The sequence below is a fragment of the Pseudophryne corroboree genome, chromosome 1 (assembly GCF_028390025.1).
Source record: "Pseudophryne corroboree isolate aPseCor3 chromosome 1, aPseCor3.hap2, whole genome shotgun sequence".
NCBI lineage: Eukaryota > Metazoa > Chordata > Amphibia > Anura > Myobatrachidae > Pseudophryne > Pseudophryne corroboree.
Window position 1 is genome coordinate 911,225,124 of NC_086444.1, and position 72,089 is coordinate 911,297,212.

General features: G+C 44.5%; 1 protein-coding gene across 5 annotated transcripts; it reads left to right on the plus strand.

Moving 5' to 3' along the window:
• The first annotated feature begins 17,029 nt into the window (after nt 1-17,029).
• On the plus strand, nt 17,030-45,916 carry LOC134917549 (uncharacterized). 5 transcript variants are annotated; one of them, XR_010177417.1, is made up of 5 exons: nt 17,030-17,251; nt 17,843-20,860; nt 21,452-21,542; nt 33,436-33,488; nt 45,320-45,916. XR_010177417.1 is itself a non-coding variant. In XM_063920302.1 (2 exons), the coding sequence occupies exon 2, from the start codon at nt 18,050-18,052 to the stop codon at nt 20,441-20,443; it is 2,394 nt and encodes a 797-aa protein (XP_063776372.1). In that variant the 5' UTR covers nt 17,030-17,251; nt 17,843-18,049; the 3' UTR covers nt 20,444-21,443. The 5 variants fall into 5 exon arrangements, 1 of the variants encoding a protein (XP_063776372.1); XR_010177416.1 differs by lacking the exon at nt 33,436-33,488; XR_010177419.1 differs by lacking the exon at nt 21,452-21,542.
• Nucleotides 45,917-72,089: the final 26,173 nt, after the last annotated feature.

The window sequence follows — 72,089 nt, forward strand, 5'->3', positions numbered from 1 at the left end:
GTCTTATTTGCATGTTATGAGACTGTTGCAGGTGCGTTTCAAATAGTATTTGTGTACAGAGGTGCAGAATCATTCACAAAGAAGGCCATATTCACACAATCTGCTTGGGCTGTAGGGCAGGTGTAAGTTTCTATGGTACTACCATCAAGGTTGTTTTTTAATACACACCAAGTGGCATTTCAGGGTATATGGAATGAAAGCGGATGTACACCTGTAAACTAGGAACGTAAATGAGGAATATAAGGAATACTTGATAGAATAGAACAGCACTGACATTTTTCATTTTGTCACAACTTACATGATCATATACAATACTTTTATCTGCAGATATTCCCAGATGCTATTTTGTGTTGTAAATGAGTTTAAACCATTCTATTCTATACTACAATAGCAGCTTCAGTTATTAATGAAAATATATATATACACATACATTTTATCTACTATATACTGTACTGCATGTTGTAACCACTGGGAAGGGGGGTTTCTGGGCAACTGGAACCCCCCTTGCTTTTGCTTATAGGGTGGGCATTTGAATGCCCGCCCAGCTGTGACGTAGACCCCGCAGCGAGGGTACAGGCGGTCAGTAAACCACCTGTACACACTGCCAGATGGCCCGAAATACCCTACTGCCGGTCACATAACCGCATCCCATTCAAATTGTATATTGTATTATGTATATGCTGTATGGAAAATGCCATTTTTAAAACTGTATGCCAAATGACCATTCTTTAATTAACAAGCCAGATTATTATATCTATAGATATATATCTGCACCTGCAGTGCAACATGGTTTTGCCCAGTTCTTTGTAAATAAAGCAAAAAACAAACACGAATCAAGCCCTGAGTTCCTGAAAAGTAAACTGATTTATTTATTGTTAGGGTATATTATACTGTATATGTAAAACATTATTCATTGCATTAATCTTTTTGAGAAGCTGTTATTGTGACTGCTAGTATCTGAAATTAGCCTGGTCCTTTTGAATAAAATAAGTTTTGTTTGAAACAAAAAATAAGAATTTACTCACCGGTAATTCTATTTCTCGTAGTCCGTAGTGGATGCTGGGTACTCCGTAAGGACCATGGGGTATAGACGGGCTCCGCAGGAGACTGGGCACTCTAAAAAGAAAGATTAGGTACTATATCTGGTGTGCACTGGCTCCTCCCTCTATGCCCCTCCTCCAGACCTCAGTTAGGGAAACTGTGGCCCTCATTCCGAGTTGTTCGCTCGCAAGGCGATTTTAGCAGAGTTACACACGCTAAGCCGCCGCCTACTGGGAGTGAATCTTAGCTTCTTAAAATTGCGAACGATGTATTCGCAATATTGCGATTACAAACTACTTAGCAGTTTCAGAGTAGCTTCAGACTTACTCGGCATCTGCGATCAGTTCAGTGCTTGTCGTTCCTGGTTTGACGTCACAAACACACCCAGCGTTTGCACAGACACTCCCCCGTTTCTCCAGCCACTCCCGCGTTTTTTCCGGAAACGGTAGCGTTTTTATCCACACGCCTATAAAACGACGTGTTTCCGCCCAGTAACACCCATTTCCTGTCAATCACACTACGATCGCCGGAGCGAAGAAAAAGCCGTGAGTAAAAATACTATCTTCATAGCAAAATTACTTGGCGCAGTCGCAGTGCGAACATTGCGCATGCGTACTAAGCAGAAAAACGCTGCGATGCAAAGATTATTTCCGAGCGAACGACTCGGAATGAGGGCCTGTGCCCGGAAGAGCTGACATTACTAGGAAAGGATTTGGAATCCAGGGTAAGACTCATACCAGCCACACCAATCACACTGTACAACTCGTGATAACTATACCCAGTTAACAGTATGAACAATAACTGAGCCTCTCTCAACAGATGGCTCATACAATAACCCTTTAGTTAAGCAATAACTATATACATGTATTGCAGAGAGTCCGCACTTGGGACGGGCTCCCAGCATCCACTACGGACTAAGAGAAATAGAATTACCGGTGAGTAAATTCTTATTTTCTCTGTCGTCATAGTGGATGCTGGGTACTCTGTAAGGACCATGGGGATTATACCAAAGCTCCCAAACGGGCGGGAGAGTGCGGATGACTCTGCAGCACCGAATGAGCAAACTCAAGGTCCTCCTCAGCCAGGGTATCAAACTTGTAGAATTTTGCAAAAGTGTTTGAACCCGACCAAGTAGCAGCTCGGCAAAGTTGTAAAGCCGAGACCCCTCGGGCAGCCGCCAAGAAGAGCCCACCTTCCTCGTGGAATGGGCTTTTACTGATTTAGGATGTGGCAGTCCAGCCGCAGAATGTGCAAGCTGAATGGTGCTACAGATCCAGCGAGCAATAGTCTGCTTTGAAGCAGGAGCACCCAGCTTGTTGGGTGCATGCAGGATAAATAGCGAGACAGTTTTTCTGACTCTAGCCGTCCTGGAAACATAAAGTTTCAGGGCCCGGACTACGTCCAGCAACTTGGAATCCTCCAAGTCCCTAGTAGCCGCAGGCACCACAATAGGTTGGTTCAAATGAAACGATGATACCACCTTAGGGAGAAATTGGGGACGAGTCCTCCATTCTGCCCTTTCCATATGGAAGATCAGATATGGGCTTTTACATGACAAAGCCGCCAATTCTGACACACGCCGAGTCCAAGCTAAGGCCAAAAGCATGACCACTTTCCACGTGAGATATTTTAGCTCCACGGTCTTAAGTGGCTCAAACCAGTGGGATTTTAGGAATCCAACACACGTTAAGATCCCAAGGTGCCACTTGAGGCACAAAAGGGGCTGAATATGCAGCACCCCTGTAACAACGTCCGAACTTCAGGCAGTGAAGCCAGTTCTTTTTGAGAGAAAAAGGGATAGGGACGAAATCTTGGCCTTTATGGATCCTAATTTTAGGCCCATAGTCACTCCTGACTGTAGGAAGTGCAGGAATCGACCCCCCTGGAATTCCTCTGTAGGGCCTTCCCGGCCACACACCAAGCAACCTATTTTCGCCATATACAGTGAAAAAGTCTTGCTGTCACGTCTTTCCTAGCCTTTATCAGCGTAGGAATAACTGCATTCCGCTAGGATCCGGCGTTCAACCGCCATGCCGTCCAACGCAGCCGCGGTAAGTCTTGGATCAGACAGGGTCCCTGTTGCAACATGTCCTGACTGAGAGGCAGAGGCCATGGGTCCTCTGAGAGCATTTCTTGCAGTTCCGGGTACCGAGTCCTTCTTGGCCAATCCGGAGCAAAGAATATTGTTCACACTCCTCCGTTTATTACAATTCTCAGCCCTTGGGTCTGAGAGGAAGAGGAGGGAATATATAGACCGACTGGAACACCCACGGTGTTACTAGTGCGACCACAGCTATCGCCTGAGAGTCCCTTGACCCAGCGTAAAACCTTTTTTATATTTTTATTGAGGTGGGACGCCATGTAGTCCACCTGAGGCAGTTTCCATCAATTTGCAAAACTGCGTGAAGACTTCCTGATGAAGTCACCACTTTCCCGGGTGGGGGTCGTGTCCACTCCCGGAATGAACACTGCTGACAGTGCGCTTACTTGATTCTCCGCCCAGCGAAGAATTCTGGTGGCTTCTACCCTCGCCACCCTGCTCCTTGTGCCGCCCTGGCGGTTTACATGAGCCCCTGCGGTCTGACTGGATCAGAACCGGTTGGTCACGAAGCAGGAACTCCGCTTGACTTAGGGCATTGTATATGGCCCTTAGTTCCAGGATATTGATGTGAAGGCAAGTCTGTTGGCTTGACCACAAACCTTGGAATTTTCTTCCCTGTGTAACTGCCCCCCACCCTCGGAGGCTTGCATCCGTGGTCACCAGGACCCAGTCCTGAATGCCGAATCTGCGGCCCTCGAGAAGGTGAGCACTCCGCAGCCACCACAGGAGAGACACCCTGGCCCTGGGGGATAGGGTGATTAACCGATGCATCTGAAGATGTGATCCGGACCACTTATCCAGTAAGTTCCATTGTCCTTGCATGGAACCAGCCGAAGGGGATGGCCTCGCATGATGCCATCATTCTTCCCAGGACTCGAGTGCAGTGATGCACTGACACCTGTTTTGGTTTTCAATGGATTCCTGACCAGTGTCATGAGCTCCTGAGCTCTCTCTATCGGGAGATAAACCCTCTTCTGGTCTGTGTATAGGATCATGCCTAGGCGAGGCAGATGAGCTGTAGGAACCAACTGCGACTTTGGAATATATAGAATCCAGTCGTGTTGCCGTTTCACTTCCAGAGAAGGTGATACGCTGTCCAGCAACTGCTCTCTTGATCTCGCTTTTATGAGGAGATCATCCAAGTATGTGATAATAGTGACACCTTGCTTCCGCAGGAGCACCATCATATCCGCCATTACCATGGTGAAATTGGTAATGACAATCCCGTACCGCAATTCTGAGGTACGCCTGATGAGGTGGATAAATGGGGACACGAAGGTATGCATCCCTTATGTCCCGATTCATTTCAGGCATGCAATGACCGCTCTTAGCGATTCCATCTTGAACCTGAACCTTTTCAGGTTTTAATTCAATATGGGTCTAACCGAATCGTCTGGTTTCGGGATTATAACATGGTCGAATAATAACACCCTCTTGTTGAAGGAGGGGACCCTTGACCACCACCTGTTGAAGATACAATTTACGAATTGCAGTTAACACTGGCTCCCTCTCTTGGGGGGAAGCCCGCCGGGTCCTCGGTGAGGGGGCATCTTCTCACAGTCTAGCCTGTATCCCTGCGATACAATTTCTATTGCCCAGGGATCTAACAGGGAGTGAACCCACTTGTGGCTGAACTTACGAAGGCGTGTCCCCACCGGGCCTAGCTCCGCCTGTGGAGCCCCAGCGACATGCGGTGGATTTTTGTAGAGGCCGGGGAGGACTTCTGTTCCTGGGGACTCGCTGTGTTGTACAGCTTCTTTCCTCTGCCCCCGGCTCTGACAAGAAAGGACGCACCTCAGACTTTCTTGTTTCTTTATCCGAAAAGCTGCATTTAATAATGTCATGCTTTCCTAGGCTGTGCAGGAATATAAGGCAAAATATCATAATTACCAGCTATAACTGTGGAAACCAGGCCCGAGAACCTTTCTCCACACAATCCTCAGCCTTCCATATGCCTCTTAAGTCGGCATCATCTGTCCAATGTATATTCTACAGGACACGTCAAGCAGAAATCGACATAGCTTTTGTCTCTAGGACCCAGTATACTCATGTCCCTTTGGGCATGCTTTATAATTATATATCTATCACTTAAGACAGCATCTTAAAATATTTATATGCATACTAGGGTCTCAATCTCTGCTGATAAGGTACCTGTCCACGCTTCCACAGCGCTATAAACCCATGCCAACACAATCGCCTGTCTGGGTAGTATACTAGAATGTGCACGCTATCTGCAGGATCCCTGAGAATAGCTAGTGCAAACAGGACACCCAAGGGGAAAATTCTCAACACATCCTGGCCCTAGTGGGGAAAGGATACAGCCTGAGAATTCTCTTGTGGGAAGCTGCCGTCTCTTGTCTGGAGATTCCCGCTCTTTTTCCTCATGAGAGGAGGGAAATTTACCTCAGCATTCTTCCCCTTAACATGTGTACTCTCGTGTCAGGGACAGATGAGTCATCAGTGATATGCAAATCATCTTTTATTCCAATAATCATATATTGAATATCTTTTAGCCCTCTTGGCTGTAACTTTGCATTATTGTAGTCGACAGTGGAGTTAAACTCCGTGTCGATACTTTGTTATTTTGGATAGTGAACATAGAGAGACTCTGAAGGACTCTGTGACATAGGGACAGACCAGGGTAGATTTCCTTTCTGTTCCCTAACCTTTTGTGCAATAATTTTACCTCAGCACTTACACATATCCAAACAGGTGTCGGCGTTGTTGACGGAGACACCCTCCCACACACTTATCCGCTCTATCACCTCCTTAGAGGAGCCTTTTACCTCAGACATGTCGACACACGCGTACCGACACACCACACACACAGGGGATGCTCTATTTGAAGACAGTTCCCCCACCCGGCCCTTTGGAGAGACAGAGAGAGAGTATGCCAGCACACACCACAGCGCTATATAATACAGGGATGTACACTATACTGAGTGATTTTTCCCCTATAGCAGCTTATATACACAGTTTTGCGCCTAAATTTATGTGCCCCCCTCTCTTTTTTACCCTTTGTGTACCAGGATACTGCAGGGGAGAGCCTAGGGAGCTTCCTTCCAGCTGAGCTGTGAAGAGAAAATGGCGCCGGTGTGCTGAGGAAGAAGGCCCGGCCCCCTCAGCGGCGGGCTTCTGTCCTTTTATGTACTTTAATGGCGGGGGTTAATGCACATATACAGTTTATCAGACTGTATTATGTGCTTTTCGCCAAGTAAGGTAATCTAATTGCTGCCCAGGGCGCCCCCCCACCAGCGCCCTGCACCCATCAGTGACCGGAGTGTGTGGTGTGCTAAGGGAGCAATGGCGCACAGCTGCAGTGCTGTGCGCTACCTTAATGAAGACCGGAGTCTTCAGCCGCCGATTTTCAACTTCTCTTCGTTCTTCTGGCTCTGCAAGGACTGGGCCTGTGTTCGATCCCTCTGGAGCTAATGGTGTCCAGTAGCCTTAGAAGCCCAAGCTAGCTGCAAGCAGGTAGGTTCGCTTCTCTCCCCTCAGTCCCACGTAGCAGTGAGTCTGTTGCCAGCAGATCTCACTGAAAATAAAAAACCTAACAAATACTTTCTTTTCTAGGAAGCTCAGGAGAGCCCCTAGGGTGCATCCAGCTCTGGCCGGGCACAGATACTAACTGAGGTCTGGAGGAGGGGCATAGAGGGAGGAGCCAGTGCACACCAGATATAGTACCTAATCTTTCTTTTAAGAGTGCCCAGTCTCCTGCGGAGCCCGTCTATACCCCATGGTCCTTACGGAGTACCCAGCATCCACTAGGACGTCAGAGAAAATACCATTAATTGCATCTGGAATACACGTCTTTACTTCTCTGGGGTTCCAAGAGGATAAAGAGAACTGAAACAGTGCTGAACATTCCATCCCTACCTTTGTAAGATACAAGAACACTCAAGCACACTCTTATATCACCTAAAGTGGTATCACACATGTACCATTCAACATGTTTAATTGAAAACATTACTTATTCAGATATGCGGCATTATGTAAAATAGTATTTACTATGCATTGGTTATATTATCATTTAAAATCTGCTAACGGTGCCAAATGGATTTGAAGCACCTATCCTGCTGCAGGTGGGACAAGAAGCTGGGATCAACAAGCTGCATATTCAAAGCACTGCAAAGATCACTAAGATGTGTGTGTCATGATCTACCATGTTATCTGATCCCAAAATATGGTATTGTTCAAATGGGTTAGGTTTGTGTGATGGGCAGGTAGGAGACCACTGGTCACCATACTGATGCCGGGATCCCAGCTGTCAGATGGCCGGCAGGGGTGGGGGAGGGCGAGCCCCATGAAGCACCTTGCGGGCACGCTGTGCTCTCCGTGCAGTGGGCTCGGTAGCTCACTCAGCTTGCCACAGGTTCTATTCCCACTATATGGGGTGTCGTGGACACCCACAAGTAGGACTAATCCCTGTTGGTCGGCATGCAGACCGGCGGGATATTCAGTGTTAAGGGATACCAGTGTCAGTATTGTGACCAGCAGTCTCCCAACCGCCGGTCACATAACCGCATTCCATTCAAATTGTATATTGTATCATGTATATGCTGTATGGAAAATGGCATTTTTAAAACTGTATGCCAAATGACCATTCTTTAATTAACAAGCCAGATTATTGAACTGAGTCAGGGGACATTTGAGATTTCCTATTTCTCCTCTGCTAGGTTGTAAACAGTGAATGTTTATTGTACATAGCAGGGGCCAGGTGTGAGCTACAAAGGACTTTGTAGCTTGTATGCAGACTTCGTAGTAGTGTATATTGCTAAATCCAGGATATTAGGCTTAAAACAGAATAAAGCAAGTAATAATTGACTCTGCTGATCTGGCATGGAAACTCTAGATTATGAACACACAAAAGACCTTCAGATGCATGATCCACAAACAAACCCTTCTGGCATTAAAAAGCTTAAATCCCAAGGGTTGGTGGATGAGTTTGACAAGGAGCAATGCTGGAAAGATAAAAATGTGTATCTATAGCTGATCCATTGTCATTTTCTAAGGTAGCCATATGGGCAGTATGTCCAACTTATATCAGGCGCGACCTTACATTGTTCAATTCTGAAAGATGACTTGAACTATGTTTTATTCTTTTTTTAGTTTTCTCTGAAATTGTCTGTAATCTGTGTGTACTTTTAAATAATCATATACTTTTTGTAATTATGTTTTTGTAACTGTAAGCTCTGAAGTTATTGTTGAAATTAAAACCTAATTTTTAGCTCTGATCTTCTGTGTCCTTAGACCTACGGCCCTGTGTGGATTATGTTACCTGTTTTGTAAAATATAAATAAATTTGTATGTAGGTAGAAGCTAAGGCTACCTAGTGTCGTAACACTTAATTCCTCTTGCTGGAGGCAATTACTATGTCTGAAGTAACCATACGTATCTGGAAAATCGGCTAGCCAATTGTGACAAATATGCATTGGTTTTGTCATTTAAAATCTGCTGACAATGCCAAATAGATTTGAAGCACCTATCCTACCACAAGTCTGCTGCAAATAGGATGAGAAACTGAGGTCAACCAGCAGCATATTCAAAGCACTGCACAGATCACTATGATCTGTGCAGGCTTTGTTCTGTTAACATTGTAAAAATGGCAGAATTGTTTTTTTTTTTTTAAATGGCATAAAAACGAAAACGATAACCTGCTCCAGGCCTCTTTGCTTCACCTAGTTTTCAAGTTCAAGTTCAGTTTATTGTCATCAGCCAAAACAAATTGACAGACGAAATTACAATAGTACATAGTATCAAGTAGCAGGCGACACAGTCATAACAAACAGAACATAAAAATAATACGATCATACATTTAGCATCCGTACTGCAGATGGAATAAAACTGATCCTAAAATGACTGGTTTATGCTAACAAAGCACGAAACCTCTTTCGGGATGGAAGTTTAACAAAGAACTCACTGAAGGGATGCTCGCTTTCCGATAAAATACTCCTAGCTTTGCTTAAAACCCTACGCCTATATAACTCATCAAAGCTAGGCAGTGGCATGCCAATGATTTTACTAGCAGTTTTCCCGATTATCTCTAATGCACACCGATCTTTTAAAGTACAACCACCATACCATGTCCCAATACCGTAACTCAGGATGCTCTCTATCGAGCACCTATAAAAATTTAATATGGTCTGCGCACCAACACCTGCTGCCCTTAAACGTCGCAAGAAAAAAAGTCGTTGTTGTGCCTTTATTTTTTTTCTATCAGTTGCAGGTGCGCTGACCATGTCAGACATGACGAAATCTGAATGCCCAAGAAACGGAATGAAGCAACCATTTCAACTGCCTGATCACCAACAAACACTGGCGATTTCTGCAGCTGTCCTCTCCTAAAATCCACAATCAGTTCTTTAGTCTTCCCGCTATTTAAGAATAAATGATTTTCATTACTCCAATCAACTAACTTCGCAACTTCTGTCCTATAAGCTGATTTATCTTCATTAATTAAACCTACTACAGCAATATCATCTGCAAATTTAATCATTTTGACAGATGCATCTGCTGACACACAATCATAAGTGAACGAGTATAGGAAAGGGCTAAGAATACAGCCCCGGGGTACACCTGTGTTTATCAGCACCTCCCTGGACCTAACACTACCCATTTTGACCGTCTGAGGATGATTTGTAAAAAATTCTAAAATCCAGTTACAAGTAAAACTGTCAAGGCCTAACACAGATAATTTGTTCATCAAAGACACTGGAATCACTTTGTTAAAGGCCGAACTAAAATCGACAAATAATATCCTTGCATAGGCATTCCTCTCTTCCAAATGAGACAAAATAGAGTGCAACAATATAATAATCGCATCATATATATTCAATAGGAGCCTTAGCAAACAGCTGGGACTTGTGACAATATAGCAGGGAGACACACAGTGTGGGGTTCCCCTGCCATAGTGGCAATCAGCTCCAAACTGGTCAGCCTAAGGATGGAATCACTTGGGAAGTGGCCAGGGGCTGCTCTAGAGGTGGGGCTGCAGCTCAGTTCAAAATTCAAATAGGGAAGGCACACCAACTGCCAGTGAGTCAGATTGAAATGGCAGTTGGTGACAGTTGGTATGGCTCCCCTATTTGAAATTTTAACTGACCTGCAGCCCCTCATCTGGAGCCACCACTGGAAGTGACACTCTCTGAAAAGAGCCCACAGACTGGGACCAAAGATCATGCAACTGGAACTCCTACTTTTAGCACTGTGCAATGTGGTTGAGTAGGCTCGGTAAGGTTTCACAGGATGGTGGCACCTGTCATTAGTTCTATGAATCTTTTCTACAAAAAATGACCACCTCTACGTGTGCACCTGGTTGCTATTAGTATTCATCATCATCATCATCATCATCAGTGTACACTTGCACCTACCATATACTAGATATCCTCCAAACAGGTGAATTTTCTTACTTACTAATATGTTTAAGTTGCAGTCATGTCACCATGCCTGCACTACACATTGAGCTGTAATGGCACATTCTCACAGACAGTTAGGCCTCTTCTGTAATAATTGCATTTCTCTGACGTCCTAAGTGGATGCTGGGACTCCGTAAGGACCATGGGGAATAGCGGCTCCGCAGGAGACTGGGCACAACTAAAGAAAGCTTTAGGACTACCTGGTGTGCACTGGCTCCTCCCTCTATGACCCTCCTCCAGACCTCAGTTAGAATCTTGTGCCCGGCTGAGCTGGATGCACACTAGGGGCTCTCCTGAGCTCCTAGAAAAAGAAAGTTTAATTTAGGTTTTTTATTTTCAGTGAGATCTGATGGCAACAGACTCACTGCTACGAGGGACTAAGGGGAGAAGAAGCGAACCTACCTGCTTGCAGCTAGCTTGGGCTTCTTAAGCTACTGGACACCATTAGCTCCAGAGGGATCGAACACAGGGCCCGACCTCGATCGTCCGGTCCCGGAGCCGCGCCGCCGTCCCCCTTACAGAGCCAGAAGCAAGAAGATGGTCCTGAAAATCGGCGGCAGAAGACTTCGGTCTTCAACAAGGTAGCGCACAGCACTGCAGCTGTGCGCCATTGCTCCTCATGCACACCTCACACTCCGGTCACTGATGGGTGCAGGGCGCTGGGGGGGGGGGGGGGGGGGCGCCCTGAGCAGCAATATTAACACCTTGGCTGGCAAAAAAATCACAATATATAGTCCTAGAGGCTATATATGTGAAAAATACCCCTGCCAGAGAGCCATAAAAAAGCGTGAGAAGTCCGCCGAAAAAGGGGCGGGGCTATCTCCCTCAGCACACTGGCGCCATTTTTCCCTCACAGCTCCGCTGGAAGGATCGCTCCCAGGCTCTCCCCTGCAGTTTCAAGACTACAAAGGGTAAAAAAGAGAGGGGGGGCACTAAATTTAGGCGCAGCAGTATATATATAAGCAGCTATAAGGGAAAATCACTCAGTTATAGTGTTCATCCCTGTGTTATATAGCGCTCTGGTGTGTGCTGGCATACTCTCTGTCTCCCCAAAGGGCTTTGTGGGGTCCTGTCCTCTGTCAGAGCATTCCCTGTGTGTGTGCGGTGTGTCGGTATGGCTGTGTCGACATGTTTGATGAGGAGGCTTATGTGGAGGCGGAGCAGATGCCGATAAATGTGATGTCACCCCCTGCGGGGCCGACACCTGAGTGGATGGATAGGTGGAAAGTATTAACCGACAGTGTCAACTCCTTACATAAAAGGCTGGATGACGTAACAGCTGTGGGACAGCCGGCTTCTCAGCCCGTGCCTGCCCAGGCGTCTCAAAGGCCATCAGGGGCTCAAAAACGCCCGCTACCTCAGATGGCAGACACAGATGTCGACACGGAGTCTGACTCCAGTGTCGACGAGGTTGAGACATATACACAATCCATTAGGTACATCCGTTGCATGATCTCGGCAATGAAAAATGTGTTACACATTTCTGACATTAACCCAAGTACCACAAAAAAGGGGTTTTATGTTTGGGGAGAAAAAGCAGCCAGTGTTTTGTTCCCCCATCAGATGAGTGAATGAAGTGTGTGAAGAAGCGTGGGTTCCCCCGATAAGAAACTGGTAATTTCTAAAAAGTTACTGATGGCGTACCCTTTCCCGCCAGAGGATAGGTCACGTTGGGAGATATCCCCTAGGGTGGATAAGGCGCTCACACGTTTGTCAAAAAAGGTGGCACTGCCGTCTTAGCATACGGCCACTTTGAAGGAGCCTGCTGATAAAAAGCAGGAGGCTATCCTGAAGTCTGTATATACACACTCAGGTACTATATTGAGACCTGCAATTGCCTCAGCATGGACAGTGCTGCTACAGCGTGGTCTATTACCCTGTCAGGACAGGGATACTATTTTGCTAACCATAGAGCATATTAAAGACGTCGTCTTATATATGAAGGATGCACAGAGGGATATTTGTCGGCTGGCATCCAGAATTAATGCAATGTCCATTCTGCCAGGAGAGTATTAGGGACCCGGTAGTGGACAGGCGATGCTGACTTTAGAAGGCACATGAAGATTCTGCCTTATAAGGGTGAGGAATTGTTTGGGGATGGTCTCTGGGACCTCGTATCCACAGCAACAGCTGGGAAAGAAAAATTTTTACCTCAGGTTTCCTCACAGCCTAAGATAGCACCATATTATCAGGTACAGTCCTTTTGGCTTCAGAAAAGCAAGCGGGTCAAAGGCGCTTCCTTTCTGCACAGAGACAAGGGAAGAGGGTAAAAGCTGCACCAGACAGCCAGTTCCCAGGATCAAAAATCTTCCCCCGCTTCCTCTGAGTCCACCGCATGACGCTGGGGCTCCACAGGTGGAGCCAGGTGCGGTGGGGGCGCGTCTCGGGAACTTCAGCGACCAGTGGGCTCGCTCACAGGTGGATCCCTGGGTTCTGCAAGTAGTATCACTGGGATACAAGCTGGAGTTCGAGGCGACTCCCCCTCGCCGTTACCTCAAATCAGCCTTGCCTGCTGCCCTCGAGGGGAGGTAGTACTGGCGGCAATTCACAAGCTGTACTCCAGCAGGTGATAATCAAGGTACCCCTCCTTCAACAAGGCCGGGGTTACTATTCCACAATGGTTGCGGTACCGAAACCAGACGGTTCGGTGAGACCCATTTTAAAATTGAAATCCTTGAACACTTATATACGAAGGTTCAAGTTCAAAATGGAATCGCTCAGGGCGGTTATTGCAAGCCTGGACGAAGGGGATTACATGGTATCACTGGACATCAAGGATGCTTACCTGCATGTCCCCATTTACCCTCCTCACCAGGAGTACCTCAAAATTGTGGTCATTACCAATTCCAGACGTTGCCGTTGGTCTGTCCCCGGCACCGAGGGTATTTACCAAGGTAATGGCCGAAATGATGATACTCCTTCGAAAAAAGGGAGTTATAATTATCCCGTACTTGGACAATCTCCTTATAAAGGCGAGGTCCAGGGAGCAGTTGTTGGTCGGAGTAGCACTATCTCGTGAAGTGCTACAACAGCACGGCTGGATTCTGAATATTCCAAAGTCGCAGCTGGTTCCTACGACGCGTCTACTGTTCCTGGGTATGGTTCTGGACACAGAACAGAAAAAAGTGTTTCTCCCGGAGGAGAAGGCCAAGGAGTTGTCATTTCTAGTCAGAGACCTCCTAAAACAAATACAGGTGTCGGTGCATCAATGCACGCGAGTCCTGGGAAAGATGGTAGCTTCTTACGAAGAAATTCCATTCGGCAGGTTCCATGCAAGGATCTTCCAGTGGGATCTGTTGGACAAGTGGTCCGGGTCGCATCTTCAGATGCATCGGCTGATAACCCTGTCTCCAAGGGCCAGGGTGTCGCTGTTGTGGTGGCTGCAGAGTGCTCATCTTCTAGAGGGCCGCAGATTCGGCATACAGGACTGGGTCCTGGTGACCACGGATGCCAGCCTTCGAGGCTGGGGGGCAGTCACACAGGGAAGAAACTTTCAAGGACTATGGTCGAGTCAGGAGACTTCCCTACACATAAATATTCTGGAACTAAGGGCCATTCACAATGCCCTAAGTCAGGCTAGACCCCTGCTTCAACACCAGCCGGTGCTGATCCAGTCAGACAACATCACGGCGGTCGCCCATGTAAACCAACAGGGCAGCACAAGAAGCAGAATGGCGATGGCAGAAGCCACGAGGATTTTCCGATGGGCGGAAAATCATGTGTTAGCACTGTCAGCAGTGTTCATTCCCGGAGTGGACAACTGGGAAGCAGACTTTCTCAGCAGGCACGACCTCCATCCGGGAGAGTGGGGACTTCATCCAGAAGTCTTCCAAATGATTGTACACCATTGGGAAAGGCCACAGGTGGACATGATGGCGTCCCGCCTCAACAAAAAGCTAAAACGATATTGCGCCAGGTCAAGGGGCCCTCAGGCGATAGCTGTGGACGCTCTGGTAACACCGTGGGGGTACCAGTCGGTGTATGTGTTCCCTCCTCTGCCTCTCATACCTAAGGTACTGAGAATAATAAGAAGGAGAGGAGTAAGAACTATACTCGTGGTTCCGGATTGGCCAAGAAGAGCTTGGTACCCAGAACTTCGAAAAATGATCTCAGAGGACCCATGGCCTCTGCCGCTCAGATAGGACCTGCTGCAGCAGGGGCCCTGTCTGTTCCAAGACTTACCGCGGCTGCGTTTGACGGCATGGCGGTTGAACGCCGGATCCTGAAGGAAAAGGGCATTCCGGGGGAAGTCATCCCTACGCTGATTAAAGCTAGGAAAGAAGTGACCGCAAACCATTATCACCGCATATGGCGAAAATATGTTGCGTGGTGTGAGGCCAGGAAGGCCCAACGGAGGAATTTCAGTTGGGCCGTTTTCTGCACTTCCTACAGTCAGGGGTGACTATGGGCCTAAAATTGGGTTCCATTAAGGCCAGATTTCGGCTCTGTCGATTTTCTTCCAGAAAGAACTGGCTTCACTGCCTGATGTTCAGACATTTGTTTAGGGAGTGCTGCATATTTAGCCCCCTTTTGTGCCTCGAGTGGCACCTTGGGATCACAACGTGGTGTCGGATTTCCTAAAGTCACATTGGTTTGAGCCACTAAAAACCGTGGATTTGAAATATCTCACGTGGAAAGTGGTCATGCTGTTGGCCTTGGCTTCGGCCAGGCGTGTGTCAGAATTGGCGGCTTTGTCATATAAAAGCCCTTATCTGATTTTCCATATGGATAAGGCAGAATTGAGGACTCGTCCCCAGTTTCTCCCTAAGGTGGTATCAGCTTTTCATGTGAACCAACCTATTGTAGTGCCTGCGGCTACTAACGACTTGGAGGATTCCAAGTTGTTGGACGTAGTCAGGGCCCTGAAAATTTATGTTTCCAGGACAGCTAGTGTCAGGAAAACTGACTCGCTATTTATCCTGTATGCACCCAACAAGCTGGGTGCTCCTGCTTCAAAGCAGACTATTGCTCGCTGGATTTTTAGTACGATTCAGCTTGCACATTCTGCGGCTGGACTGCCGCATCCTAGATCAGTGAAAGCCCATTCCACGAGGAAGGTGGGCTCTTCTTGGGCGGCTGCCCGAGGGGTCTCGGCTTTACAACTTTGCCGAGCAGCTACTTGGTCGGGGTCAAACACATTTGCTAAATTTTACCAGTTTGATACCCTGGCTGAGGAGGACCTAGAGTTTGCTCATTCGGTGCTGCAGAGTCATCCGCACTCTCCCGCCCGTTTGGGAGCTTTGGTATAATCCCCATGGTCCTTACGGAGTCCCAGCATCCACTTAGGACGTCAGAGAAAATAAGATTTTACTCACCGGTAAATCTATTTCTCGTAGTCCGTAGTGGATGCTGGGCGCCCATCCCAAGTGCGGATTGTCTGCAATACTTGTATATAGTTATTGTTAACTAAAGGGTTATTGTTGAGCCATCCGTTGAGAGGCTCAGTTATATTTCATACTGTTAACTGGGTATAGTATCACAAGTTATACGGTGTGATTGGTGTGGCTGGTATGAGTCTTACCCGGGATTCAAAATCCTTCCTTATTGTGTCGGCTCTTCCGGGCACAGTATCCTAACTGAGGTCTGGAGGAGGGTCATAGAGGGAGGAGCCAGTGCACACCAGGTAGTCCTAAAGCTTTCTTTAGTTGTGCCCAGTCTCCTGCGGAGCCGCTATTCCCCATGGTCCTTACGGAGTCCCAGCATCCACTATGGACTACGAGAAATAGATTTACCGGTGGGTAAAATCTTATTATTACAGCAAAATACTGTGGGCAGGATGTACAAAAGTGAAAATGCAGTAAACCCCCCCGTTTTCTGGGGTTTTACTGCATTTTCTTATGTACTACTGCCTCGCCACCGGATTTTCGGTGCGGAGGGTAATGCCAGCCTTTTGCTGGCGTACCCTATAGAAGCCTATGGGCTTCTTTCCGCACTCATCCTGAGGGATCTAATCGGACCCCCCCCCCCCCCCCGTGTATCTCTGGGCGCCAGGCAGAGGAGGCCTATGTCCATAGCTCCATCCAGCGCCCAGCTCTGGGCACCACCAGAGGGAGGTCCTGCTCCAACCGCCCTCTTCCTCAAGCCCCGTGGCCGCCTGGCAGCAATTTCTTCATGCCATACAGGCACCTCCTTTACCAGCATCAGGCTGCGCTGATTGGTGGAGCCTGTGGTGACAGCAGCAGGGGAGGTGCCTGCGTCTCTGTCCCTCCTTCCTCCGGAGTCTGCACCCGCCTCCTTTCCTCCAGCAGCAGCCAGCATTGCAAAGGACAGCTCTTATCGGTGACAGCTGTCCTTTGCTATACTAATCGCATATGCTAGTACATAAGAGATTAGTATGTAGGCGAAGTGTGGCAGAATACCCCACCACACCATAGTACATCCCGCCCTTTATGTACAGCTCTGCATTGCTGGCACTTACTTGCACCAACAAATTCACACAAGATATGTGATATCCCATAACAACAAGGACATTTTTGACAACAGTGTAGTTGCCTGTGCCATTTTAAATAAAGTTTATTTAAAAGAAACTTGAACAGCAGTTTGGGAAGTCAGTTGGAGCCATGGTGAGGAAAGAGCTGGCGACGCCATTACGCAGAGATGAGCAGCTGAGAGAGGGGAGACAAATAAGCTGAAAATTGCATGAGAGAGTAAGCAGAAGTGCAAAATACAGCAGTGGAAGTGCAGCAATTAACAAGTAAGAACGCCATGACACTCTCAGCCAAGAGAGTGCACAGCAAGTGTCAGAGACAGGAGAGTATAAAGCCTTTATACCAATGCTGACTGGCCTACATCTGAGGGGAAACTGCCTCAGCAACATCTATTGACTGGGTGAGATAAATCCATATTTATACTGAAACCTACTCCACTGCAAAGGACATTACCCTATATTTACTATACCTATGCAGCGATTTACATAGGAAGCAGCTCCAGTTTGTTTTAAACAATCATCTTTACTACACAGAGCTACAATATTTTGTTCACAGCTAAAGGAGACAATAGCTGCATATAACTATGTAACAACATAACCGGGCCCCAACGTGCACATAGAGACTCCCTGCAGTGACACCAATGTTATCTGGGACTTAAATATTGTCTGCATAAGTTGATTTCTATTACTAAGCAACATAGTATTAATCTCAGATTTAGTTATATTACCATTTGTGTAATGACTTAAAGTGTATATGGTGTCTGTGTTTAAGTTGCTTGAATCAAATCTTTCCCTTCCCTACTGTAATCAGATCCTTTTCTGAGTTATGTGGTAAACCATTTATTCTTTCATACAAAGCCCTGCCTGCCTTTCTTTGTGTCTGGGGAAACCTTGCCTCTCTGCCAGGAATAGAGAAGAGCTGCAGCTGAAGGAGGAATAGTCCATCAAGGTATCCCTGACCTGTTCCACATAGTTTACACACTTGTTATACCGGGGTGTTACAAATGGCGTCCTCGAACAGGATTTGCAGAGTCCAAAGCAAGCCTTACCCCCAGCACAGAGAAGATGTCACAAAACAGGCAACCTGCAGGAGAGGGACCAGCACCCATTGTTGAAGATCCAGTAAGAGCAGCTCCAGTTATGACTCCTGCTACCCCAATCACCATGCCATACTACTTTGGGGCCCCTTGGCTCCCAATCTACACAGGTATTGCCCACAGCACTGAAACCAGCATCTTAGGAGATTTCAAGATGAAAATGCAGTCTTTGTTTCGTCTGTACCCGCTGAAGGAGCAGCAAAAGGTGGAGATCTTGATGGGACAGTTGAAAGGGCTTGCACTTAGAGAGGTTACTTCCTGGCCTACTGAAGAGAAGAAGACTGTGGACCAGATCCTCAACAGGCTTGCTACCACATTTGACACAAGGACAGTGTCAGAACTTAAAATGCACTTCTTTGCTCGAAAGCAACAACCAGGAGAGTCACTACGGGGCTATGCCCTCAGCTTGCAGGAAGCACTCAGAGATGTTCAGCAAGCAGACCCTGAGGAAGTGCATGACAAAGAGAAAATGTTATTGGACCAGTTCACTGAAGGTGCAAGGGGCGAATTTGTAAAAACTCAGCTGCGACTATTGAGATTGCAGAAGCCTGGAAGCACATTCCTGGATTTTAAAGAGGCTGCGATTGAAGTTCTAGGCTCCAGTCTTACTTCAGGGGCTGTTCCACAAGAGTCTATTCCAGAGATGCCAAGGTATCAAGAGAATTCTGATGCCCAGGAGTCAAGTTTTAAAGGAGCTACTTACCCACCTACAGTAAAAGGAGTGACAGTGCCATGTTCAAAGACATGCATATCTGACTCTTCTAGTGAGTTACGAGGTCAGCTGGCTGAACTGACACGTGGTGTGACAGAGATGCGCAGAGACCTGCAGATTCTGAAGAGACAGCAGGCACTGCTCCATGAAGAAATGGAATGGTGCCAGGAGAGGAGACCACTGAACAGTTCCCAATGGGACGTACATAGAAACAGGGAGATACTTTTTTCCAACCACTTTGCCTCCCAAAGGCGACCCATTTTTCAAAGCTGTGAAGGAAGCGGACAAATTAAGAGAGAATTTGAGCAGCCAGATCATTTAAACTCCAAATTCATGTGGTCAACCCGTTATGTTAGCCAATGCCCGGTGGTTCAAGTTTGCATCAATGGAGTCTCAATGCCCGCTCTCTTAGACACTGGATCACAAGTGACCACAATACAAGCAACACAGTTTGAGCAGCATTGGACTGAGGAACAGATGTTTCCGTCAACTTCCACATTGATAAACCCGATTGCAAGCAATGGGCACTGCATCCCTTGCAAAGGATACTGGGAAGCTGAAATTCAAATCGGACGAACAGTGCTACCACAGCAAGGCTTCATCATCACCACTGTCCAAGATGATGGATTGCCTCCAGTGATAGTGGGCATGAATGTGTTGCGGAACTGCTGTGAGGAGCTCGTAGCAGCACTCCAAGGAGAGTTTCAAACTGACAAGCTCCAGGAGAAACAAGGCCTTCAACCTGGGATAGCCAAACAAAAGGGAAGAATGATAACAGAATTATCTGTAAGAGAGGAACATGAAAAAAATAAGGCTAGCCAAACAATGATAGAAATGCCCATCTCCAGTGTCCAGATTATCCGAAAGAATGCTTCAATGTTAGGCATGAATAATATAGCATCCAGTTCTAGAAACTGTGAGCAACCTATTCAAGGAACCAGTTTTGACCACCTGCAAGATAAAAGTCAGATGATAAGACACCTCAAAGCCTTACTGAAGACTGGGAAATACCTGACCAAGCGACAAAGGCAAGAATCCTCGCCAGAACTCCTGAAGTTGTTGAGACAGCGAGAAAGGCTGTTTGAAAAGAAAGGACAGTTGGTTCGATGTAGTGTGGATCCTAATACTCATTATAGGATCAGTCAACTTGTAATTCCAAGACAAAGTGCTTGTTATGTGCTTGAAGAATATCACGACAAGTCAGGTCACCCTGGGTGCAAAAGGATGGAAACAAGCATCTGGAAAAAGTTCTTTTGGGTTGAAATGAGGGAAGACATCAAGAGATGGTGTCGAAACTGTCCAACCTGTTCTGTAAGAAGAACCTTGCTGCCTCTTTCTCTCCAGAATCCATTGTCCCAAACCAGCTGTGAGACTGAATCCCAAGATGGAATAGAAGAGGCTCATAAAATGTATTTACAGCAGACTAAGGTGGTTTGTCACCGACAAGGAGGCAAGAAGACTAGGGCTTGCAAAACAGAAAACCACCATAGTCAGCTGCAGTTTTGTACAGCATGTCCCAAAGACAGTTTAGAAAGAGTTCAATACTCATCCATGGCAGGGGGGTTGAGGTTTCCTAGACAAACTTTTCAAGACCATATACTGTCCAGATTTCAACCGATTGCTCCAGGAGCATGTGTTAATGTACTATAGCACAAAAGGAATTATACCTATCAGATACTGATGTTAAAAATGTTGATAAATGTTAATGTTTCAGACATAAACTGTGTTCACTAATGAATGTGACTGGATATAGTGAGAAGTTTATATAGGGATAAAACCAAAATGCGTGAGGACACGCATGTTTTGGGGGGGGCACGTGTGATATCCCATAACAACAAGGACATTTTTGACAACAGTGTAGTTGCCTGTGCCATTTTAAATAAAGTTTATTTAAAAGAAACTTGAACAGCAGTTTGGGAAGTCAGTTGGAGCCATGGTGAGGAAAGAGCTGGCGACGCCATTACGCAGAGATGAGCAGCTGAGAGAGGGGAGACAAATAAGCTGAAAATTGCATGAGAGAGTAAGCAGAAGTGCAAAATACAGCAGTGGAAGTGCAGCAATTAACAAGTAAGAACGCCATGACACTCTCAGCCAAGAGAGTGCACAGCAAGTGTCAGAGACAGGAGAGTATAAAGCCTTTATACCAATGCTGACTGGCCTACATCTGAGGGGAAACTGCCTCAGCAACATCTATTGACTGGGTGAGATAAATCCATATTTATACTGAAACCTACTCCACTGCAAAGGACATTACCCTATATTTACTATACCTATGCAGCGATTTACATAGGAAGCAGCTCCAGTTTGTTTTAAACAATCATCTTTACTACACAGAGCTACAATATTTTGTTCACAGCTAAAGGAGACAATAGCTGCATATAACTATGTAACAACATAACCGGGCCCCAACGTGCACATAGAGACTCCCTGCAGTGACACCAATGTTATCTGGGACTTAAATATTGTCTGCATAAGTTGATTTCTATTACTAAGCAACATAGTATTAATCTCAGATTTAGTTATATTACCATTTGTGTAATGACTTAAAGTGTATATGGTGTCTGTGTTTAAGTTGCTTGAATCAAATCTTTCCCTTCCCTACTGTAATCAGATCCTTTTCTGAGTTATGTGGTAAACCATTTATTCTTTCATACAAAGCCCTGCCTGCCTTTCTTTGTGTCTGGGGAAACCTTGCCTCTCTGCCAGGAATAGAGAAGAGCTGCAGCTGAAGGAGGAATAGTCCATCAAGGTATCCCTGACCTGTTCCACATAGTTTACACACTTGTTATACCGGGGTGTTACAGATATGCTCCACATTCCACATAGCATCAACCAGAGCTCAAATCTATGGACATATATATCACTATTTTAACTATAGCAATTGTTCCTACATCATGGTTTTTATTTCAGACATATTTTACATGTAAAAGGAATATAAACATTCCATACAAATAAGATTTTTTTTTCCACTTAAGAACATGATTTATAAAAGTCCTACGTTCTAATCATTCTTCCTGCTGTCAAATGTGTGTTTTATTAATACATTGAGCCTTCAATAAAAACATTATGTTCTTGTCAAGAATCCAAATGTAATTTCTGCCTTTTAAAAAAAATAAAAAAAAAATAACTTAATTTTTTTAAATTAATATATGTATTGCTTGCAGATTTGATGCATCGCATTACCTTATTAGTTGGCACTGTAATTAAAAAATACCTAAATCGCAAATGCTAACAGTTTCTGCTGTTGACCCTGTGGATGGAAGAACAGTGAATGGTGTGGCTCTGCTTGGAGCCATATGGATAACCACAATAGCATAAGGTAGTACGTCTGGCTGTTGCAGCCACCCCTGCTAGCAGTTGCTTTATGTTAACTATGGTTTCATTGGAATTTGGACACCAGAACTAATTTGAAGCAAGTATTTTTATATGTTGGGTCTATGAGGGTCATTCTGACCTGATCCCACCTAAGCTAGTTTTTGCAGCGCTGCGATCAGGTCAAAACTACATGTGTATGCACTGCAATGCGCAGGTGCGTCGTACGGGTACATAGCGGATCGGTGCTGGGTGATGGATTTAAAAAAGAATCCATTCGCACAGCCGTTCGCAAGAAGATTGACAGAAAGAAGGCGTTTATGGGTGTCAACTGACCATTTTCAGGGAGCGGTTGGAAAAAAGCAGGCGTGTCCAAGCGTTTGCAGGGCGGGTTTTTGACGTCAATTCCGGGACCGGACAGGCTGAAGTGATCACAGCAGCTAAGTTCAGACCTACTCAGAACCTGCACAGGACTTTTTTTGTACCGCTCGGCTACACAAGCGTTCGCATACTTGCAAAGCGAAAATACACTTCCCCATAGGCGGCGAATATGTGATCGCAGCGCTGCAAATAATAGCTAACGTGCGATCAGGTCGGAATGACCCCCTATATATCTATATGTTTGATAGTCCTGATGATAATAGTCAATGATTCAGATGTCCACCTCAATATCTGCTTTTTACCTAGGAATTTAAGAAATTATTACATAGAATCATTTGAAATTTACGTGGAAATATATACAAAAGATCTGACTGAAAAAATGGGCCTGATTCTGATTTGGGGATAAAGTAAGAAAGAGCCAGTAATAACTGTGCACCTTGGTAAAAGCATGTTGCACTGCCTTTGAGACAGATGAAAAATGTGCTCAGATATTTAGATTTGGGTAAATTGTGTCCAAACTGAAAACTAACTTGCGGTGTAAAATAAAGTTGTCCAGCATGCGTGGGCTACATGCAGAAGCAGCCAGTATTTATCATTGTAATATGGGGTCGGATTCAGATCCCGACACTGTTGTAGTACTATGCTCAAAGTATGGCTGCTCGGTACTTTCTGCAACATCATGCACCGAACCTTTTATGCACTACGGCTGCAGATGTCTACAGATTGACAGTCCGAAGACGTCTGGGGCTGGCGACAGTCTCCGTTTTGGGGGAGCACCGATGCCAGATTTCCATCAGAGGACGGAGATTTCCTGGCCTCCTGGTAGGAGCTGCGACGGTTGGCTTGCGTGACCCCATGTGGCAGGTGATCCGATGCTGCAGCTTAGGAAAAAGGAACTTGATGCAGCACTGGATCACAAATGTACTGTATGCAGTAGGTGTCTACTTATAACAGCCTCCTGCTGCATTACCATATCTGTGCATAGTAGCAGCAGCAGCAGCAATGCACACTCCATCTCTGAATCTGGCCCATAGTTTGTTCATGTGCACAGTTACTTTCACTTTCATACTTTGGGGCTCATTTATCAACAAGTTTTTTCATATGCAACGAGTTTTAAAACTCATTGCGTATGATAAATAGTGTTCCAGCCAATCAGCTCCTAACTAACGTGTTTGAAAAATTACAGTTGGGAGCTTATTGGCTGGAGCATCATTTATCATACGCACCATAGTTTTAAAACTCGTTGCATATGATAAAACTCAGAGGCGGAACTACCGCCAGTGCAACCAGTGCGTTGCACTGGGGCCCGCCTCTGTCCAGGGGCCCAAAGCATGTAATGAGTCAAACTGACTCATTACATGCCGCTGTGCGCCGCGGGCAACCGCTGCCCACAGCGCACAGCTGCCCGGAGAGAGGAGAGGAGCAGCGGTACGGGGGAAGGAGGAGGAGGGAGGTGGAGGAGGGAGCCGCAGCAGCGCTTTGTTACTGGTGGAGGCGCTGCTGCTCCTCTGCTTCACTATAGGCTGTCTTCCGAGAACAGCCTATAGTGAAGCAGAGGGGCAGCAGCAGCAGCGCCTCCACCAATAACACAGCGCTGCTGCGGCTCCCTCCTCCACCTCCCTCCTCCTCCTCTCCTGCCCGGGAATCGTCAAGCTGCACCAAGGAGCCTGAGCCTGCGGAGAGGGTAAGTATAATTCATTCATTCTTTCTTTCTTTGTTGGGACTGCCTGCCGCAATGTGTAAAAATGGGGGACTGCCTGCCGCTATGTGTAAACAGGGGGAATCTGCCTGCCGCAATGTGTAAAAAGGGGGAATCTGCCTGCCGCAATGTGTAAAAAGGGGGAATCTGCCTGCCGCAATGTGTAAAAAGGGGGAATCTGCCTGCCGCAATGTGTAAAAATGGGGAATCTGCCTGCCGCTATGTGTAAAAAGGGGGACGCTGTCTGCCGTAATGTGTAACAAGGGCACGCTGTCTGTCGTAATGTGTAAAAAGGGGACGCTGTCTGCCGTTATGTGTAAAAAGTGTACGCTGTCTGCCGTAATGTGTAAAAAGGGGACGCTGTCTGCCGTAATGTGTAAAAAGGGGGACGCTGGCTGCCGTTATGTGTAAAAAGTGTACGCTGTCTGCCGCTATGTTTAACAAGGGCACGCTGTCTGCCGTTATGTGTAAAAAGTGTACGCTGTCTGCCGCTATGTGTAACAAGGGCACGCTGTCTGCCGTTATGTGTAAAAAGGGGACGCTGTCTGCCGTTATGTGTAAAAAGTGCACGCTGTCTGCCGTAATGTGTAAAAAGGGGGACACTGTCTGCCGTAATGTGTAAAAAGGGGACGATGTCTGCCGTAATGTGTAAAAAGAGGAATCTGTCCGCTGTAAGGTGTAAAAGGGTCTCTACCTGGTGTAGTGGTGCTACTGTGCGGCGTAATTTGAATAATGGAGACTACTGTGCACCGTTTTATGAATTGGTATTATTTTGTGTCCACACCCCTTCCCCACAAAGCCACGCCACTATGTATGTTTGCGCGCGCCTACGGCGCGCACTGCCCCTGTTTTGCATGCAGGGGTGGGGCTCCGATGCCGTTTCTTGCACACAGTGCTAAAATGTCTAGTTACGCCACTGTTGCTAGGTATCCATTTCTCTGGCCCTGAGCAGGTCCCCCTCACCAGATCCTCTCCTGGGGTGAGGGGGTGGACTTGGATGGGATGTGGGGGGGGGGGGGGGCAAAGCATTTTGTCGCACCTGGGCCCACCGCTCGCTAGTTCCGCCACTGATAAAACTCATTGATAAATGGGCCCCTTTATTCCTAAATCAGAATCAGTCCCTTTGTGTGAATATAGCTTTGTACACATACAAGTTAAATTTCAGGCTTACATTTGGGAATTCTCCAAAATCTCCTACTAAAGTTGTGTATCATCTAAACAAGGCAAAGTTCCAACTTAGGGGAGTATTTATCAAATCTTGGAGAGAGATAAAATTGTTGTAACGAATAAAGTGCCAACCAATCAGCTCCCAACTGTCATTTTTCAAACACAGATTGTAAAATGTAAGGCAGAAGCTGATTGGCTAGTACTTTATCTCTCACAATTTTATCTCTCTCTGAGCTTTGATTAATACCCCCCTAAGTGACATGGTCATTATCATCACATTGGGCTGCCAAGATTTCCTGATTTTGCTTGTGCTGACTGGATTATTTTTATCTTTAATCTCTGGTGGCCTTTGATTTATTGGTTGGTTGAAAAAAGAATTTTCATTTTGGCCACAAGAAATATTTCTAGAGGGAACTTTTTATGAGCTTTGAAATCCTTTTGTTAAAGACGTGTTCTAATTTTTCATCAAAACAATCCGAAGACCTGGCAATGCATGATATTTATTTTATAATGAATACAAATTATAGGTATTTACAATAAAAAGGCCACAACACTGGCGTTATGTAAAATGTGAAAAAAAGTTATTGAAGTTCTTTCAAGCAGGATGAATCACCGGCATTTCTGTCATTACTTTCCAAATCGCTTAAAGGGACGAAAGTAGTAATATTAAAACCACAGACTACGTAATGAAGGTTTTCTTTTCTCTATATTCCTTCTAAAAGTCAATAAGTAGTACATATGTAGTAACTTAATACATTTACAGTTTCAGTTACTGTTGGTCATAATGATACATATAATGGATGTGGTAATTTTATAATTTACACAAGGTATGTGTACTATTGTAGAGATACCAAACTATATACCGTAATCTTTTATAAAAAAAAAAAACCATATAGATGTAAAAATTAAAACTAGTTGTTCCTAAAAAGTGGTGTATTGTAAGAAAATGTAACCACATGTAGATATTGTGCTGAAATTCAGCACAGGGGTTTAATGTACAGACCAATAGGACTCATCATGAAAAAAAAAATTGCAATGAGAATTTTTGCTTTCCAATTCTCATTGTATTCTCTCACAATTTTTTCACAATTCATCATGCTCCCATGATAAAATTATTACTTCTGAAAAACTGGGCTTTGAGTAGTCAGTTTTTCGGAAAGTGATAACTTTCCCCCTCTCAAGCCGCAGCACCACTCCCCCCACCTTGTTCTATGTGTCTGGCTGCTGCACCATCCCCCTCTCCCCCCTCCCACATCTTGGGGGTAATTCTGAGTTGGTAGCAGCAGGAACTTTGTTAGCAGTTGGGCAAAACCATGTGCACTACAGGGGAGGCAGATATAACATGTGCAGAGAGAGTTAGATTTGGGTGTGGTGTGTTCAATCTGCAATCTAAATTGCAGTGTAAAAATAAAGCAGCCAGTATTTACCCTGCACAGAAACAAAATAACCACCCAAATCTAACTCTCTCTGCACATGTTATATCTGCCTCCCCTGCAGTGCACATAGTTTTGCCCAACTGCTAACAAAGTTTCTGCTGCGATCAACTCAGAATTACCCCCCTTGTTCTGTGTGTCTGGATGCAGTGTTCTAGGTATCTGCCTTACCCTCCCTCCCTTCCTATCCTGCACCTTATTTATGTCTCACGACTGTCAACCACCCACCCTCCCGACAGTACCTGTGTCCCCCCACCCCTGCTGGCACCTTATTGATTATCCCCCCCCCCCAGACCCAGAGGTCTGCGCTCTGCAGCGGCTGCACAGGGAGGTGAGTGCTCAACTGCAGACTCCCCTCTCTCCCGCCGGGGCTGCCGGGTTGCTCTGCAGCCGTGGCTCCCCACACCCTCTTCCCCTGCAGGCACATGATATCCTAAATCTCTGCAGCCATGACCTCCACCGTAAATGGCAGCTTGTGCATAGACTCTGGGGTGGTTCGCCAAATCAGGATGGCAAACAGTTTAACAATCAAACTCTGAAAAAAATGCTTTTTTGGAGTTTGATGAATGTCACAATTTCTACATCCCCTGGGGAGTGACATTTTATGGATGCTGAATATACCCCTCAGAAAGAAAAAATTGTATAACATACTGTACACTTCATCAGTGCAAAATAATGTGGGCAGGGAAGTTCTGCTTCTTACAGTTTCCCGCAGTGGATGGGGTGGAGGAGTTGAGGGGAGCGTGGCATCTTCACAGTGAAGGCAAAACCTTGGGGCAGCCCAGAATCTCTGGGTCGCATTGAGTCCCAAATTTAGACTTCCATATGCTGGCAGGTATGCTTGATTATTTGATATGCCAAAAACTAATTATTGTTTGTTTTTAAAATCCGTTTCGACAAAAGCACCGTTACTTCACCAGAACCTAAGGCTCACACTTTGTATTAGTCTCCGGTGTCCCCACCTTAGTCCAGTCTTCAGAGCCTGTGCCATCTCATTATACCAGGATACCCCTCATATTACACTAGCTTCTTGTCTTGTGCACACTCACATTAAACTAGTCTCCAGACCTTCCTGTTGTACTGGCATTTACTGTGATACTGTGCTGTTATACTAGCAGAGTCCTATACTATACCTGTATATGAGATATGTTCAAGTTGCCGGCTGATGGGATCCCATCGTTCAGGATACCGATGCCGGAATCCCGAAAGCCAGCAATGCAACCAGCCGGAATCCCAGCAAACTAGGACTATTCCCACTCGTGGGTGTCTACGACACACATAGAGTGGGAATAGAACCTGTGGCAAGTGCAGCGAGCCACCGAGCCCACAATGGGATACTTTACACTCACCCAGATTCTGGCAGGTGGGATGCCGCTGTCGGGATATGGACAGCCGGCATCTCGTCCGTCGCTAATTCTCACTGAATCCTTGTATACAGTTTTCCAGCATTAATCCAACAATACCTTTCTTTAGGCAGCCTCCAGTGTTTCAGCGTTAGGTCTGCAATATATACAGCATCCATTGTCACCATGTAATACCAGCAAATGGTGTCCTACCTTATACCAGCATCAAATGGATCTGTATCATATGAATTAGTCAGTTCCTGCCATGTTACCCTACTTTTCTGGACATCTTTTAGATCAGCAATCATTGCCAGAGCCGGCCCTAGCCAATTTGATGCCCTAGGCAAAATTTTGTCTGGTGCCCCCTAGCTCCGCCGCTAGTTCTGCATCTGTACCTGCAACACTCAGGTAGTGGGGCCCACCGGGGGGTTACCCTGTGGGCCAGTTTAACTCTGCACAATGCCACACAGTAATGACCATAATACATATAATTCCACACAGTAAAGGAACCTTACACATATGCCCCACATTAGTAATGCCCATAATACACATAATGCCACACAGTAATGCACCTTACACGTATGCCCCACATTAGTAATGCCCATAATACACATATACTGCCACAGATACTGCCACACTTGCTGGTTATACAAAAAGATCAGTATCGAACATGTAGAAACTGTCCATTCTCTTCACTATTCAGTGTGTTTGCTGGTGTCTGTTACTCCCGTTAACTGCATGCACTTTACTTTATACTGTGGGAGCTAAATGCTCTGCCCTCCAGTCTGATGTGTCCAAAAGTCACGCTGCACTGATGTTTCATATAGAAATAGCACAACGCAACTTGCTGACCACGTTACAGTGCTGGGTGGCAGGGGAATTTTACGGCATGGACTGACTAGGAAATAAAGTGTGGGGAGAACACTGCCCATGTTATGTCCCTGCAGACACCTGGGGTTTGCACAGGGATAAGGGACACACACAGGATGGCAGGGTCCCCCTCCCCCATGTGCACAAGCAGTATAGGTGATGTCAGGTTTCTGTGAAGCAGTCTTCCAAAATACACATGTGTTATCATAAGAAGCCATCCAGTAATAACCTTATATAGTCAGTAAAAATGTCACAGGTCCAGGAATTGCATTTACTGGGCTTCTGCTGTCTGTCTGAGGTCTCACAAGTCAGGGGCATTCAAGCATGTCAGAGGAAGTTTAAGGCACAGTGTGCATTTTTTTTGACAAATGTAAACAGCAGTGTATACAAGTACTGATTGAATACATTTGGAAAGTAACAGTTAGTTTGCGGACTGTCCCTCTCAGCATGAGATGCTGCAGGGACATGCTTGGATGCCCCTAGACATGCTTGAATGCCCTAGGCAAATGCCTAGCCTGCCTATAGCTAAGGCCGGCTCTGATCATTGCTCCTACAGTATTTCAAGTTTTGGTTTCCCAAATATTATTACAGCCTCCAGTCCGAGCTTCCACATCGTACACCATCAGCCAGTGCCCTAATTTACACCAGCAGACAGAGCCTAAATGTGTCACTTATTCAATGGAACCAATTATAAAAATCATAACTTACCCCTCCTGCGGTCACGTGCCATCTCTCCACATGCTTCCATACAGTGAATGGCTGTCAGCACTCTAATTTCTGAATAGCTCCAGCCATCCACCAATCAGCATGCTGACAGCCATTCATTGTCTGGCTGCAGCCTCGGCGGTAGGTGGAGAATCTGCCTTGTCACTATAATTGTGTGACCACCACCCACCCCTGCTCAAAGGCCCCTAGAATTATGTGGACCTGGGCAGCTGTACTGTGTGCCTATATGTTAAGATGGCCCTGACTTGGTCAATACCCAGTGATACAGTTGCTTGGCAAAGAGGCAAGGCAAAGGGGGAAATCCTCTGGCTATGCCTCAAGCAGTGATGTCCATTGCCATAGGTTTATTGTGCCACTGCCTACTGTAAAACCTTCCCTGCTGCCCAGGTAACTGAGATGAATAATTCCTGGTTTTACATCTGAAAGCAGGCTAAATCTAATCTGTTTATTAATGCTCATATTTACAACTAATGACAGATGAAAACTTTAATACCACATAGATATTTAATTCTGTTCCCTGTGTTATGTACATTGCTTTGACTCCTAAGAGATAAAAGAGCTATATCTGATTATTATTTGTTGAAACTTGAAATGTGGAAACACTAGTTAACTATGTTCATATTTTTTCTTTATGTACAGAAGAATTTTCCTACTATGACATATTGAACTTTTGAACCAGAAATATGCTATTGAAAGTCCCTAGAGTATAACATAGTCTGTCAGCAAAATGTATTTGTTATAACTAGTCAGTATTTCAGTATTATAGCTTCATAAAGAGGATAAGTACACTCACATATGTGCTTCTTGGAATTGGCAACATATTCTGTATGGTTCCTTTAGCTACCATTGTACTTAATCATATTTTTTTTTGTGTAAAACATATTTACTTATTTAAGCAAAATGGGAGCATACAGTTCTCTACATGGGTTGCGGTTAACACTCCGGTTGTCGGGATCCCGGCATTCAGAATACCAACGGCAAAATCTAGTCAGCTGACAATACCATCAGCTGGAATACCGGAGCAACATGGCTACTCATCCTCGTGGGTATCCATGACACCCATAGAGTGGAAATAGATCTTGTGGCGAGCGAGCCACCGAGCCTGCAGCGTGGTGAGCGCATCAAGCCCAAAAGGGGACTCTTAGCGCTCGCCCCGCAGCCGGCATTCTGGTGGACGATATGCCTCTGCTGGGATATCGACATCCAGCATCCCATCCACCGGCAAATCTTATGTATTCCCTCTACCCAAATAGGGCCTTATTCAGATGTGGTTGGAGTTCCATCCTGTGCCGCAGAGTACCGATAATCAGTACTTTGTGCAGGACCCGATCTGCACTGTACGAACTGCTCCTGCTACACAGGACGCAAGATGGCAGCAGACTGTCAGTGATGGACAGTCTGCTTCCATCTGGGGATCGGGGAGGGGGCGACTACGTCTCCGTTTGAGTCGTAAAGTATCAAAACCTGTTGAAACACTGGAATAATTTATGAAATTAATGTTGGTGGCAATAACACTGTTCAAATGTATATTCCCTTTACTTTGTTAAGACAAAAAAAGGATTCTATTCTAATTTGCAGGGCATATACTGTAACATCCTATCTATTGCTATAAGTCACTTAAAGGAGCCTATGCAGAGTCAGGCTAAACTTCATTGTTTTCTCAATGTTTCTGTTCTTCTTTGTGGCCATTTCTCTCCTAGTCTCCTCTAATGGGAAGTCAAATCTTACATAGCAGCCATAACATAGCAGACTGGGTTGGTTGTTTTGATGTATACTGTTTATTACAGTTTACAGAGAACACAAAAATATGAAATAAACCTGAATGTGTAAAGAATCAAAACTATCAATGCCTGAACAATTGCAATATATACTCACTATAATTAATTTCTGACTGTTTATTAGATTTCCTTATATACAGTAATCTAATTTGTTGCAACTAACTTCATCTCTCACAATTCTCTCTCCAAGCTTTGATAAATACCCCCCCCCCCCCCGCCCATAGTATGAAACAAAAGATAGAAAAAAAAACACATTTTCTTGTTTTTGTACTTTTAAATAGTTAGAGCCTTTCATTTGCTACAGTATATATAGTTACGTTAGTATCCGGTGAGTGTTATATCCTACTTGATGATTTTCCTAAATAGGTGTGGATATAAGAATTTATTTCTCCTGTCAAGTTTCGAGTCAGGAAGGATGTTTTAACCATAAAATATGATTTGCCAAACCTTACACATGATTATTTTACTTCCTCTGGATCATTGCTAATTCCTAATGAGTACGAGCAGATTAGACATTCTAAAGTAACTGAGTAAAATAAATGTTCTAAAAAGAATTGATTGTTCACTTGGAAAATAGACATTCTAATTATTTGGCTCTATCTACACGTGAAGATTTAGGTACCTTGGTATGTTACTTGATATTCAAATATGCTTATGTGGAAATACCAAAGAGCGGAATTGTAATGCAAAATAAAATAGCGTAGGATATATTACAAGAACTTGGATGGAAACTTTCTTCTGATCAAAAATAGAATGGCTTCAGATTTATCACAGAAAATTAGCTCTCTTTATTTTATAAATGTATTTTTCCAAAACCTTTTCAGAATGTTAAATGCATAGGCAGAATGCACTGTAATATTTATATCACATATTTCCATGATAAAAAGATTTATTTAGTTTGATTATTTTAAGTAATTAAACTTTCTATCTTGTTAATTATGCTATACTTACAGGGATATATAATTTTAAAATTACTTATGAAATAAAAAGAAAATTTTTAATATTTAATTTTGTATAACATTTTACTGGTACAAACACTGGGATACCCAATTACCCGATGTACATTACCGCGGATAATGATATCGCCTTGGGCAATCCTATTAGCCCCGATAAGCCGGCACGTGCTGTGGCTTATCAGGGTTTTTGTGTTACTGGACCTGGTGGTGGCTCTTGACAGCTCCCGATGCAGACAGAGTAGCGCTTCACCTCCGGCTCCCCAGTCACATGACCGATCCCCCATCATGTGACTGCCACCGGGGTGAGGGAAGAGAGGGGATGCTAGTCACAGTGCTGCCCCAGCTTCCCTGCCAGGGGTCACAGCGCTGACTGCCAGCTACTGGGCGCCCTCACTGCAGTCCCAGCCTGCTGCTACTGCGGCGGTCATGGGACACCGACGGGTCGCCATGGCTTAACGAGGATCTTTTTTCACCTGCTTCGGACAGGTGACACAAAATCCCAGGAAACAGCCCCGTTTTCAATTGAAAATGGAGCGGTTTCTCACGAACCTGTGTTTTTGGTTTTCGGCTTCACTAAACCTGTGTGTTTTTGGGAGGAAAGCTGTTTTTTTTATGGGCGATCCTAATTGGATACCCTGTAAAGAAGAAAAAACTTTTTTCCGATGTTTCACTATTTTTTATCGCCTTTAATAGGATACTGCCCTAAAGGTAGTGCACTAGTGATATTCAACTTGCAGTTTTACTCAGAAAAAAATAATTAAGTTTATTGCAGATATTAATGCAAATAAACTCAGACTGCCTCCATGCAATGTTACAAACGACTTCCTTAAATACCAAGGGGTGAATTTATTTAGCCGCAAGTTATGAACAATGTTTTACAACCCTACCATCCTGTAGAGTGTCGTAGCACAAGTTCCCTAGGCTCCTCACTGAAAATTGGATTGGCCCTTTAGCATTTTTTTTTAATTTTCTTATAGAAGATAAGGCATTGACATGGAGAGGACTATATTTCATCGCAGAGGAATGGCAGGTAATGTCAGATGGTACTGATTTCAACAGTGTTTCATGTTTTTTCCCCCCCCTGGAATCAGTTGCTGTCAGCAGGGGTTGAAAGGAGTGGCTACAGAATTATCAGTGGTGTGCCTGTAGGTTTTGATGGGAGCTAAGTACACTATTATGTAGAGATGAGCGGGTTCGGTTCCTCGGAATCCGAACCCGCCCGAACTTCAGTTTTTTTTACACGGGTCCGAGCGACTCGGATCTTCCCGCCTTGCTCGGTTAACCCGAGCGCGCCCGAACGTCATCATCAAGCTGTCGGATTCTCGCGAGGCTCGGATTCTATCGCGAGACTCGGATTCTATATAAGGAGCCGCGCGTCGCCGCCATTTTCACACGTGCATTGAGATTCATAGGGAGAGGACGTGGCTGGCGTCCTCTCCGTTTATAGAGATTCGAGAAGAGAGTGAGACAGAGAGAGACACAGTAGTAATTTTGGGGAGCATTAGGAGGAGTACTACTACTACTAGTACTTGCTGAAGTGATAGAGATAGTGTGACTGTATTATCTGACTTGTGGGGGAGACACTGACAGTGGGGAGCAGTTAGAGTCTGAGAGCAGGACTCAGGACTCAGGAGTACATATAACGTACAGTGCACACTTTTGCTGCCAGAGTGCCACACTGCCATTGTTTGTGACCACACTGACCACCAGTATAATATATATTGTGATTGTCTGCTTAGGACTCAGGAGTACTACTTGCAAGTTGCTGATAGTGTGACCAGTGACCTGACCACCAGTTTAATAATCACCACCAGTTTATGAGTTTAATATATATATATATATATATATAATTGTATATAATATATATATAATATTGTATACCACCTAGCACCTACCCGTGTTTTTTTTTTTTTTTCTTTCTTCTTTATACATACTACTATAGTAGCTTACTGTAGCAGTCTGCGGTGCTGCTGAGCTGACAGTGTCCAGCAGGTCCGTCATCAGTCATTACATAATAAATATATATACCTGTCCGGCTGCAGTACTAGTGATATTATATAATTATATATATATATATATATATATATATTGATTTCATCTCATTATAATCCAGTCTATATTATCAGCAGACCCAGTACGTTAGTCCACGGCTGTAGCTACCTCTGTGTCGGCACTCGGCAGTCCATTCATAATTGTATACCACCTACCCGTGGTTTTTTTTTTCTTTCTTCTTTATACATACTACTATAGTAGCTTACTGTAGCAGTCTGCGGTGCTGCTGAGCTGACAGTGTCCAGCAGGTCCGTCATCAGTCATTACATAATAAATATATATACCTGTCCGGCTGCAGTACTAGTGATATTATATATACATATATATTGATTTCATCTCATTATCATCCAGTCTATATTATCAGAAGACACAGTACGTTAGTCCACGGCTGTAGCTACCTCTGTGTCGGCACTCGGCAGTCCATCCATAATTGTATACCACCTACCCGTGGTTTTTTTTTTTTCTTTCTTCTTTATACGTACTACTATAGTAGCTTACTGTAGCAGTCTGCGGTGCTGCTGAGCTGACAGTGTCCAGCAGGTCCGTCATCAGTCATTACATAATAAATATATATACCTGTCCGGCTGCAGTACTAGTGATATTATATATACATATATATTGATTTCATCTCATTATCATCCAGTCTATATTATCAGCAGACACAGTACGGTAGTCCACCGCTGTAGCTACCTCTGTGTCGGCACTCGGCAGTCCATCCATAATTGTATACCACCTACCCGTGGTTTTTTTTTTCTTTCTTCTTTATACATACTACTATAGTAGCTTACTGTAGCAGTCTGCGGTGCTGCTGAGCTGACAGTGTCCAGCAGGTCCGTCATCAGTCATTACATAATAAATATATATACCTGTCCGGCTGCAGTACTAGTGATATTATATATACATATATATTGATTTCATCTCATTATCATCCAGTCTATATTATCAGCAGACACAGTACGTTAGTCCACGGCTGTAGCTACCTCTGTGTCGGCACTCGGCAGTCCATCCATAATTGTATACCACCTACCCGTGGTTTTTTTTTTCTTTCTTCTTTATACATACTACTATAGTAGCTTACTGTAGCAGTCTGCGGTGCTGCTGAGCTGACAGTGTCCAGCAGGTCCGTCATCAGTCATTACATAATAAATATATATACCTGTCCGGCTGCAGTACTAGTGATATTATATATACATATATATTGATTTCATCTCATTATCATCCAGTCTATATTATCAGCAGACACAGTACGGTAGTCCACGGCTGTAGCTTCCTCTGTGTCGGCACTCGGCAGTCCATCCATAATTGTATACCACCTACCCGTGGTTTTTTTCTTTTCTTTCTTCTTTATACATACTACTATAGTAGCTTACTGTAGCAGTCTGCGGTGCTGCTGAGCTGACAGTGTCCAGCAGGTCCGTCATCAGTCATTACATAATAAATATATATACCTGTCCGGCTGCAGTACTAGTGATATTATATATACATATATATTGATTACATCTCATTATCATCCAGTCTATATTATCAGCAGACACAGTACGTTAGTCCACGGCTGTAGCTACCTCTGTGTCGGCACTCGGCAGTCCATCCATAATTGTATACCACCTACCCGTGGTTTTTTCTTTTTCTTTCTTCTTTATACATACTACTATAGTAGCTTACTGTAGCAGTCTGTGGTGCTGCTGAGCTGACAGTGTCCAGCAGGTCCGTCATCAGTCATTACATAATAAATATATATACCTGTCCGGCTGCAGTACTAGTGATATTATATAATTATATATACATATATATTGATTTCATCTCATTATCATCCAGTCTATATTATCAGCAGACACAGTACGTTAGTCCACGGCTGTAGCTACCTCTGTGTCGGCACTCGGCAGTCCATCCATAAGTATACTAGTATCCATCCATCTCCATTGTTTACCTGAGGTGCCTTTTAGTTGTGTCTATTAAAATATGGAGAACAAAAATGTTGAGGTTCCAAAATTAGGGAAAGATCAAGATCCACTTCCACCTCGTGCTGAAGCTGCTGCCACTAGTCATGGCCGAGACGATGAAATGCCAGCAACGTCGTCTGCCAAGGCCGATGCCCAATGTCATAGTACAGAGCATGTAAAATCCAAAACACCAAATATCAGTAAAAAAAGGACTCCAAAACCTAAAATAAAATTGTCGGAGGAGAAGCGTAAACTTGCCAATATGCCATTTACCACACGGAGTGGCAAGGAACGGCTGAGGCCCTGGCCTATGTTCATGGCTAGTGGTTCAGCTTCACATGAGGATGGAAGCACTCAGCCTCTCGCTAGAAAAATGAAAAGACTCAAGATGGCAAAAGCAGTAGCACCGCAAAGAACTGTGCGTTCTTCGAAATCCCAAATCCACAAGGAGAGTCCGACTCCAATTGTGTCGGTTGCGATGCCTGACCTTCCCAACACTGGACGTGAAGAGCATGCGCCTTCCACCATTTGCACGCCCCCTGCAAGTGCTGGAAGGAGCACCCGCAGTCCAGTTCCTGATAGTCAGATTGAAGATGTCAGTGTTGAAGTACACCAGGATGAGGAGGATATGGGTGTTGCTGGCGCTGGGGAGGAAATTGACCAGGAGGATTCTGATGGTGAGGTGGTTTGTTTAAGTCAGGCACCCGGGGAGACACCTGTTGTCCGTGGGAGGAATATGGCCTTTGACATGCCTGGTGAAAATACCAAAAAAATCAGCTCTTCGGTGTGGAAGTATTTCAACAGAAATGCGGACAACAGGTGTCAAGCCGTGTGTTGCCTTTGTCAAGCTGTAATAAGTAGGGGTAAGGACGTTAACCACCTCGGAACATCCTCCCTTATACGTCACCTGCAGCGCATTCATAATAAGTCAGTGACAAGTTCAAAAACTTTGGGTGACAGCGGAAGCAGTCCACTGACCAGTAAATCCCTTCCTCTTGTAACCAAGCTCACGCAAACCACCCCACCAACTCCCTCAGTGTCAATTTCCTCCTTACCCAGGAATGCCAATAGTCCTGCAGGCCATGTCACTGGCAATTCTGACGAGTCCTCTCCTGCCTGGGATTCCTCCGATGCATCCTTGCGTGTAACGCCTACTGCTGCTGGCGCTGCTGTTGTTGCTGCTGGGAGTCGATGGTCATCCCAGAGGGGAAGTCGTAAGAAGACTTTTACTACTTCCACCAAGCAATTGACTGTCCAACAGTCCTTTGCGAGGAAGATGAAATATCACAGCAGTCATCCTGCTGCAAAGCGGATAACTGAGGCCTTGACAACTATGTTGGTGTTAGACGTGCGTCCGGTATCCGCCGTTAGTTCACAGGGAACTAGACAATTTCTTGAGGTAGTGTGCCCCCGTTACCAAATACCATCTAGGTTCCACTTCTCTAGGCAGGCGATACCGAGAATGTACACGGACGTCAGAAAAAGACTCACCAGTGTCCTAAAAAATGCAGTTGTACCCAATGTCCACTTAACCACGGACATGTGGACAAGTGGAGCAGGGCAGGGTCAGGACTATATGACTGTGACAGCCCACTGGGTAGATGTATGGACTCCCGCCGCAAGAACAGCAGCGGCGGCACCAGTAGCAGCATCTCGCAAACGCCAACTCTTTCCTAGGCAGGCTACGCTTTGTATCACCGGTTTCCAGAATACGCACACAGCTGAAAACCTCTTACGGCAACTGAGGAAGATCATCGCGGAATGGCTTACCCCAATTGGACTCTCCTGTGGATTTGTGGCATCGGACAACGCCAGCAATATTGTGTGTGCATTAAATCTGGGCAAATTCCAGCACGTCCCATGTTTTGCACATACCTTGAATTTGGTGGTGCAGAATTTTTTAAAAAACAACAGGGGTGTGCAAGAGATGCTGTCGGTGGCCAGAAGAATTGCGGGACACTTTCGGCGTACAGGCACCACGTACAGAAGACTGGAGCACCACCAAAAACAACTGAACCTGCCCTGCCATCATCTGAAGCAAGAAGTGGTAACGAGGTGGAATTCAACCCTCTATATGCTTCAGAGGTTGGAGGAGCAGCAAAAGGCCATTCAAGCCTATACAATTCAGCACGATATAGGAGGTGGAATGCACCTGTCTCAAGCGCAGTGGAGAATGATTTCAACATTGTGCAAGGTTCTGATGCCCTTTGAACTTGCCACACGTGAAGTCAGTTCAGACACTGCCACCCTGAGTCAGGTCATTCCCCTCATCAGGCTTTTGCAGAAGAAGCTGGAGACATTGAAGGAGGAGCTAACACGGAGCGATTCCGCTAGGCATGTGGGACTTGTGGATGGAGCCCTTAATTCGCTTAACAAGGATTCACGGGTGGTCAATCTGTTGAAATCAGAGCACTACATTTTGGCCACCATGCTCGATCCTAGATTTAAAGCCTACCTTGGATCTCTCTTTCCGGCAGACACAAGTCTGCTGGGGTTCAAAGACCTGCTGGTGAGAAAATTGTCAAGTCAAGCGGAACGCGACCTGTCAACATCTCCTCCTTCACATTCTCCCGCAACTGGGGGTGCGAGGAAAAGGCTCAGAATTCCGAGCCCACCCGCTGGCGGTGATGCAGGGCAGTCTGGAGCGACTGCTGATGCTGACATCTGGTCCGGACTGAAGGACCTGACAACGATTACGGACATGTCGTCTACTGTCACTGCATATGATTCTCTCACCATTGAAAGAATGGTGGAGGATTATATGAGTGACCGCATCCAAGTAGGCACGTCACACAGTCCGTACTTATACTGGCAGGAAAAAGAGGCAATTTGGAGGCCCTTGCACAAACTGGCTTTATTCTACCTAAGTTGCCCTCCCACAAGTGTGTACTCCGAAAGAGTGTTTAGTGCCGCCGCTCACCTTGTCAGCAATCGGCGTACGAGGTTACATCCAGAAAATGTGGAGAAGATGATGTTCATTAAAATGAATTATAATCAATTCCTCCGTGGAGACATTGACCAGCAGCAATTGCCTCCACAAAGTACACAGGGAGCTGAGATGGTGGATTCCAGTGGGGACGAATTGATAATCTGTGAGGAGGGGGATGTACACGGTGATATATCGGAGGATGATGATGAGGTGGACATCTTGCCTCTGTAGAGCCAGTTTGTGCAAGGAGAGATTAATTGCTTCTTTTTTGGTGGGGGTCCAAACCAACCCGTCATTTCAGTCACAGTCGTGTGGCAGACCCTGTCACTGAAATGATGGGTTGGTTAAAGTGTGCATGTCCTGTTTATACAACATAAGGGTGGGTGGGAGGGCCCAAGGACAATTCCATCTTGCACCTCTTTTTTCTTTAATTTTTCTTTGCGTCATGTGCTGTTTGGGGAGTATTTTTTGGAAGGGCCATCCTGCGTGACACTGCAGTGCCACTCCTAGATGGGCCCGGTGTTTGTGTCGGCCACTAGGGTCGCTTATCTTACTCACACAGCTACCTCATTGCGCCTCTTTTTTTCTTTGCGTCATGTGCTGTTTGGGGAGGGTTTTTTGGAAGGGCCATCCTGCGTGACACTGCAGTGCCACTCCTAGATGGGCCCGGTGTTTGTGTCGGCCACTAGGGTCGCTTATCTTACTCACACAGCTACCTCATTGCGCCTCTTTTTTTCTTTGCGTCATGTGCTGTTTGGGGAGGGTTTTTTGGAAGGGCCATCCTGCGTGACACTGCAGTGCCACTCCTAGATGGGCCCGGTGTTTGTGTCGGCCACTAGGGTCGCTTATCTTACTCACACAGCTACCTCATTGCGCCTCTTTTTTTCTTTGCGTCATGTGCTGTTTGGGGAGGGTTTTTTGGAAGGGACATCCTGCGTGACACTGCAGTGCCACTCCTAGATGGGCCCGGTGTTTGTGTCGGCCACTAGGGTCGCTTATCTTACTCACACAGCTACCTCATTGCGCCTCTTTTTTTCTTTGCGTCATGTGCTGTTTGGGGAGGGTTTTTTGGAAGGGACATCCTGCGTGACACTGCAGTGCCACTCCTAGATGGGCCCGGTGTTTGTGTCGGCCACTAGGGTCGCTTATCTTACTCACACAGCTACCTCATTGCGCCTCTTTTTTTCTTTGCGTCATGTGCTGTTTGGGGAGGGTTTTTTGGAAGGGACATCCTGCGTGACACTGCAGTGCCACTCCTAGATGGGCCCGGTGTTTGTGTCGGCCACTAGGGTCGCTTATCTTACTCACACAGCTACCTCATTGCGCCTCTTTTTTTCTTTGCGTCATGTGCTGTTTGGGGAGGGTTTTTTGGAAGGGACATCCTGCGTGACACTGCAGTGCCACTCCTAGATGGGCCCGGTGTTTGTGTCGGCCACTAGGGTCGCTTATCTTACTCACACAGCTACCTCATTGCGCCTCTTTTTTTCTTTGCGTCATGTGCTGTTTGGGGAGGGTTTTTTGGAAGGGACATCCTGCGTGACACTGCAGTGCCACTCCTAGATGGGCCCGGTGTTTGTGTCGGCCACTAGGGTCGCTTATCTTACTCACACAGCTACCTCATTGCGCCTCTTTTTTTCTTTGCGTCATGTGCTGTTTGGGGAGGGTTTTTTGGAAGGGACATCCTGCGTGACACTGCAGTGCCACTCCTAGATGGGCCCGGTGTTTGTGTCGGCCACTAGGGTCGCTTATCTTACTCACACAGCTACCTCATTGCGCCTCTTTTTTTCTTTGCGTCATGTGCTGTTTGTGGAGGGTTTTTTGGAAGGGACATCCTGCGTGACACTGCAGTGCCACTCCTAGATGGGCCAGGTGTTTGTGTCGGCCACTAGGGTCGCTTATCTTACTCACACAGCTACCTCATTGCGCCTCTTTTTTCTTTGCGTCATGTGCTGTTTGGGGAGGGTTTTTTGGAAAGGCCATCCTGCGTGACACTGCAGTGCCACTCCTAGATGGGCCAGGTGTTTGTGTCGGCCACTAGGGTCGCTTATCTTACTCACACAGCTACCTCATTGCGCCTCTTTTTTTCTTTGCGTCATGTGCTGTTTGGGGAGGGTTTTTTGGAAGGGACATCCTGCGTGACACTGCAGTGCCACTCCTAGATGGGCCAGGTGTTTGTGTCGGCCACTAGGGTCGCTTATCTTACTCACACAGCTACCTCATTGCGCCTCTTTTTTCTTTGCGTCATGTGCTGTTTGGGGAGGGTTTTTTGGAAGGGCCATCCTGCGTGACACTGCAGTGCCACTCCTAGATGGGCCAGGTGTTTGTGTCGGCCACTAGGGTCGCTTATCTTACTCACACAGCTACCTCATTGCGCCTCTTTTTTCTTTGCGTCATGTGCTGTTTGGGGAGGGTTTTTTGGAAGGGCCATCCTGCGTGACACTGCAGTGCCACTCCTAGATGGGCCAGGTGTTTGTGTCGGCCACTAGGGTCGCTTATCTTACTCACACAGCTACCTCATTGCGCCTCTTTTTTTCTTTGCGTCATGTGCTGTTTGGGGAGGGTTTTTTGGAAGGGCCATCCTGCGTGACACTGCAGTGCCACTCCTAGATGGGCCATGTGTTTGTGTCGGCCACTAGGGTCGCTTAGCTTAGTCATCCAGCGACCTCGGTGCAAATTTTAGGACTAAAAATAATATTGTGAGGTGTGAGGTATTCAGAATAGACTGAAAATGAGTGGAAATTATGGTTTTTGAGGTTAATAATACTTTGGGATCAAAATGACCCCCAAATTCTATGATTTAAGCTGTTTTTTAGGGTTTTTTGAAAAAAACACCCGAATCCAAAACACACCCGAATCCGACAAAAAAAATTCGGTGAGGTTTTTTGCCAAAACGCGGTCGAACCCAAAACACGGCCGCGGAACCGAACCCAAAACCAAAACACAAAACCCGAAAAATTTCAAGTGCACATCTCTACTATTATGTAATGTTGGAGGGTCATATAATAATTTGCCTTCCCATAGTGGATTGCCATTTTCTCTTCTGTCTACTCTTAAGTAAAGCAGAATTTTTTTCATCAGGAAATTTTTGACAGGTAAGTCAACTTTAAAGCTGTTGACAGTCAAAATGTTGACAGCAGTATGTTGACAGCAGGACAATGCCAACACAGTTGTAATGTTATTTAAAGCATTTTAACTGTGTCAGCATTATAACTTTAAACATGATGCCTTACTATTGTTTTTCAAGTTATAATGCAGACAGAGTTAAAATACACACATACATACACACATATACGTACTGCAGTCCAGCACTCCACCTTCCTTAAATAAATAACTTGCCTAGGTGCCCTCCCATGTGTCCAAAGACAATAGTGTATAGAGGTACCAGCGGGCGGCACTCACAGGAATGTTACTCCACAATAATAATTATGACCAAAAGTGTACTGCATAGCCAACATTTCAATCTCGGTATAATGCGATTTTCCTCATGGACCATACAGTAATGTATAAAACGCATCTTAAATGCAACAATACTCACCCACAAGTTGTAATAACCATTTATTTCTGTTGCCTCCTTGTGGTGATGCATCTATTTGGTCCACAATCTTATAGTCCAAAGTAGCTAAGGAATGTCTATTATCCTGGAAGTGGCATGTCACTGGTTGATCCATTTCTTTGCCGTTGAGTACTAGACATATAGTGGAGTGATGCTGCACAATGCTGCACAATACATTTGCGAAACTGGAAAGTTGTCTTTCCTACAGTATATAAAGAAGCCAACTGGGGCATTTATTATCATTGATGATAAATCTACTTGTACATTAGAGCACTTGTTTAATAGGGATTTTATGACCTGAATGTGGATGCATGATGTAATTGCCACATTTAAGATGTCGTGCACCCAATGCGGCTGTAACAGCTTGTCTTTTTATTTAAAAAATGAGAAGGCATAAACTTCAGGAAACCGGAGATGTTATTATGAATAAGCCAATCTTTAAAGGTTTTTTTCCACTCCGGTAGCATGGCATAATTCTGGTACCTTTCAAGGCTTTAATGTTGGGTTCTGTGTTGATCAAAGATCAGTGTTTATTAAACATTTTATCAATGGCTCTATTCCCAGTCATTCAGTTGATAGTGTTTAGCTTTAAACTAATCAGGCATAATAGCTATTGGACTACTTGCTTCCTCCTCATCACTCATGATTGCTCTAATACAGAGTAACTGTGAGAAAGAGACATTTCTTTAACACTACTGGATGATAGCTAGTGGCGTGTAAAACTGTATACTTGTCTGTACTTTTCACATACAATTTTGAATGTAAATGGTTTCACACCCAACTAATTTTGGCATCTAACTAATGTAGAGTTGTGTTACTGAACTCAAAAGTGAACTTAATTTAGTTGTGCATTGAGTTGATGGAGTACATAGTTGAAACAAACTCCTGATGTTCCTGACCAATGATGTCTAATAACAAATGTTTGGAGAACATCTCATTGTTCAAAAGCAATCTTTGAAACTCAGTATTATATTAAAATATAAAAATACAGTGTAATGGTGCATATAAGCGATGTTAACAAAGAAACGTAGTTCATAAGAATGATAAACAAACAAACAAGAATCAATACTCAATGTATATGTGAAAGTCCTTAACTATGGGGTATATTCAATTAAAGTCGGATCCATTCCGACATGTATTTGTCGGAATGGATTCGACAAACCCTATTCAATACCATCTAAAATTCGACTTTTTCAAGTCGAATTTTAGATGTGACCCGGAGGAGGCGAGGGGGGCGAGTGGCGGGGGGACAGCCGGCTGCAGCCAAAGGAGATCAGCGCTACGGAGTAGCACTGCAGTAGGTTGTCACTCACCCGCCCGACCTCACGGCAGCTTCCACCCGGCTCCAGCAGTGTGCTGGAGCCGGGTGGAAGCTGCCGTGAGGTCGGGCGGGTGAGTGACATCCAGCTGCAGCGCTGATCGTAGCGCTGATCTCTTGTATGCCCGCCCGCTGTCCCCCCGTCTCCCTGCAGCTCCCCCCCCCCCCCCCCTCGCCTCCTCCGGGTCCATCTCATTCCGACATCATTTTGATGTCGGATTGAGATAGTCGAAAAGGGGGCCAAAACCTGTCAGATTTGGCCCCGTTTTCGACATCAACACGTGGATCGGCAGCTATTCTGCCGATCCGCGTGCTTTTCGACAAGTCGAATGCCTCGACTTGTCGAAAAGCTCTGAATAGGTCGAATCAGGATTCGACCATAAAAAGTCTAAAACTGCCGTCTTTTCAACAGACGGCAGTTTTCGACTGCAATTGAATATACCCCCATGTCTTTCATATCTTAAATGATCCTAAGGGGGAGCTGTTATTGTATGATGCTCAGAACTGATGGCCAATCTCACTGCAGACTCACTAAGCAAAATAACATGTCACATGGCTCTTTGTCATAGTTAAATCCCAATTAAGCACAGGGAAGATTTCCTTGACATACTGTATTTGTTGCCTACAAAGCTACTCTCTGTAATCTGGTTCTAACTGGTATTTAGACCAGAATGCTCAGTGTCCGCACACCATCGCTCACTGTTTCTCCTAAGGTATGTTTGCTGTACACAGACATCTGTAACAGAATGGCAATCAGATGGGGTTGTTGGAGTGTCAATCTGGTAGAGTCTGTGATACAAATTTAAGGCTACAGGATTTTCTGTAAGTCTCATAAACATTAGTGTCATTCAGTTATATGTAAATAAGGTTAATAAGGTTCAATGTCCTGTAGAACCTTTATTGGTGGGGCATATTAGACGTATCTTGACTAAGTGTTTTAAGGGCCAGATCTTTACTTCTTGATAAATGTTAAAAATATTGTTGTTCACAGTTCATGTGTTCCATAACTTCTTAGTCAATTATTTGCTAAACAACATATGGTTCCAAAGTGTTTTTTTTTTCTTTACAGGACATTTGTCCAAGAAGAGACACAGAGGTGGAGGCAACATAACATTCCTGTTAAAGCGCCACAGATCCACTTTCCATTCAAAGGAATTTAAACAATTGGTTGGCACATAAGAAAGACCTTTGTTTATCACAGAACTCTTTAATAAAGCCCTCTATAATGGAGCAAACCGGTCAGGGATTGCCTACGCTGGTGGATACTTACCTGGCTACTTTGAAGTGCTTATCTGTGAGTCCACATATAATTGTGATAGAGCTGAATATGGACGCCAGTGCTGCTTCAGAGAGACACCAGAACTGTGCCCAGGGGAGAGACCACATTGCTATTGGTATGTGGATACTCAACATCAGGTATATATACTGTACCTGCCCCCTATCCGGCCATAAACAAGCAGCATTTAACTGGATTGCCTGGCTCATATATTAGCTCTGCACTAACTGATGAAATGTAAGCATACTCTGGTACTTGTAGTTCCACGGAGGAGCATTTCTCTGTCTACACTTTTATATTTGTGGTGGACTCTAAATGTATGATCTCTTTAATAGGCACTTGATGTATTTATACACAGTGTGTTTTACTTATAATAAGGGCTATTAACTAATTGATGTGGAATCTTTTTATTTTTTTCTTAACTTTATATATAATTCACATTATTGTGTCTTGACTTATTGTGCTATATCAGTATTTGATATTTTAGTATTTTGATGTGTCGTCTCCCATTGATTTCTGTTTGTTTAGCATATATTAGTTGATTGTGTTTCAACAATTTTATAGAGACTGTATATTTGTATTTTATTTCTATTATATTTTTTATTAACATTTTTTTTATTAGGGTCGAGGAGCTTTTTTCTTTTAGTGTAACAGTTTACCAAGATTGTGAACCTTAATTACTAGCACAGTGATAGGTTGAATTTTTCATCCAAGTATCTTCTAGTAAGAGACTAGCACAGCTCTTCACCTGCTGGTGATGAATATCTAATGAATGTCTTCACAGTGAACATAGGCATCTCTCTGCCCATTGAGACCCGGTGCGGCGAGTATAAAAGGGGCGTGGCTTCACAGGATGGGGGTGTAGCTAGCCATCCCGACCCCAATTTTCATCACACCTGGGGTCCGGGAGGAGTGGGCTGTCCCGGGGAGTGCTCTTGCTGCAGTGCCGGCTCCTGCTCAGTGACAGGAGCTGGGTTGCTGCACTTTAATGTTACAGTGCAGCATCTGGCTCCTGTCACTAAGCAGGAGCCGTCACTTTGGTGTCACACCTCGGCGGGTGACACCCAGGTGCCGGCCTCACCCACCTTCTGACACCAGTGACAGTGCAATCCATTTATAGGTCTTTGCTTAAATAAGAATGGTGATACCATATAAACTGTACATAGTAGATGGTAGTATTTGTCTATCTTAGTGTAACACTGGCCCTTATTCAGAGGTGATCTCAAATCCCATCCCAACAGCAAATTCATATGCAGCGGATCTGTGAAAATATGATAATGATGCTGCCGCTAAGATTTGTACAGAGACACCAAGACGCACCATCTGTCACACATCAGTCCCATCATCGATAATCTGAGTAACCCTATACACCAAAACAAATAAATATACTGTAACCCAAAGTGTTCAGACTCCTAATGAGTCCTGGTAACTAATAGTTTAATTTACTTTAATGGTCTACAGAAGGTCACAGGTTGCAGACCCACCCAGATATTAAAATCAGTCGTTATTTTTTTTAGTATTTTTAACTCTCAAAAATCATAAAATTAGTAAACTATCTAATAAACCTATTTGTCACTGATGATTTAATATAAAAAAAATAAGATATCTTAAACGTACTGTATAGTCCTGAACAAACAAATAAATATCACCTAGGAGTCATGTAGACTCCTAGTGATTCCTGGTGGCCTAGTGCATCTCAATACTCAACAGAGGGTCAATAGTTCCAGACACATCAATTTAATTTATGCATGTTATTTGATTCTTGAATGTGCAGATAGTGAAATTTATATGTGGAGAAATAGACTAAGGTACTCTGGGGTTGATGTGTCAAGCCGTGAAAAAGTGGAAAAGTGGACCAGTGGAGAAGTTGTCCATAGCAACCAATCAGCTTAGACGTAGCATTTATCAAGTACATTCTATGAAATGATAGGTACATTCTGATTGGTTACTATGGGCAACTTCTGTGGTGGTCCTCTTCTCTACTGTTTTTAATTCTTGATACATCACCCCCTATGGGTTTAAAAATAAATACAAAAAAATTAACAAAAAATGTTTGTTTGTTTGGTTTTTTTTTACAGCCAAATGGTCTTTATATTCTGGATTACGCTCATATGTAGTGCACACATATTCCGTAGGGCTTTACATAAAATATTTGCCCAATCACATCAGTCCCTGTCCCATTTGAACTTACAATCTATATTCTTACCATACTGTATGTACTCACACATACACAAAAGGGTTCATTTTTTAGTCAAACAACCCATCAATAAATCTTTGGAACATTGGAGGAAACCCACATATATAGGGTTATGATGCTAATCAAACTCAAGACATTGTTGCTGTGAGGAAATAATGCTAACCATTACAACAATCATGCTGTCTAATGTGATGAAAAGGTAACACAAATATCCAAGACCAACAATTAATAAAAATCAGACGTAACTGATACTTGTAATTAAAAAAATCCAGTATAAAAAAATTAAAACAAGATGAAACTGAACAAATTAACTTGACAAAATTTTCACCATCAAAAGATAATTTCTGTGTGACAATAAGAAAACAAAATATGCCAAAAATTTGCTGAACATTCAATAAATTGGCTATTTCTTTGATTAGGTTTCTGTATACTCATTTCTATTATTTTTGCAACATGCTTAATACAGGTTGAGTATCCCATATCCAAATATTCCGAAATACGGAATATTCCGAAATACGGACTTTTTTGAGTGAGAGTGAGATAGTGAAACCTTTGTTTTTTGATGGCTCAATGTACACAAACTTTGTTTAATACACAAAGTTATTAAAATATTGTATTAAATGACCTTCAGGCTTTGTGTATAAGGTGTATATGAAACATAAATGAATTGTGTGAATGTAGACACACTTTGTTTAATGCACAAAGCTATAAAAAATATTGGCTAAAATTACCTTCAGGCTGTGTGTATAAGGTGTATATGTAACATAAATGCATTCTGTGCTTAGATTTAGGTCCCATCACCATGATATCTCATTATGGTATGCAATTATTCCAAAATACGGAAAAATCCCATATCCAAAATACCTCTGGTCCCAAGCATTTTGGATAAGGGAGACTCAACCTGTATTATAAATATGTGTTTGGTATGCAAATGTTTTAATGACATTATTATTCATTTATTACTATTAGAATTATTATACAGATAACCTTTAGTGCAATATAAAAATAAAAATAACATACTGAGCACACAGGGAATTTTAAAGTAAGTTTGCATTAATATGACATCATGACATCAGAATACAGTATTCTTAAACTTTCACAGAGCCTAATAATACCATTCAAAACTAAGGTAACACCTTGTACCAAATAGAAATGAAGTGACATGCAAATCTGGCAGGTACCAGGAAACACATTTCATCCTGTCAACTTTTCTTTCAGTACTTAAATTACAGGGTGTACACAAAGGATTTCACTGGATTTCTTTCAAGGCCAGAGGGAACATACAGACGCTGGAGTTCTGTTGTTCTATTTTATGAAAGAGTATAGTGTACCTAACATACCTACGTATTGTGTGTGGTTGAAGGTTCACAATCAAAGTCTCTTACAAAACATACACATACGTCTGCGTGGCATACAAAAAGAATAACATCACTAAAGCAAGCAACTACATTTTTGGTGGGATAAGAACAATACCAATTGAGATGAGAGAAATCAAGAAAAATATCTCACCAGCTCTAGCTTTTCAGTGAAACATGCAATTTCACAGAAGTGTGTATTCCGGCAATACAATATTCAAGTTTCAATTTTGATTCACTATTTCATGGAACGCCATTCTGCACTGTATTTAAGGGTGTAGCTACAATAGTTACATGTGTTATATACATTTTTCCACATTGTGTTGTATATAGGGGCTCTTACAAAAGTTTGCCTTGCAGGCCTACAAAAATCGAGTTATGACCCTGGACCTGCTCATGGTAATGTGGCATAAAAAAACTGGAGTGCATTATAATCTTACATAATATGAACTGGGGCACTATAATCAAGCACAATATGAAATGGGGACACTGTATGTCATAATGTGAATTGGTGGTATTGCATGGCATCATGTGTACTGACCAGGGACGTGCAGTGAGGTAAATGGCTAAGGAGGCACTGGCTAGCACCAGAGCCAGATTTACACACAATATAAGCCAAATGGTACATGTAGGCATTAAACACATATGCAGCAGTAAACAGATGGAGCCATTCAGTGTGGCTGCATCGCAGACGGTGGCGTGCCTAGGCACGCTTTCGCCTCAGCACGCCGCCGAGCGCACAGAGACGCTCCATTCACTTTGAATTGGGCACGTGCACATCTACAACGCACGCGTGCCCCGTTCGTTCCCGTCGGTCCGCCTCGCCGGGCATGCCCAGGCGTAGGCGGAGCCACAATTAGCGTGGCTCCACCTGTATACTGAGTTTTGATCAGAGATGTGTGGAAAAGATAGGCAGGGGAGGCATTGCCTCACCTGTCATAGACCTTTTACTCCAGACTTTTGACTATAAAAATGATTAGAATAATACAAAGAAGATATTTCTAATATATTCTTTGTATTTTTCATACACTTTATATTTTCCAAACTCTGGTGTATACATTAGTATGACAGGAAAGGCTCTGTCTCACCCCACCGCACGTCACTGGTACTGAGATCCCTACAATGTGACATCATGTAAACTAGGGAACTACTGTACAATGGTTGATAAAATAAATTAGGGCTCTACTATGGATCATAATATTAACCAAGGCACTACTATGGTTGAGAAAATGAACTAAAGCACTGTTATGAGGCTTCAAATTAACCACTGCTGTGGAGAGGCAATTTTACAGGTTCTCAAACTCTGTCCTCAGGAGCCCACACAGGGCAGATTTTGCAGATCTCCTCACATAATCACAAGTGAAATAATTAGCTCTACCTGTGCACGTTTTAAAATGTATCAGTGAGTAATGACTACACCTGTGCTCCTGCTAGGTAACCTGCAAAACATGAACTGTGTGGTGTCCAGATGACCGAGTTTGAGAACCACTGCTCTACAAGCATTGGATCAGGGGACCTTTGAAAATAGTATTATGGGGCCCACAAAGTTCTGGCCACATCCCTGACTGTATACAGTACTCGAATACAGCTGTTGTGATTATGATTAGTTCTGTCTGCCATCTGAGGGATGGTTAGTATAGGGTTGGAAACACTTATTACCAGTTTCCCGTGGTGTACACTATATTGCTGCAATGTGGAATGTGGAGGTAAATGTTTTGCAGAACTGCTCATATTCTGTGTGACATGACTCATTTGTAATATTTTGTAATATTCTTTAAGATAGAAATACATGGCGCAATGTTTTTTAGACTTCCTAAAATTTTGTCCTGAAATGTGTTACTTATGATTTACTACAATATCATTCAATAGAGCAAGTGAAAGTGCACACAATGGAGCTGATTCTGAGTTGGAAGAAAAGCAAAAAAAGCAAGTACTGTAACTCTGAACTTTGGCAAAGCTATGTTGCACTGCAGGTGGGGCATATGTAAAATGTGCAGAGATATTGAGATTTGAGAGAAGTGTGTCTGAACTCCAATCTAAATAGCAGCATCAAAATAAAGCTGTCCAGCATTTGTGGACATGGCTCCCTCACTTCCTATCCTCTGACATCTCCACCAACATCAAGGATGATTTCAATATCATTACTGATAGTCCGCAATCTACTGCTCATGACTCCAAACTACTCTTTCTAAGCTCCTCTCTCAGCCTCTTCAATGGACTGACTCCTCTACTCCTCAGGAGGGCCACTGTCTTGATCTTTTATTCACCAGACTATACTCAGTTTTTGAACTCACTAACACTGGTTTCCCTCTCAGATCACAACCTTATCACCTGCTTGCTCTCTTCCGTTACTTAAAACTCAGTGTCACTGAAATCCTCCAATTCGACTTAAACCTGCAGAAATATTACAATTCATTTTCAAGAACTTTCCACCTGTCTGCAACAACTGTTCTCACCTAGTTCTGAATTCACTTCTCCTGAACCAAATTCTAGAAATAGTCCTTGATGAAGTGACTCCACGTAGGCCTAGATGTTAACCGTGAAACTCTAAATTAACAAGACACCTACAAAAACTCTCATATAAAGTTTAACATCAGTAACTTCTTCACATATAAGACTATCTACCACTCTTATCGTTATGCCCTGGACACTGCCAAACAAACATATTTCCAAACTCTCATCTCTGCTCAAGCCTCTAACCCTAATAAACTTTTTAAAACATTTAAATCACTTCTCAACCCTCCTTCACCCAACACAGCAGCCACTATCAATGTGCAAGATCTTGCTTCCTAATTCAAGGACAAGATTGATGAGATGTTATGTTAAATGGTATGCTCCTACTCAGCAAGTGACTTGCTCAATTCCCAACCTGAACCCTCTTGTACCTTCTTTTCATTTGATCCCATAACACTCTTCTCGACCTCCTACTCTACTACCTCTCCTCTTGATCCTAATCTGTCACAGATAAGTAAATCTCTGTCACCTGTCCTCATCCCAACCTTAATTAACATCTGTAATCTCTCCCTCTACTAGTATCTTTCTTTCACTGGTCAAGCATGCAATGATAACAACCATTCTGAAAAAAAAAATTCTGACCCTAACGCTCTCGAACTGCCGTCCCATCTCTCAGCTTTCATGCCCCTCCAAGCTACTTGAGAGACTTGCCCACACACTTATATGACCAACTTTAGTCAGGCTTTCATTTCCAACACTTCATTCTCTACGTTAGTCAGTGCTGTGATCTGGTCACTGCTAAGTCTAAAGGGGGGTACACATGGGGGAGATGTGTGCTGAGCGATCTATTACAGACCGCTCAGCACACATCTCTCCCCCCACTCAGCGCGATGTGTGCTGAGCGGTGGGGGAGGACTGCTCATTTCACCCAGTGGTGAAATGAGCGATCTCACTAGATTTGACATGCATGCATGCCAAATATAGAGCCGGCGTCAGCGATGCACGGGACAATGCATCGCGGTCTCCAGCACCCTACACACAGGGAGATCCGTGCTGAAAGTCTAAGCAATCTAGTCACATTGCTTAGAATTTCAGCACGGATCTCTCCGTGTGTACCCCCCTTAAAGGTCATTACTCACTTCTTATTCTTCTAGAACTCTATGCTGCTTTTGACACTGTTGACTACTCTCTTTCCATACAAACACTACAATGCTTAGGTCTTCAGGACACAGCCCTTTTTTCGTTCTTATCCTTCCTATGTAATCGCTCTTTCAGTGTCCACTTTTCTGCATGCACCTCATCGTCGCTACTTCTATCAGTTGGAGTACAACAAGGCTTAGTTTTAGGTGCTCTGCTTTTTTCAATCTATATCACATCTCTTGGCAAACTGATCAGCTCTTTCAGATTTCAGTATCATCTGTACATGGATGATACTCAGATCTACCTATCCTCCCCAGAGTTGCCACCATCTGCAGTGGTCTGTGTCAATGAATGTCTTTCTGCAATTTCATCTTGGATGTCATCTTGCCACCTCAAACTTAATATTTCCAAAACCTGATATCTATATCACTGTTGAGAACTCGACAATCAATCCCACCCCCACAAATTTGCTGCCTAGATGTCATCCTTGACTCTGAATTGTACTTTGATCTCCACATTGTATGTCTCAAAATTATATTACATACAGTACATCTAAAACATCCAAAACATGAACATACCTTACATAAGACATTGAAAACCTGTAATTCATGCTCTAATTATCTACTGCATTGATTATTGCAATAGTCTTCTTACTGGGCTTACCAAAAAGATACTCTCACCACTACAATCCATTCTGAATGCAGCTGTGAGGCTAATCTATTTTGCTAGACGTTTGTTGTCTGCAGATCCACCCTGTCAGTCCCTCCATTGGTTACCTGTATTCAAGACTGTTAACCAAACTACATCAACGTATATCTCTTTGCTTGTATCAAAATATCTCCAAACCCGACCTCTTTGCTCTTCACAATATCTATGTCTCTCATCCACACTCATTATTCGCTCCCATTTGTGACTGCAGGACTTTCTTAGGGCTATGCCTACTCTGTGGAATGTCTTTAAATGCACAATAAGACTCTCCTCTAGTCTCCAAACCTTCAAGCGTTGCCTGCAAATTCACCTCTTCAGGCAAGCTTATCCAATTCCGGGCCCACCCACATAACCTTCATAAACGTTCCTATTCAATTACATCCCCACTGTACAATCCACACATATTTTCTTTCTCTTACGTCCTAGAGGATGCTGGGGTCCACATTAGTACCATGGGGTACTAGGAGCCATTGGCACTTTAAGAGAGTTTGAGAGTGTGGGCTGGCTCCTCCCTCTATGCCCCTCCTACCAGACTCCGTTTAGGAGGAGCCGGTCACAGCTAGGGGAGCTCTACAGAGATTCTTTAGTAAAAGTTTATTTTAGAGTTTCTAATTTTACAGGGAGGCTGCTGGCAACGGGTATGGATCATTAGATCAAGTGTCTAGGTCGACAATGTTTAGGTCAACAGGGTTTGAAGGTCGACAGGGTTTCTAGGTTGACATGTTCTAGGTCGACAGGTCAAAAGGTCGACATGAGTTTTTCATGTTTTTTTGGTGTCATTTTCTCCGTACAGTGACCGGGGAGCCCAATTAGTGCACCGTGTACACTCGCATGGCTCGCGTTGCATTCCCAATCGTAGTCCGTGTGGATCGTTAAGTATGAAAAAGTTCAAAGAGAAAAAATGTGAAAAACTCATGTCGACCTTTTGACCTGTCGACCTAGAACATGTCGGCCTAGAAACCCGGCGACCATGAAAACATGTCGACCTATAGTGGTCGACCTAAACATTGTCGACCTAGGCACTGTTGATCTTCAGACCGGATCCCGCTGGCAACAGCCTCCCTGATTCGTGGGACAGAGGGGGGGAATAGTGTCCGCCCTGCGGGGTATGAGCCACTATCTTCGCTGACAGGACACTGAGCTCCTGAGGGGATAGAACGTTCCCCACCACAGGGGATCGCTCACCCCGGCAGCATGCCGCCACTTACAGAGCCAGAAGATCGCTGATGAGTTAGTCACCAGTGCCCCTAGCAAGCGGGGAGCCGGTGTGAAGATGGTGGCAACAGGGTATGGAGCGCAGTACTAACTGCACTCGGGGGCTCAGCGATACATAGTGCAGCGCTGTGAGGGGCGCCTTGAGCCAGCACCTACACCCTACACTGACCTCTCAAGCCTGTCAGGGTCCCAGGATCTCTGCCAGCATAGATCCCCAGGCCACTATAATCCTATGAAGAGCAGGAAGACAGCGCCATTAAGGGGGCGGAGCTTCTCCTCAGAACAGACCCAGCAGCATTCAGCGCCATTTTCCTGCCTGCAGAAACGCTGTCAGTGATGTGCAATCCCTCCAGAGCAACTCCAGCTATCTCTATCTGTACCAGGGGGCCGTAGAAGGAAGGGGGGGGGGAGGCTGTGCAACCTATTAAGGTACACAGTCAATGCTGGTTTAGGGTCTCCCTATACCTGGAAAGTGCTGTGTGTGGGTTGGCTCCAATCTCTGTGTCTCTCTTGCCATTCTTGATGGTGATAAAGCTAAATATTTATCTTATATAAAACCCTTTATGAGGTCTAAGAACACTGTACGCTATTTACGTATGGAGTACCGTAAGGGTACGCTCGTTGCGTAACAATCGCTTAGCCGTGGTCGAGACGCTCAAGCGTCACATTCGCTCACGGCAAAGAGATCACAGGCAGGCACGCTGTTGGCTGGTGACTAACGTAATGGTTCACTATAGCGTAACGGACGCTGTATCGGGAGCGGGCTGCTCGAGCGATACAGACGCTCACAAGAATACGCTGTTGGTATCGGGCACACTTGTAGGTGAGCGACTACCGTAATGCTACGCTATCAGCGTAGCGGACGCTCGAGACCACGAGGAGATCACGAGCGGCGCAGACGCTCACAATGTTAAACTTTTATATCTAAACCATAAACAATGTAATATGCTGTAAAACCTTAGTGTAGAGATAGGGTGTAGATGCAACACAGTGTAACCTTATTAACTTAAAAGCTGTTTGAGCGTCACCGACGCTCTGAGAATACTTAACACTATAAGAAATACACATATACCGTGCTTAGGGTCCAACGCCTAATATATATATTATGAATGTTATACTTGCAAAAGAATTAATACAATACAAGTCATACACTACAATATAACATAGACTACCTAACCAGATAACTACACATGAAATACAATACAATACTATTACGTTTAAGAGAATACGAGAGAAAGAGAAGAAGAGAGAGAGAGAGAGAGATGGCCCATAACAACAAGAAAGACAATATGATTGCGGAGAAAACTTACGCACAAAGGAAACGATCGCATGCGCCTCTGGACATCCAGCTCCCGATTTTCAGCAATGATAACCGTTGAAGAGTGAGAGCTGGATGTGATCGGCTTGTCTATTTATGCCCCACACACAATACAATTCAATGGTCCCTACAATCTCATTGTTCATTGGACACAGGAATTCCTCCTCGCATTATAACAAAAGGTCATAGGTTGATTCATACAGGTGGGCTGTGACTATTTCCAACAGCTCAGGTGGGAGGGAAACTAGGTTTCCCGCCGCATGGATAAGTAAGTGCAAATAATAGTAAATGGACATAAACTTCTTATGTCCATAACTATTCGCACGAGCGATTAATCCGCTTCAAACCAACACCGGAATATTGCTAATTAAATACTCTTCCGATGGGTACTAAACACCACTGTATTACTCCTGTCTGACCCTTCGTATCAAACAAAGGGGGATTTCTCTGTTCATGAACATTCTACATTAACCAAACTTTCAGAATCTATCAAAGGGACCATGATCTACAAAATACATTATATGGTGAAAATATGTAACGATTGAGTCGCACGCTACGAACACATGAACTCTACCGTAAATGCACATACCGCGCGCCCGCGGGTGCCCGCAACAGCGAGTATGCGCACGCACGGGAGAGCGCACGCATGCGCAGCGCAGACCTGTGTGAGGTGCAAATATGGCAGTGTGCATAGAGATATTTTTCTGACTTTGACAGTCCACCCTTTGGCAGTCAACAATAACTGCCACTTCCTAAAACATTTCAAAACGAGAAAAATATATGTCAGGGGTTAATACATTTACATGGTTGGGTAGGGGAGGAGAGGAGAAGGTAGGAAAAGGGTATGACCTAGTGAGATAGCAGAAGCATGTGTGTATGAATCCGTGTTTGGGGGTCATGTATCATCGTGCCGTACGTGTTTTAAATCAAGCTTCGAGGCATTGCGAAGTATACATTTGAATTCCTTCTTATCCCGTGGTACGGGTCTGTGGATGGGCTGTCAAACTTTACCGAGCTCTTTTCGGCTGTGGTTGTAACAAAATGGGGAGCACATTTTAGTTGATGATACCTGAATGGGGGAATATGTGATTGCTGATATCTGTGCCTGTATTCCCTATACTATGTGTGTAATTACCTGAAGGTTGTAGAGATGAAGAAAAGACATAATTACGGTAAATGCAGTGGTATTCTATGTCAGGTAAATGAACATTTGTCGGTTGAAGTCTTGTTCGGTGTCTGTTGAATGCAGTTTTCTTTGTGCTTTTGCCCATAAGGTGCGAGCAAAAGCTTTGTCAATGTCCATAGATTTACAAAAGTGTTGGGCTAGCGTAATTTTAAAATTTCTAGGGAAACTGGGGATCTATGGCAAAGTTCATCAAAAATCTGTGTATCAGGTTGTCAAAACTTCTTCTTTAATCCATCTGTTGTCTGTATATCGGCTCATCAAATTCCTCGTCCAAGCGGGTCTTTTTACCTTGGAGGAAAACGGAAAAACAGGTGAAAGAAACGGACCGTATAATCGCATTTTCATTACATCATTGTTTCTACCGTCGGGTCGTAAATCAAATCCATGGGAATTACAGTTTCCTCACTCCTTAAACTCATCACCCTTGTACTTCGTTTGCACTTCGTTAAAGCCTGACCGCATCTAAATATCAAGCCAATCGTTATGATAACACCTAAGATACATAGGAGAAACTTCCCCACATCCATTATGACTCCTTGAGCCCATTCTCCTAAACCGGAGAACCGATTTCGCGGGTTCAACCATGACACCCAACCAGTCAGCTCATTACTCACAGCAGCAAGGGTGAGATTGTGTCTCCTGCGAAATTCCCACTTCAGTTGGAGAATATCGTCCATCTTTTGGTCTATGACCTCGACCGGGTCCTCGGTACTATTTGTAATATATGTGCAGCATTTCACGCCGTACTGCGTTGCCAGTGTGACACAATATCCACCTGTTACTGCTGTGAGATAGTTGAGAATCATTCTATGCTGAACTAGTTCTGTTTTATAAGCTTGAAGTTCTCTTCCAGTATACCTAAACGTGTCATCATACATTTCTGTGATATTGTCTAGCAAATTTGCGAGCGCAGATATGTATTTATAATTCAACACTCCTCTGGCGGTGCGAGTGATGTCTAACGCGATTAGAAACTGAATCCCGGTGGATTCATGGATCATGTCAGAGGCCGGATGCTCTGTTCTTTCTATCAGGTGCCGTTTAACTACGTGCTCGTAATGGGTGTGAGTATAAGGAGCTTGGGCAGCACGGTGTATATCTTTCATTTTGGCATGTGATACAGTCATTACTTCAGGCAGTACTTTTCCAATATAACACAATCCTTCAGAGTTTGGGGCAAGCCACTTATACGCCTTCCTCCCGCATATGAAATATGCATCATCGGGGAGAACATATGGGATGGAGTAGGACATAACCATATTACACATCTTCCATGTGAAATCTCCTAACCCTAATTCTCCCATCTGTCTAGTACACGTATCAGCTTGTACGATATGTGCACAGTATCCTTGTGATACCTCTCCAACTCTCCTAGGGTATACCTATATCGGAAAGATTTTCCTCTACTGGCTATGTGGCGTATAAGCTCTGTATCTGTTGGCATTCTATCTGCTCTATGTGAAAAGGTCATGGTTTGGTTACTCCATGACACTTCCCAATTTCCCGGCTTTCGGGGATTGGAAATGTTAAAACATATGAGGGATCTATCCACATGATATTGGTGGAGCTTCAAACTAGGCGGACTGGAGATATTAAACCTCCTGTCCACCGGCCTCCCACCACTTAGCTCAAGTACCTCCCCTATCGTTAAAGGAAATGGTACTAGTCCTGATTTGCTATGACCTTGAGGTACTTGAGAGCATACCCAACAATCTGTTTGATTCAACACACTACCCACTAAGGCAGGGCTGGCCAAACCGGTCCTCGAGATCTACCAACAGTTCATGTTTTCCAAGCCTCCTGGAGATCTGTAGAATTGTCAGGTAGGAATGAATGCAGCACATCTTAATTAGTAATGACTACACCTGTGCACAAGCTAGGTGGTCTGGAAAATGTGAACTGTTGGTAGATCTCGAGGACTGGTTTGGCCAGCTCTGCACTAAGGAGTGATAGTCACTCAAGGGATGCCGGTCCATGTGGATATTAAAACTGGATTGGCATTTCTTAAGGCACCCATCCTCAACCACATTGTCACAGAGCCTACAGATACAGTTTTATTTTCAGCTAACAATGTTTACAAATAACATGGCTGCTAGATCGTTTCCGGTACTCGCCTTTTGCTTGGTGGTTGTATTGCTATTGGAAATTTACACCTCCGTCTCGGTCATCGGAACCTTTCTGGATCCTTTCTCGACCTCACTGGTACTCTCGCCGGAACAGACTGCTCTGGTCAACATCATGGTCAACAGGAAAATCCGGATCACAGTCTCTTGGGGCAAGTCCATCTTATAGGAGGAAACGAAGAAGAATGAGAAGGGGGAAAAAATAATTTGAGGGAGAGGGGATGGGAAGTGGAGAAAAACAATAAAAGGGAACAGGGAATCGACAACTGCTTTTGATCTTGTGATTTTCAATGCTCAGGTGCCGCCTCAGTCCTCCTGGAACAGACACTCCAGTGATACAACTTCCTCTACCGTCTGTTCCTTATCACGGGACCTCTCTGGATCAGCAACCTTCTTACAATGGGACGAATGAACCCAAGTCTCTCTCTCGGCAACCTTCAATGCTGTAGTGCTAGTCAATAAGACTTGGTATGGTCCTTCCCATCTGTCAATAAGGCAACCTGAGCATAGAAAATTCCGTATCATTACATAATCCCCAGGTTCAATGTCATGACAATTACTATCTGGTAAATCAGGAATCACTAACTTCAAATTATCATTTTGATTCCTTAGCTGTTTACTCATGTTAATCAGGTACTTTACAGTCACTTCATTGTTACACTTCAAATCATCCTGAGGGTTAATCATAACATGCGGTTGTCGACCAAACAAGATTTCAAAGGGAGACAGATTAAGAGGGGACCTGGGAGTGGTTCTGATGCTGTATAGTACAATGGGTAAAGCTTCTGGCCATGTCAATCCTGTTTCTGCCATAACTTTGCTCAGTTTATTTTTAATAGTGCTGTTCACTCTTTCCACCTTCGCACTCGCCTGTGGACGGTATGGAGTGTGCAGCTTGCTATCAATTCCCATCACCTTACACATTCCTTGAAAGACATCACCTGTAAAATGGGTACCCCTATCACTTTCGATAATTCTAGGGATACCATATCTACATACAAATTCCTGCACAATTTTCTTAGCAGTGAACATAGCGGTATTTGTGGCCGCCGGAAATGCTTCGACCCAATTTGAGAATACATCTATACAAACAAGTACATATTTCAAATTTCGACAAAGGGGTAATTGTATAAAGTCAATCTGTATTACCTGGAAAGGGCCGGCTGTAGGTGGGATATGAGATGGTTCTGTTGGTATTGCCTTTCCGATATTCTTTCTCAAGCAGGTAAGGCATGACATTGCTCTCTTACCTGCATGAGATGAAAATCCTGGGGCGCACCAATATGCTCTTACCAACTTGCACATTCCCTCCTTGCCCAGATGAGTCAGCCCGTGTGCTGCCTCAGCTAAACATGGAAGATATGCTCTGGGGGCCACTGGTTTACTTTGTCCATCCGTCCAGAGTCCTGAGGACTCCTGGCTATATCCCTTTGCCTTCCAGACTGCCTTTTCCTGTGTGGAACACAAATTTTGCATTTCACACAGCTTCTGTGTGTTGATGGTATTAAATACCATCAGTTGTGTGGTGTCTGTCTGTCTGGGGGTACCAGCTGCTAACTTAGCAGCTTCGTCTGCTCGGCTGTTACCAAGTGATACTGGGTCCTGGTTATATGTGTGTGCTTTACACTTGATAACAGCCACTCTGTCGGGTTCCTGTATCGCTGTTAGAAGCCTTTTTATGTGAGCTGCATGCGCTACCGGTGTACCAGCTGCCGTCATGAAATTTCTGAGGCTCCGAAATCATGGACTACCCCGAATGCGTATCTAGAGTCGGTGTAGATATTGGCTGATTTGCCCTTAGCCAATTCACATGCTCTGGTTAGGGCGACCAGTTCAGCAACCTGGGCTGAGTGAGGTGGGCCTAGCGGTTCTGCTTCTATGGTGCCTTGGTCATCTACGACTGCGTATCCAGTACACAAGTCTCCCGAGTCCGACTGTCTGTGACAACTACCATCCGTGTAGAAGGTAAGATCTACATCTTCCAGTGGGTTGTCACTGATGTCAGGCCTTGCGGTAAAATTTTGGGTCAAATATTCCATACAATCATGTGTGTCCTCCTTTGTATTAAATTCTCCTTCCCCACCACTCTCATCCTCCACCCTTTGTGCCTGTCCAGGCACACCTGGGAGATATGTTGCAGGATTTAATGCACTACATCTCCTTATGGTGATGTTTACGGGGGCCATTAGTGCCAATTCCCATCTTGTAAACCGCGCTGATGAGACGTGTCTGGTTTGGGCAGAATTTAGCAAGGCTGACACTGCATGTGGTGTATGAATTGTGAGGTTGTGACCTAGCACTACATCTTCGCTTTTCGTTACTAGCAATGCTATCGCAGCAACGCTTCGCAAGCATGTGGGGAGGGATCGCGCTACCGTATCTAGCTGAGCGCTGTAGTATGCTACCGGCCTGCTGGCATCACCGTGCTTTTGGGTTAGGACGCCTGCTGCGCAACCAGCACTTTCTGTTCCGTACAGCTCAAAGGGTTTCCCATAGTCTGGCATACCTAATGCTGGTGCCTGCGTTAGGCACTGTTTAAGTCTCTCAAATGCCATCTCGGACTCGTCTGTGTGCGAAATCCGATCAGGCTTGTTTGAGGAAACCATCTCCTGCAAAGGTAATGCTAGAATGGAAAATCCTGGGATCCAGTTACGGCAATACCCACACATTCCTAAAAACGTTCTGATCTGTTGCTGGGTTTGTGGCAGAGTCATGTCTCTAATTGCTTGAATTCTATCAGCGGTCAGGTGTCTCAGTCCTTGTGTTAGACAGTGTCCCAAATATTTTACTTTAGTTTGGCATAATTGCAACTTGTCTTTGGAAACCTTGTGTCCTGTGTCTGAAAGATGAAACAGGAGCTGTTTCGTATCTTTCAGGGACGCTTCCAATGAATCTGAACACAGTAGTAAATCATCCACATACTGTATCAATACTGATCCACTCTCTGGTTGAAAAGACTGTAAACAATCATGCAAAGCCTGGGAAAATATACTTGGACTGTCTATGAAACCTTGTGGTAATCGAGTCCATGTGTATTGGACTCCTCTGTATGTAAATGCAAACAAATATTGGTTGTCAGGGTGCAGAGGTACCAAAAAGAAAGCGGAGCAGAGGTCAATAACAGTGAAAAATTTCGCAGTGGGAGGGATTTGCATAAGGATGACAGCTGGATTTGGCACTACGGGGAACTGACTCTCAACTATTTTGTTAATCCCCCTTAGATCCTGCACTAGCCTGTAACCCCTCCCCCCACTCTTTTTAACAGGGAAGATGGGACTATTGGCTGTGCTGGATGTTCTTACCAGAATGCCCTGTTGTAGCAAGCGCTCTATTACTGGGTATACTCCTAACTCCACCTCTGGCTTCAGAGGGTATTGTGGGATTTTTGGAGCTATCCTACCATCTTTTACTTGCACAACTACTGGAGCTACGTTTGCCATCAATCCAGTGTCTTGTCCGTCTTTAGTCCACAGTGACTCTGGTATCTGGGATGTCATTTCTTCTACTTGGGATGGAGTCCTATTTGTCATAATGGTATGTGACATTAATTTTGATGGGGAGTCTAACATGTCTCGCACTTCCTGAGCGTGATTCTCAGGTATGTCCAAGAATACACCTTCAGGAGTACAATAAATGACGCACCCCATTTTACACAATAAGTCTCTTCCCAGGAGATTTGTCGGTGCCGATGCAGCCAGCAAAAAGGAATGCTTGGTATGTAAAGGCCCTATTGTAATCTCGGCTGGTTTGCTAACAGGGTAGTGCTGGACTACTCCCGTTACTCCCATGGCTGGAATTGTCTTACCAGTGGTTCTCATGCCCACTGTCGAATTTATCACTGATTTGGCCGCCCCCGTATCTACAAGAAAGTTTAATGATTTACCAGCTACATTAATTGCAATTTCGGGTTCACTTCCAAGACTTGCAATCAATTTTACTGGCTGCAGATTACAGGTATGGCCACACCCCTATTGGGTATGGTGACCTCCCTGAATCCCGCTGGCAGCAACTACTTGTGAAGGGGTTAAATGGGAACTACCAGAGGCTTGCCAGTCTCTGTTCGGGGGGTATCTTTTTGTTTCCCCTGCATGTGGCTCATAACTCCGTTTCTGCGGACCCTGCTCCCAATGTCGTGTGTCGTGTCGTTGTCTAGGGGGTTGATAAGACTTTTGTATGTTTCTCGATTTACAGTCTCGTGCAAAGTGTCCCTCTCTATGACAGGAATAACAGGTTACCACATTCGACTTACCCACAGGGTTTGGTGATTTATACAAAGGCTGCCTTGTGGTCAGGGCCTGTATACTTACGGCCATTAACTTATCACCTTGTAATTCCCTGTGTCTGGTGATATTCCGATCGTGATCCACAGCTGCCTCTCTCAAAGTAGCCACCGACAGACCTCGCCAACATGGTTGCGTGGTCTGTACCCTTATCTTTAATGCCTCTTTTAAACCATCCATTAGTACAGATACTGCTACTTCTCGATGGTTTATGTTTGTTTTAATGTCCTCTATGCCTGTGTATTTTGCCATATCTAGTAATGCCCTGTGAAAATATTCTGCAGCAGTTTCTGACTCTTTTTGTTTAATGGAGAAAATCTTGTTCCATTTAACTACAGCTGGAAAATACTCCTTTAACTGTAAACTTATCCTTTTTACATTGTCTTTGTTGTACACATCTGTAAGAGGTACATCCTGATCCAATCCACAGTCAGCTAAAAATTGAGCCGAGTCGACATTGGAGGGTAAACAAGCCCTCAGCAATACCTGCCAGTCTTTGTTATTGGGCTCTAAAGTGTTCCCTAGGTCTCGGATGTATTTCTGGCTAGCAACTAAGTCTTTCCTAGGGTCAGGGAATTCAGACACTATGGTTCTTAATTCCATTCGGGAAAATGGGCTGTACATGGCAATGTTCCTAACAGGAGTGACTCCTGACGTGTCAGTTTTCCCATTTGGCACTGCTATTACCCTAACAGGATTTAGTATAGCAACATCATTCTGTGTAGATTCTACAACCTATGGTGAAATGGTTTCAGCATAGTGTATGGTGCCGTACTTACCCGTAGATACGACCTCACCTGTCCCTCCGCTAGGGGCCTTTGTTACTAATCTTAAGGGTTGGGCCGTGCCTACTGTTGTTTCTGATATGGTGGCTGCTAGAGAGAGCGCCGATATTGTTGCCAATTCGTCCTCTTGATCACACTCCTGGGGAAAGTTCAAAACAGGGTACAACTTGCACGGGTTAATACTTGCATTGGTTAACTTATTAACATTTACACAGTTGCTAAGTGTTTGTTTGTTACACCCTAATGCGTCATTCTCTGCAACCAATTTCTCTCCTGATATGTATGGTGGCGGAGGGGCCGTGGCTATCAGTTTCCTGATAGGATTAGATCCCGCCGCCTGAGCCAATCCTCTCTGTATTTCACCCTCCTGTTGCCATAACTGCAAATAATCATAATGTTTGATTCGTCTCTTTGTTGATTTAATGAGACATATCCTCCTCCTTAGATTTTGTAACACTTCTGGACTAAAGCTGCCTACTCTTGGGAACTTCTCCCCGTCATGTACCGTCATTCTCTCCCATTCATCACATAAAACCTCTGTGTGTGAACCGTATTTTTCACACATTACGTACCTTGCCGACCCGATTGGTCGGTTTACTGAATCAACCCGAACCGAGGTTGATCGCCCCCTACCTGAACAATTGGCCCCCATACCTGTAGGTGTTGCTTTCACCACCTCTGACCTTCAATCAGGGTCTTCAGCGAACCCTTACAAAAACCAAAATGTTCAAGATAGGCTGACGGTGGCGGTTTACCGAGTACCCCACTCACTCGCCCACGCCAACCAATACGACCTACACACTGCCCTAGTGCTGGCGTACTCGACCCAGGGCCCCTATGAACCTTTGTTTACTGGAACATGTGAGTGTGATCCGCAGAGCATTAACCCTTTCCAGTAACTGTTGGTTGTTGGATAATTCCTGAGTGACCAGCGAACTTCCCTTTAGAAAATAAAAAATTACACAAATCACGTCAGAATGTACAAATAGTGTTTATGACCCGTTTCGTACACAAATGGTACTGGTCAGATTAACTAATGCACACAATTACGTGCGGTACAATCAGTCTGCACATAAGCAACTTATCTTATGTGCAGAGCGACCAGTGGAATCGAAAATTACGGCTGCGAATTCCTTCAGCATGAGCTTTATTGGCCTATATGGGTTCTGCACCAACCCCCTGGGTTGTGCTCTTTTCTCTATTTATAGCGGACTTCCTTGTCTGCTGTACCTGGACCTCCTGGTCTGTTCTGGACCTCCTGGTCTGTGCTACAGTATGACCTCCTGGTCTGCTATACTCTAATGCTCAGATTTTATGTTTAACAAGGGATGCCTCCCTAGCCACCATGCACGTCACTTGCATGTATGTACCCTGCGAGAACTCGACTTCTTGTGGTTCAACCTCAAAAAATTGTATAAACTTATATATGCAAACACTCACTCCCCACATGTACACTTTTGTTTCTATTTCTATTTCTATTTCTGCGCAGAAATTTTCTTTCCTTTAGACCAGATGTGTTGTAAATTTGGAGAAGGATCTGTTAGTCTAAATTTCGGACACTAAAATAGATTTGCGCTATTTATCGCGTTGCCACCTTTTCGCCTGTTACAATAACACTAGCGTGTGATTTGAGTTACGTGGGCGTACCCGGACGCTCCGTTGCGTAATATACGCTGCATGCGTCGGCCTTTGAGTTGCGTACGCGAGTCTCACCCTTTGTTAGAGACACGTGTACACAAAGCAAATATCCACCGTAACACAATTTTACACGTTTATCAATGTAGATGATCCTCGATCATCTACCGAACACCACACCAATCTCTCCTTGTATCTTTAGGTAGAGCTGCGTGCGTGCTTTGCAATTTATCCCTTAATGTATTACTTTTATACTTTAACTATGAAATAGCGACAAATCTCTCTTAGCACGTTTATCAATTATAAAATGGCAAACAGGAGAGTGATATATGAAAATACACGAATAAAAAGAAATGCAGATATGCGTGTGTACGTACGCAAGACAGAAAATAAAGTTTTAAAAGACACTAGCGTTTTGTTCTTACCTCCTGTTCCGGATTCTCTCAGCACCCTTTATTAAGCGAAGCAGACGCTTATCCAGACAGCACTACGAGGAATATGATCTCCCGCCCTTTGCTGATGGATAATGTCTGCTGAAATTACCTAGTATAGATATGTGAAGGACGGACGAGCCGCCAATTGATAAAGCTAAATATTTATCTTACTTAAAACCCTTTAAGAGGCCTAAGAACACTGTACGCTATTGACGTCTGGAGTACCGTAAGGGTACGCACGTTGCGTAACAATCGCTTAGCCGTAGTCGAGACGCTCACGCGTTACGTTCGCTCACGGCCAAGAGATCACAGGCAGGCCTGCTATTGGCTGCCGACTAACGTTATGGTTCGCTATAGCGTAGCGGACGCTCGGGACCACGAGGAGATCACCAGTGGCGCAGACGCTCACAACGTTAAACCTTTACATGTAAACCATGAACAATGTATTATACAGAAAAACCTTAGTGTAATGGTGGGGTGTAGATGCAACACAATGTAACCTTATTAACTTAAAGCTGTTCGAGCGTCTCCGACGCTCTGAGAATACTTAACACTATAAGAAATACACAAATACTGGGCTTAGGGTCTAACGCCTTATATGAATGTTATACTTGCAAAAGAATAATAACATACAAGTCATACACTACCAATATAACATAGACTAACTAACCAGATAACTACACAGGAAATACAATACAATACAAGCACGTTTAAGGGAAAATGAGAGAAAGAGGAGAAGAGAGAGAGAGAGATATGGCCCACAATACCAATAAAGACAATATGATTGCGGAGAAAACTTACGCTCAAGGGAAACAATCGCATGCGCCTCTGGATATCCAGCTCCCGATTATCAGCAATGAGAACCGTTGAAGAGTGAGAGCTGGATATGATCGGCTTGTCTATTTATGCCCCACACACAATACAATTCAATGGTCCCTACAATCTCATTGTTCATTGGACACAGGAATTCGTCTTCGCATTATAACAAAAGGTCATAGGTTGATTCATACAGGTGGGCTGTGACTATTTCCAACTGCTCAGGTGGGTGGGAAACTAGGTTTCCCGCCGCATGGATAAGTAAGTGCAAATAATAGTAAAAGTACATAAACTTCTTATGTCCATAACTATTCGCACGAGCGATTAATCTGCTTCAAACCAACACCGGAATATTGCTAATCAAATACTCTTCCGATGGATACTAAACACCACTGTATAACCCTTGTCTGACCCTTCGTATCAAACAAAGAGGGATCTCTCTGTCTATGAACATGCTACCTTAACTAAACTTTCAGATTCTATCAAAGGGACCATAATCTACAAAATACATTATATAGTTAAAATATGTTACGAACGAGTCGCCCGCCAGACGCACATAAACTTTACCGTAAATGCACACACTGTGCGCCCGCGGGTGCACGCAACAGCGAGTATGCGCACGCACGGCAGGGCTCATGAACGTGCAACAGGCACTCGCATGAGGTGCAAATATGGCAGTGTGTAGCGTGATATTTTTCTGACTTTGACAGGTGCAAGGAGACTATGTGTACAATGTGCACTATTTGGATTAAATATGCAATGTGTTTTGATGGCTCTCCATGCGTACATAAACTCTGCCGTAAATACCCATACCACGCGCCGATGCGCAGGACCGCGGGAGCGACCATACGCAAATTGCGGATATGTGTATGCACGGCAGAACAAGTGCACGCGCAGTGGGCATGTGTGTGCAGTTTGTACGTGCTGTGTGTTCTGCAATATTTTTCGACTTTGACAGTCCACCCTTTGGCAGTCACCAATAACTGCCACTATCTAATCACTAAACTGAAAAATATCAATACAATATCTACAGACGATTGGATGGTCGGAGCAAAGTTGTAGGCGGGAAATGTATGACCTAGTGGTATAGTAAAAAGCATGTATGTATGAATCCATGTCTGAGGGGCATGTATCATCGTGCCGTATATGTTTTAGATAAGCTTCGAGGTATTGCGAAGTATACATTAAATCCTTCTTATCCCGTATTAAGGGTCTGTAAGTGGGCTGACAAACACTACCGAGCTCTTTTCGGCTTCTTGTTCCAACAAATGGGGTGCACATTAAGTTGATGATACATGGAGGGGGAACGTATGTGAGTGCTAGTATATGTGGATATCACCTGTCGACTGTGTGTGTCATTAACTGAAGGTTGTAGAGATGAAGATAAGACACATATCTAAAATACATTCACATAACATTTACATAAACATTCTTGGGTAGGGCTGATGTCTTTTCCGGATGGGTGTATCTGGGCAGAGGGGGAGACAAAGGAAAAACGGGTGAAAGAAACAGGCCATGGAATTCATTTGCAATCCTTATCATAACACTGTCTCTATGGATGGGTCGTAAATTAAATCTGCTGCTATGACAATGCCCTCGCTCCTTAAACTCATCAAATTTGTGCCGTGCTTGCGCCACATCAGAATTCGAACACACCTGAATATCAAGCCAATAATTATGACTCCTCCCAGGATACAAAGGAGAAACTTCCCTACACTCATAATAACATTTTGAGCCCACTCTTCTAATCCTGAGAACCAATTTCGTGGGTTCAACCATGAGACCCAGCCGGTCAGCTCATTACCCACAGCGGTCAGGGTAAGGTTGTGTCTCCTCCGGAACTCCCACTTCAACTGCAATATATCATCCATCTTTTGATCGATGATCTCTGTGGGGTTGTCAGTGCTGTTTGTAATATACGTACAGCACTTCACACCATACTGAGTTGCCAAAGTGACACAGTACCCGCCCGTCACGGCTGTGATATAATTAAGGACCATCCTGTGCTGGATCAGTTCCGTCTTGTAAGCTTGTAACTCCCTGAAGGTGTTGTCATACATCTCAGTGATATTATCTATCAAGTTCGCTAGCGCATGGATATACCTATAATTTATAATTCCTCTGGCAGTACGGGTGATGTCTAATGCGAGAAGGAATTGAATCCCATAGGATTCGTGGATCAAATCAGAGGCTACGTGCTCTGTCCTCTCTATGAGGTGTCTCTTGACGATGTGTTCATAGTAAGTATGAGTATAAGGAGCCTGAGCACTGCGGTGAACATCTTTCATCTTATCATGGGTTATGGTCATGACCTCTGGCAACACTCTTCCAACATAACACAATCCCTCTGAGTTCGGGGCAAGCCACTTATACGCCTTCCTCCCACATATGAAATAGGCATCATCGGGGAGAACATAGGGGACAGAATATGACATTACCATATTACAAACTTTCCAAGTGAAAATCCCAATCCCTAGTTCTCCCATCTGCTTAGTACAAGTATCAGGCTGGATGATATGAGCACAGTACCCTGGGGATACTTCTCCAACCCACATGGTCTTGCTTCCTCGAGTATACCTATACCGAAAATACCTTCCACTGTTGGCTATTTGGCGTACAAGTTCAGAGTCTATGGGTATCCTATCAGCTCTGTGCGAAAAGGCCATTGTCTGGTTATTCCACGTCACTTCCCAATTTCCCGGTTTTCGGTAATTGGAAATATTGAAACATAATAAGGATCTATCTACATGATACTGGTGGAGCTTCAAACTAGGGGGCCTAGAAATATTGAATTTCTTGTCCACCGGTCTCCCACCCCGTAATTCGAGTACCTCATCTATTGCTAAAGGGTACGGTACTAATCGTGACTTGCTCTGACCTTGAGGTACTTGTGAGCACACCAAGCATTCTGTCTGGTTTAAGGCCTTACCCACTACTGAGTGGTAATCACTCAATGGATGACGGTCCATGTTGATATTAAGGTTGGACTGATATCTCTGGATGCACCCATCCTTGACTATGTTCTCACAATTCCTACAAATGCAATTTTCCTCAGCCAATAATCCTTCACAGTGCCTCCGAGCTCCCTGACTACCAGATCGCTTTCTGATACTCGCCTTTGCTCGAGTGATGTGTTGCTCTTGAGATTCTACAAATCCATCCTCACCATCAGAACCCATTCGCGATCCTTTCTCTACCTCTCTGGGACCCTCACCGAAACAGACTGTCCTGGCCAACAACAGGATTAACAGGAAAACCCATAACGCAGTCTCTTGGGGTAAGTCCATCTTGTTAAGGGAAGAGAAGGGAAACAAGAAGGGGGAGAAAGAGAAGGAGGGTAGTGGGGGATGGAGAAAATAAAAAAAAACTGGTGTGACAACCGCCTCTGGTCTTGTTGTTCTCCGCGCTCAGGTGCCGTCTCAACAGTACTGCCTCTCAACCTTCCCGGAACAGACACTCCAGTGATACGATGTTCTCTACACTCTGTTCTTTGTCACGGGTTCTCTCTGGGTCAGCGACCTTCTTACAGTGGGACGAGTGGACCCAAGTCTCTCTTTCGGCAACCTTTAATGCTGTCGTGCTGGTTAGCAAGACTTGGTACGGTCCTTCCCACCTGTCAATGAGGCAACCTGAGCGTAGAAAATTTCGAATCATTACATAATCCCCAGGTTCAATGTCATGACAATTACTGTTCGGTAGGTCAGGAATCACCAGCTTTAGATTTCAATTTTGATTCCTCAGCTGCTGGTTCATCCTAAACAAATATTTTACAGTTACTTCGTTATTGCATTTCAAATCATCCTGGGGGTCTATCATTACATGAGGTTGTCGGCCAAAAAGAATCTCAAAGGGTGATAGGTTAAGGGGGGACCTGGGAGTGGTTCTGATGCTGTACAATACTAATGGCAAAGCTTCTGGCCACAACAATCCAGTCTCAGCCATCACTTTGCTCAGCTTGTTCTTAATAGTGCTGTTCATTCTCTCTACCTTCGCACTCGCCTGTGGTCGGTACGGAGTATGCAGCTTGCTATTAATTCCCATCAGTTTGCACATTACCTGAAAGACTTCACCTGTAAAATGGGTACCCCTATCGCTTTCAATTATTCTAGGGATACCATATCTACACACAAATTCCTGCACAATTTTCTTTGCAGTGAATGTAGAGCAGTATTTGTGGCAGCAGGGAACGCTTCTACCCAATTGGAAAATACATCAATACAGACTAACACATATTTTAAATTCCTACAGGGTGGTAACTGTATGAAATCAATTTGTATTACCTGAAAAGGGCCGTCTGTCGGAGGGATATGGGATGGTTCTGTTGGTATTGACTTTCCAATATTCTTCCTCAAGCAAGTAAGACATGTCATTGCTCTCTTACCCGCATGAGAAGAGAATCCTGGCGCACACCAGTAGGCTCTCACCAGCTTACACATACCCTCTTTACCCAGATGAGTCAGATCGTGTGCCGCCTCAGCTAAGCTTGGAAGATATGCTGTGGGGGCCACTGGCTTACCGTGTCCACCTGTCCAGAGTCCTGAGGACTCCTGGCCATACCCCTTTGACCTCCAGACCGCCTTTTCCTGTGGAGAACACAAATTTTGCATTTCAATTTGTTTAACTGTTGTGTATTATCAGTTGTGTGAAGTAAACCATCTGTGGAAAGTGAAAAGAGAGGGGAAATAATAAAAAGAAAATTTGTCAGATTTGCGTTCACCATCAGGCTGTCACACCATCATGTATATCGGTATCTATGCACAGTCTCCCTTCACCAGTATTCCCATTCTCCGCCCTTTGTGCATGACCAGGCACACTGATACTGGTGTCCCTATGCTGGTGAGATATACTGGGTTTGGGCAGAACTCTGAAAAGACCGAGTAGGCATGTGACGTTTGAACTGTAATCCTGTCGGTGAAT

What these genes read in the sequence shown, in the direction of transcription:
- LOC134917549 (XM_063920302.1), top strand. Translation starts at nt 18,050, where the DNA reads ATGTCACAAAACAGGCAACCTGCAGGAGAGGGACCAGCACCCATTGTT.